At 31.7% G+C, this 69913-nt stretch overlaps 9 protein-coding genes, 1 long non-coding RNA gene and 1 other non-coding gene across 24 annotated transcripts in view; 8 read left to right on the top strand and 3 right to left on the bottom strand.

The window, feature by feature from the left end:
* Positions 1-4900, top strand: part of LOC109362016 (protein BONZAI 1-like) — an 8412-nt gene extending 3512 nt beyond the window's left edge. Inside the window, exons 8-16 of the mRNA XM_019607593.1 lie at positions 1289-1350; positions 1449-1551; positions 1642-1756; positions 2697-2773; positions 2848-2985; positions 3057-3221; positions 3635-3748; positions 4139-4235; positions 4327-4900. Coding sequence (XP_019463138.1) covers positions 1289-1350; positions 1449-1551; positions 1642-1756; positions 2697-2773; positions 2848-2985; positions 3057-3221; positions 3635-3748; positions 4139-4235; positions 4327-4421 — 966 coding nt within the window. The 3' untranslated portion in view covers positions 4422-4900. The remainder of the gene's footprint in view (positions 1-1288; positions 1351-1448; positions 1552-1641; positions 1757-2696; positions 2774-2847; positions 2986-3056; positions 3222-3634; positions 3749-4138; positions 4236-4326) is intronic.
* LOC109361990 (transaldolase-like) lies at positions 6484-9671 on the top strand. The gene is made up of 7 exons (XM_019607555.1): positions 6484-6632; positions 6739-6928; positions 7131-7180; positions 8037-8337; positions 8438-8626; positions 8875-9057; positions 9327-9671. The coding sequence occupies exons 1-7, from the start codon at positions 6559-6561 to the stop codon at positions 9555-9557; spliced, it is 1218 nt and encodes a 405-aa protein (XP_019463100.1). The 5' UTR covers positions 6484-6558; the 3' UTR covers positions 9558-9671.
* Positions 9729-12355, bottom strand: LOC109361997 ((+)-neomenthol dehydrogenase-like). Of its 3 annotated transcripts, none has more exons than XM_019607576.1 (5): positions 12174-12355; positions 11396-11654; positions 11126-11320; positions 9963-10382; positions 9750-9922 (listed from the first exon to the last, which is right to left on the bottom strand). In XM_019607576.1, the coding sequence occupies exons 1-4, from the start codon at positions 12296-12298 to the stop codon at positions 9987-9989; spliced, it is 975 nt and encodes a 324-aa protein (XP_019463121.1). In that variant the 5' UTR covers positions 12299-12355; the 3' UTR covers positions 9750-9922; positions 9963-9986. The 3 variants fall into 3 exon arrangements, with proteins under 3 accessions (XP_019463113.1, XP_019463121.1, XP_019463130.1); XM_019607585.1 differs by having other exon boundaries at positions 9750-9929; positions 9970-10382; XM_019607568.1 differs by having other exon boundaries at positions 9729-10382.
* LOC109361950 (calcium-binding mitochondrial carrier protein SCaMC-2-B-like) lies at positions 15840-18856 on the top strand. Of its 6 annotated transcripts, none has more exons than XM_019607487.1 (5): positions 15840-16076; positions 16186-16721; positions 17220-18002; positions 18144-18234; positions 18351-18856. In XM_019607487.1, exons 2-5 carry the CDS (start codon positions 16289-16291, stop codon positions 18541-18543), a joined length of 1500 nt encoding a protein of 499 aa, XP_019463032.1. In that variant the 5' UTR covers positions 15840-16076; positions 16186-16288; the 3' UTR covers positions 18544-18856. The 6 variants fall into 6 exon arrangements, with proteins under 6 accessions (XP_019463032.1, XP_019463067.1, XP_019463059.1 ...); XM_019607497.1 differs by lacking the exon at positions 15840-16076 and having other exon boundaries at positions 16085-16721; positions 18351-18559; positions 18598-18856; XM_019607522.1 differs by lacking the exon at positions 15840-16076 and having other exon boundaries at positions 16084-16721; positions 17220-17921; positions 18159-18234.
* Positions 20745-32440, bottom strand: LOC109361985. The gene is made up of 2 exons (XR_002109335.1): positions 32411-32440; positions 20745-21354 (listed from the first exon to the last, which is right to left on the bottom strand). It is a non-coding gene; the product is annotated as an uncharacterized LOC109361985 (long non-coding RNA).
* Positions 26021-29338, top strand: LOC109361939 (calnexin homolog). Its single transcript, XM_019607467.1, has 6 exons — positions 26021-26233; positions 26356-26425; positions 27312-28435; positions 28544-28615; positions 28712-28825; positions 28938-29338. Exons 1-6 carry the CDS (start codon positions 26135-26137, stop codon positions 29067-29069), a joined length of 1611 nt encoding a protein of 536 aa, XP_019463012.1. The 5' UTR covers positions 26021-26134; the 3' UTR covers positions 29070-29338.
* On the top strand, positions 33178-35188 carry LOC109361979 (VQ motif-containing protein 31-like). The gene is made up of 2 exons (XM_019607534.1): positions 33178-33931; positions 34518-35188. The coding sequence occupies exon 2, from the start codon at positions 34563-34565 to the stop codon at positions 35124-35126; it is 564 nt and encodes a 187-aa protein (XP_019463079.1). The 5' UTR covers positions 33178-33931; positions 34518-34562; the 3' UTR covers positions 35127-35188.
* Positions 37168-44866, bottom strand: LOC109361917 (DDT domain-containing protein DDB_G0282237-like). 4 transcript variants are annotated; one of them, XM_019607451.1, is made up of 11 exons: positions 44739-44866; positions 43375-43528; positions 42997-43169; positions 41302-41720; positions 40136-40211; positions 39444-39790; positions 38852-39276; positions 38578-38740; positions 38341-38502; positions 38172-38260; positions 37168-37595 (listed from the first exon to the last, which is right to left on the bottom strand). In XM_019607451.1, the coding sequence occupies exons 2-11, from the start codon at positions 43485-43487 to the stop codon at positions 37445-37447; spliced, it is 2118 nt and encodes a 705-aa protein (XP_019462996.1). In that variant the 5' UTR covers positions 43488-43528; positions 44739-44866; the 3' UTR covers positions 37168-37444. The 4 variants fall into 4 exon arrangements, with proteins under 4 accessions (XP_019462996.1, XP_019462989.1, XP_019463001.1 ...); XM_019607444.1 differs by having other exon boundaries at positions 43375-43506; positions 44739-44865; XM_019607456.1 differs by lacking the exon at positions 44739-44866 and adding an exon at positions 44478-44651.
* On the top strand, positions 48035-52459 carry LOC109361912 (phosphatidylinositol 4-phosphate 5-kinase 1-like). The gene is made up of 8 exons (XM_019607440.1): positions 48035-49233; positions 49340-49504; positions 49652-49817; positions 49949-50059; positions 50162-50355; positions 50446-50576; positions 50672-50711; positions 51494-52459. Exons 1-8 carry the CDS (start codon positions 48254-48256, stop codon positions 51813-51815), a joined length of 2109 nt encoding a protein of 702 aa, XP_019462985.1. The 5' UTR covers positions 48035-48253; the 3' UTR covers positions 51816-52459.
* On the top strand, positions 54461-54532 carry TRNAH-GUG. The gene has a single exon. It is a non-coding gene; the product is annotated as a tRNA-His (tRNA).
* Positions 58629-63913, top strand: LOC109361895 (probable LRR receptor-like serine/threonine-protein kinase At5g63710). 4 transcript variants are annotated; one of them, XM_019607430.1, is made up of 11 exons: positions 58629-58755; positions 59029-59219; positions 59975-60107; positions 60243-60314; positions 60762-60905; positions 61276-61341; positions 61444-61514; positions 61649-61792; positions 61977-62318; positions 62718-63112; positions 63394-63913. In XM_019607430.1, exons 2-11 carry the CDS (start codon positions 59111-59113, stop codon positions 63703-63705), a joined length of 1788 nt encoding a protein of 595 aa, XP_019462975.1. In that variant the 5' UTR covers positions 58629-58755; positions 59029-59110; the 3' UTR covers positions 63706-63913. The 4 variants fall into 4 exon arrangements, with proteins under 4 accessions (XP_019462975.1, XP_019462978.1, XP_019462972.1 ...); XM_019607433.1 differs by having other exon boundaries at positions 58642-58780; positions 59102-59219; XM_019607427.1 differs by having other exon boundaries at positions 58643-58780.

Below are 69913 nucleotides of genomic sequence, written 5' to 3'. Positions count from 1 at the left end.
GCAGACGATGTGAGACTTACTTCCCAACACTTAGAAAATTATTAATTCTAGTATTCTTACACTCAACTGAAGATCATTAAGCTCTTAGTTTGTTACAAATAAATATACCAAACTCCCCCAATTCATCAAAAGCCACCGTTTGGAAGCTTCAAACTGAAAAACCCAAGGTAAAGTGCCTGAAGCTACGGAGAAGCAGTCGTGATGTTGTACAAGAAGGCAAACCTGGACAAGAAGACCTGAAAAAAATCTTAAAATAGTCTGATTCTGGGGAAAAAACATAAACCAGCAAATACAAATGCAATAACACCTGATCCCAGAAAGAAAGGGTTTGAGCAGGTGTTGAATGGTGGAGTTAGCATGGTCTTCGCAGGCTGCAGAGATTGGCCAGAGAAGGAATTGCATCAGATGGTTGTGGTGGCGCTTTTCGGCCCTAGTGCACATGTCTTTTAGGGTTTGGTCGATTGGAGGGTTGTGAACCTCCTGGTAGGGGACACATGCTTGGTGGCATCTGCGGAAGTCCAGTACCAGGAGGTCCACAACCCATGAGAAAAATATAAGGAGTTAGAACACGTTACTAACATTTCTGAACTTTATCGATGTTATGATGTAAAAACAGGTCTAGTACCCCTATTTATACATATACTTTAGGTCAAGTACAAGTGTAATATAACTAGTACAAGTGCACAACCCTTTAACACTACTAACACAATAATAATCCTAATCTTTAACAATGTCGTTTGGCATGGCCATAACTTGGTATAGCGATCATATTTTTATATGGACATTTGTACTTTTGACTGTCTATAAAGACCCATGTCTTTTTAATCTAAATATTCCTTCAAATGGAAGGTCAGTAGTTCAAGTTGCACTGTTTTCAAACAAGGCATTCTTTTCATTATGCAAGATTATATTTTAAATCTTGTCATAATTTTTTCCTTGCATAGTTGCATCTCAATGCATGTTATGACTAATATAGGTTTTGGTTAGTGTAGACGTACTTGAGATATTGTACTGACAAGTGACAACAGTAAGTTAAAGCATGCTTATATTGATATCATAACAGTGACCCAATGCATGAGGCTCCAACCCCCATGGGATCTGGGAAGGTTGATGTACAATGCCTTGAAAACCAACAAGTCAAATGCTGCAACCTTTCTGTCACATCAAGGATTGCCCTCTTCATTTTTTGTTATTACTATAAATATAAAAAATTACCCATACTTCATTGCACCACTTTATCTTATGGACATGGTGGAAACTATCTCATTTTCATTTATATTACATACAGGAAAGTCCCTTGGTAATAGAGTGCTATAACTTCAATAGCAATGGGAAACATGATTTGATGGGGTAATTAGCTGTTACTTTTGCATCTGTCTTTCAATTTGTCTCAAATCTATTTCTGGGCCTAAATTCATATTTGGGTTGTTTATTCTTTGTGTTATCAGAAAAGTGCAGAAATCTTTGGTGGACTTGGAGAGGGTTCATTCTGGTGGCCAAGGAGAAAATTTATTTTTGTCCACTGCTGTGGGTCATAATTCTCAAAACAAGGTTTTTCTTTTTTGTTGGTGAACAAAGTTTTATTATATTAAGGTGGAATTATTGAATCATCAATTCTTGACATATTTAACTGTAATACAGGTGTTAAAGAGCCGGTTATTTGTGGACAAATTTTCTGAAAGTGTCCAATATACTTTCCTGGATTATTTGGCTGGGGGATTCGAATTGAACTTCATGGTGGCCATTGATTTTACAGGTATCCTACACATCCTCAAACTTATTTTACCTATTTGTTTTCTGGATTGCAATGAATATTATATAGTGTTATGTAGATATACAACAACCAAGTTTTAGTCCAGTAAGTGGGGTCGGCTACATAAATCAAATGCACCATAACTTTCTATCATAAATCTTGTTCATTAAAAAAACATTGATCTCTAAAAACTTGCCTATGTATGTTTGATGCTATACATAGCCGGTCCTAAGCCCGGATAAAAGGTTTAGATTTTGTTAAGCAGTCGACAATCAACGTAAAACTTTTTCGAAACTCTATGATGTGATATAATGTTCTGTAGATATATGTATAAAAAATAACTACTGATGGAGGATGTGATAATTTATGATTACTGTATTATAGTCTGGGAATCTAGTTTTACTTTCATAGTTTTTCCAATGGTTTCAGTCCTTCACAGGATTGGCCTTGCAAAGTCATTCTTTTGACAGTATTAAGCTTATAATTGTTGTTTATTATGGAAGAGATAAAGAGGTTTACAATAATGTTATATGTCTGAAGTGCAACATAAATTCACTATTATTTAGCTAATATGCTCTTTGGTCTCATTATCCAATTTTTCAAGAAGTTTGTCGCTTAGGTTTCCAATTTCAACTGGTGTGCTAGGTAGTGTGGAAAAGTCGGTATGTGTCCAGTCTTCCGTAAGGGAAATTTGTTGATTGCCCAAAAAGTTGACCCTGAGACCCTGTTGGCATGTCTACAGCTAATGAGATCGATATTCCCCCTCTTTATCTTCTCCATTTCCCTTCCCCAAACCCCTCAGCACCTTTTCGTTCGGATTATAAAAGAAGATAAACTTAATAATACTTGTTTTGCACTTCCATCCAACATGCTAGTTATGTAGGGTTAAGTGATGACAAAGATGCAATGTGTTCTTATGGATTAACCTCCTATTGTTTACCAGCTTCAAATGGAAATCCGCGCCTTCCAGATTCTTTGCATTATATTGATCATTCAGGACGGCCAAATGCATACCAGAGGGTGAGAAATGATTCTCGGTTTGAGTTTCACAACTTCATTTGTTACTGACCTAGTTCTATGAATTGCTTTTGTAGGCGATTGTTGAGGTTGGGGAGGTGATACAGTTTTATGATTCAGACAAACGATTTCCTACATGGGGATTTGGAGCACGACCAATTGATGGTCCTGTATCCCATTGTTTCAATTTGAATGGAAGCAGTCATTACTGTGAGGTAGGAATTTTATGTTTGATCTCACTTTATTGAAATAGTTCTTGAATAATGGTAAGATTTGTTATTTGTAGGTGGAAGGGATCCAAGGAATTATGATGGCATACGCAAGTGCCTTACTTAACGTTTCTCTTGCAGGACCAACTCTTTTTGGACCTGTCATAAGCAATGCTGCACTGATTGCCAGCCAATCTGTAGCAGCTGGTGGAAGAAAGTACTTTGTTTTGTTAATAATTACAGTAAGAATTAGAATATGCAGTTTTTGACATCATTACTAATTTATCTAGGAAAGTATGTTGGATATAACTTGGTGCTTCTTTAGTTGTTTGTCTTTATATTTTTCTCTGTAGCATGTCTCAATGCATTCACATTATGCAATGCAAAGCTCAGCACTCTATTTGTCTTTCATATGAAAAAATTTCATCTATCCCAAACCCGGAGAACATTTTAAGATTTTCACATACAACAACCAAACCTTAATCACACCAGCTAGGGTTGGCTACATGGATCGTACGACGTCATAATGTTCTATCATAAATCATGTTCACTGACAAATCATTGATATCTAAATCTTTGTTAATCATTTAACCTATGGTTTTCTCAAGACCTTGTTTTTTCCATTGCTGCTGAAATTTAATATAAATTGTCCTAGGATGGAGTAGTGACAGATCTGCAAGAAACAAGAGATGCTATCGTTAAAGCATCTGACCTACCATTGTCGATCCTTATTGTTGGTGTAGGAGGAGCTGATTTCAAAGAAATGGAGGTATTAAGTCCAACTTGTGTACTCTTTGCAAAGTTATACTCTGCCTCATAATATCTATGAGTTTAGACATAAGAATTTGTTTTATTGTATTTGTCACTTTTAAAAAACCAAGAAAGCAGTACTAGTATTTTTTTCAACAGTGGGAGCCCCATCTATTGATATCTCTACTAAATGAAATGAAACCACATTACTGGAGTGAAAGGGTTAGTTTAATCAAATGTGATTATGAACTAAATTGTGGGTGTTTAATACATTTTTAATTCTTGTGCAAAAAATCTTATAAAATGGAAGGAGTGATTGCTTGGCATATGAGGCACTGAACTGAGTGTGTGTGACTGGGTATACCACCAGAGGGCTTTATGTAGTGTTTTTTGTTGTTCAATTTTGCAGATTTTGGATGGAGACAGGGGAGAGAAGCTAGAAAGTTTAACAGGGCGCGTTGCTTCACGTGATATAGTCCAGTTTGTTCCATTCCGGGACGTTCAAAGTGGGTATCAGTCTGCAAATTATGAATGAAATATCCAACTTATCATTCTAGTCTAACTTATCCAGCATTTATAAATTTGTTCCTATTGCAGGTGGAGAAGTTTCAGTAGTTCAAGCACTTCTAGCAGAATTACCTACTCAATTTTTAACTTACATGCGGAGCAGAAATATCCAACCAAGCCTCTAGTCATGTGAAGAATGTACATATAAAAATGTTCAATTCATTGATCATCGTGTTATTTCCTTGCCCTTTTTCATTCTCAGTATCCTGATACGTTAAATTTGGCTGAAGGGTTGAGAATTCATGGCTTTGCTAAATGCTAATGCCAATAAGGGAACACCAGCCAGCTTTTGGGATCTGTTCCATCAAATTTTATGAGTGGAATTTTCTACTCTTGCTCATTTTTTGTTTTTCTGAGTGGTTGGGTCGTCCTGAAGAACACTATTTTACAATGTGAAATTTTTGTTTTCTCCTAAGCTGAGAAGGCAAAAATTTAGTCTACGGGTATAAATGAACGTTGTGGGATAAAAGTTTGGTTGTTGTTCTATACACGAGTGCTGTAAATCCTATATAATTATTGCAAATTTTTTATGTAACTTATAATGCAAGTTGGTAATTTGTGAATGTTTCTATATTGAAATTTCATGTCATAGCTATATTTACCATTTCAGTACTGTTACAAGGATAGTATTTGGTTAGTTTATTTCCTTGAAAGAACTACCTTTGAGTTTGATGTGTTGCACGTTCTTGTGTAACAGCACATTAAATAGTATAGTACATAGACACTGAATTGAACTAATTAATCCTTTATTATTGGGAAATGGTGATGGATTTCCTTATACTTAGTTTGAAGATAATGGTGATATGTATAAACTAAATGCTTTGGAACTTCCATCATTCATGCAAGCTTTCCCAAGAGCAAAATAATCTGTTATTACTTTGCCTCAGACTTTAATGCATTACTTTGCCTCAGACTTCCATCATTCATGCAAGTTGAGAATGTTTTTTTTCTTCTCTTTTTCATAAAGGGCAAAGGGAGTGAGCCAGTGAAGGAGTGTAGTCAAAGATACTCTAAGCAATGTATGTACAAATACCAACGATGATGCATTCAGTTAAACCGTTAGAAAGAAAAAACAACCCTTGTGGGTCAAATTAGTGGTGACATTACATTTAGCTTGAGATAAATAGATGAATAAAAGTTGTAACTACATTTGAGGTGGTGTAATCCATTAGATCCAAAAAGACCAAAAGATCAATGATTCGATTCATGGGAGCAACATTTGTTATGAAAGTAGCTATGCACCCTAAAAGGACTAGTTCTTTGCCCATAGGTGATGAGATATATTTGGTAGCCCAAAAAAAAAACAGTAATTAATCCAGGAATTTCTACAGTCTAAAGCTTAGGCTTATCTCAACTTGTTGATAAGCTAGCACCATCAGTACAATTTTGCAGGGAAGTGTGTTATGTCATGTTGGCAAGTAAGAACATGTTTTGGAACTTGTAATAAGTGAGTGCGAAAGAGGAAGTAAGAATAGGTACTCACACTTTTGTTAGTTAGATCCCCACATTGTGAAGTGTATAACAATGTTATACTTAACTTTTCAATTATCTCTTGTCTAGTATATCAATTCTGCACTTGAAACTTGCAAGACAAAAGTAAGTTATAGGATATATATACAAAACTAGTTAGTTAGATATTATGTCTTGTGCTAAATTTATGCACAAGTACAAAGTATGATGCCATTGTGCTAAACTGTCAAAAAAAGAAAAGAAAAACTCCAATGGGATAAAATTAGTGGTGGAAGTAAAAGAAGCATCATATAACTCAATTTACTTAAATTACTTGCATAGGCATTGGTCTAGTGCGGTAAGCGGTAAGACTCTGCTAGATCCTTGACCAAAAGGTCAAGTGTTCAATTCCCGGGAACAATACTTCTTAGGAAGGGTAGCCGCAAACCCAAAAGAGATTAATTCCTCAGGGAATATCTTTGGCAGTACAAAAAAATTACATACACACTTTGTCCTGGAGTAGATGATAGTTACATAATTGTTTCGTTTACCTGGCATACCACGTACTGAATTCTCCAGATATAAGAAAGTGAACCATATATACACTCGCACTAGTTAACTACGTGAGAGATAATCTAGCTACTTGATCTAGAAATAACACATGCAGATAGTAGGGACCACATTTTTTATATTAAAAAAGACAAGTTATTAGTTTTATCCTTGGATACACACATTATATCTCTCCTCTATGTTGTTACTATAAGTTGCAGTATCTCACTTGCTTCTCTATCCTTGGATACACACATCATTGCCATGGCTTCACCAAATTTCATCACTTTTTTCCATACCAATACTGCTTTTTTCCATAACATTACTGCACCCGTAAGGTTAGCACTTAATACTTAAAGTTAGTGCACTTAAAGATATATATATATATATGTTTAATTTGGTTACAAAAACATAACATTTGCTCTCTCTTTTTACAATCTGCAGCAAATTAAGGTGCTGTGGTATAAGAATGGATAGTAATAGTAGTAATGAGAAAGGGATGAATAGAACAATTCTTCATGATCTATATGAAAACCACAGACAGAGTCCTTACTATGATAATCTTTGTCGTCCTGTTTCTCATTTGGTTCCATTCATTGCCAAAGGAATCAGAGGTGTAACTAGCAACCCCTCGGTAAAAAATTTCTTCACTCAATATATAATGTTATACTTTTTTTGTACTTATCCCATCACTTTTTGCGCTAATCTCTTTCGAGGTTCGTGACTGCCCTCCTAATCAATGTCGTTCCCGGGAATAGAATATTTAACCTTATGGGTCAAACAGATATTTTTATTGGATTTAATTAACTATAGTACAAAATGCTCTTATATTTCAGATTTTTGAAATAGCTATATCATCATCAAATGCTTACAATGAACAATTGAGGTAATTTCTCATTTGTTTGCAGTAGATTGTTTTTATTCACTTTGTTGCAACAATAGAAAAATGATTCCTCAGCCTTGTACTGTTTTTTGAGCATTAGTTTGTGTGCTGCTGCCCAGTATTTTAAATTACGGTCATAATTATATTCTTGTTAATTATCAATTGTGGTTATGTAGTGCAATTTAAAACACCGAAAATACGGTATGACACGTGGGTTACATTTTGTAACATGTGGAATAGAGTATTGGCATGCCTGATCTTTGTGGCAGTTGTGATGAAATCATTACTCAATTCTTCACTTTCAAGTGTCAGCACCATCTAAACAAATATACATACACAGCCAAAAAAATTGAATGTCAAACATCTCCATTGCTTCCTCTTCATTTTTTATTTATTTCCTCATTTGATGATGGTGAATTTTTTAAACAAAAATTGATTCAATATTTCAACTTATAGCTAAATTATTGAAGGATGACATTTATTTCCTTAAAAAAATGCAGGATCTAGACTAAAACCAAACACCCTTACTTTTCTTACATTACATGTTCCCTGCCTTACCAAACAAGTTACCAATTAGTCAATGAAATTTAAGAACTCTTTTATTCTTGAATATGTGGTATTGGGCATTAACACGAAACTATAATCTCGATGCAATGTTAATGTAAAGATTTATACATAGTTCAGTACATTTATAACAAAAGCGTATAGTTATTTTAAACAAACAACTTCAGGATCTCAATTTGCAGAAATAACAAGTGCAGTTTACTTTGATATTCCTGAACATGCAACTGATGATAACATTACTTTCAAGGTGCAATATATTTATTACTAATTTGGTTTTTTTTATATGATGAATGAGGGAGTTGATAGAGGCTGGGAAAGACATAGAAAATGCTTACTGGGAATTAGTTGTGAAGGATATTAAGGATACATGCAAACTCTTGGAGCCAATTTACAATGAAAAAGATGGAGTAGATGGGTATGTATCTGTTCCAATTTCCCCTAAGCTTGCAAATGATACACAAGGAACAATTCATGCAGCAAAATGGCTTCATAAAAAAGTTGGATTTCCAAATGCTTATATTAAAATTCCTGCAACTCAAGAATCCATTCCTTCTATAAAGGAAGTTATTTCTCAGGGGATAAGTGTAAATGTCACTGTAAGTTATGTGCATAAGTGCATTATCATTTCATGAAATTTGATCCTTGAAATGGCAATATGTAAATGCAATATGCTTATTTTTGTGTGTATTTGAACAGCTTATATTCTGCCTCTCTAGATATGAAGCAGTAATTGATGCTTACTTAGATGGCCTTGAAGCTTCTAGGATCATTGATCTCTCTAAAGTTGCAAGTGCTGCAGCTTTCTACATCAGTAGAGTAGATGTTACAGTTGACAAAAAACTTGACCAAATTGGTACTGCTGAGGCTCTTGATCTCAGAGGAAAGGTTTGAAACATCAACTTTTTTTTACTTCAGGGAATCTATAAGGTCACGGGTTCGAATCCTGAAAACAGTCTCTCCGCTTGCGGGGGTAAGACTGACCCCAATAAGTGGGAGTCTCGTGCACTGGGCCGTCATTTTTTAGTTATAGAAGGGAATCTGACCTGCAACTTGGTTTCCCTTATTCTTTTACTTTTTCCTTGTGAAACTGTTTCCTTATACCATTGCCTGAAAATATTTTGACTTTTATTTAGGCAGCCATTGCTCAAGCAGTCTTAGCTTATCAGCTTTACCAGAAAAAGTTTTGTGGTCCAAGATGGGAGAGTTTGGAGAAGAGAGGTGCCAAGAAGCAAAGGCTAATGTGGGCTTCAACAAATGTGAAAAATCCAGCTAACCCTGACACCTTATATGTTGGTTCACTTATTGGACCTGATACAGTAAGCCATATAAGTTACCTTTATATTACTTTGATTGGCATGCGTATTTGTATATGTTGAGAAGTAACTCTCACATTGCCTACCTCCATGTCTTGGTAATGGTTTAAATACTTGTTAGGCTACTCCTCTTATAACCAATTGGTTTTGATATGAAACCTTAACAAAGCCCATGACTATATAATATAAGATTAATGTTGGTGAGTAAATGCTAAAATGTGATCATTCATTAATTATGTTACTGAAATTGTATTTCTTTGGTGGCTTTAAAGATTTCAACCATACCACACCAAGCTCTTGAAGCATTCTTGGATCATGGTACCCTTTCAAGAACCATTGATGCAAATATATCAGAGGCAGAAGGGATATACAATGCAATTGAGAAGTTGGGAGTTGATTGGAATTCTGTTGGATCACAACTGGAACATGAGGTGTTGGGTTCTTTCACAAAAAGCTTTGATAGTGTGCTTGAATGCATGAAAAATAAGGCTAAGCTCAGTTAAACCATCAACCTATAGACCATTCTAGCTTTACAACTATCCATGTATGCCAGTTTCCAAAATCATGCTTTAACAATGGTAACTAATATTGTTCAATAAAGCTATATGGATTTGTTATCTCATGTTGTTATAAATGGAAGAGATTAAGCAAAATCATCAAATATCTGAACCAATGAACTTGCCAGTAAAAAAGCTGTTTTAAAACATGATACATAATAATAACATTGGACATGTGAAGACAAAGGAATGAAAATAAAAATGCCTCAAATAATCTAATGTATGTCACATTGACAACTTGTTTAAAGAATCTATCATCTAACATTTCACCACAATCTCCAAAAGATGAAAGTAATCTTCACACAACTGAACTGAATCATATTTCTTATTTTCTTTGTAAAATGGTCTCAATTGCATGCTTATAATCTCAACTATTCAAAAGTGAATTTCCCTTCTCTCAGCAAAAAACTTCCCTGTAATTGCTTGATCAGGAAGAAGGGAAAGCCACACTCCAGTATCAGCACCTTCCTCAACTGTCACACTTCCTGCATAACCTGTTAGTGCAGTTTTTACCCATCCAGGACAATAGCAGTTAATATAAATCTTTTGACCCTCTGGTCTTTCACAAAGCTTTTTTGACAGAAACCTTGTATAAGCATTAACTGCAAGTTTTGACACTGAATAATCTGTAAACTTTGGAGGCCACCCTCCAGAGACCCAAGTTCCATTTTCTACTTGTTGCACAAAAGTGTTTACAGTCTCATCAATTACCTCTTCTGAAAGGGATTCTATATCACTAAGTTTCTCCCTCAAAGCATCATTATCCAATCTCTGTTACAACAATAAGAACTTTTAATCAGATTTTGCTTATCTAGCAGATGTTGTATATAAGAAACCATTAGAAAAAGCTGTTCACACAAATACTAGATAACCTTAGAACATAGAAGGTATGCTAGGAATTCAATGGATTTTTATGTTTATCTATATATATCTATATAAGAATAAAGGAAATTTACTCAAATATTTTAAACGACTACTAGTGCTTCTTTTACCAACTCTTTCATCATATCAAGCAAGATAGGATCAGAATCCATATCCTCTCCGGTACTTGAGGGTCCGGACAGGTGACACATGTGCTTCAAAAAAATCTACCAATATAGATTTTAAATATAAAAAAATTAAAAATCATCAAACCTATTATAACCTCACATTCCAGTATTAGACTCTCCGGTAGTGGAGAGGATAACGGATCAATAAGAAGTCTCTTTCATTTGTTCATTTTTAAACAATGCATGGCTTCATTGACACAAATATACACTTGAATCTCACTTTAATTGTGAACTTGACAAAAGCTTCCTTAGTTTGTCCCCAATAAGAGAAAGATGATAGCTTCTAAGAGGGAGAGAAAGAAAAAAAGTTATGCTGTATATAAGAAATGAAGACAAAACTTATAATCAAACATGAACACAAATGAAGACAAAACTTATAAAGACATAAATGAAGACAAAACTTAATTATTTAATCAAACATGAACACAAAAATTGTTTTAGAAAAGCAAAATATTTTTTACTTACATTTCTTCTGCCATTTAATCGACCTAGACGAGAGGTGACATTCACAATACGAGCACCAACACTGGATGGTTTCATCAATGGAATCATAGCTTGGATCATCTTCTTGGTGCCATGATAATTTGTGTCAATAACTTTATGAGCATTTTCAACAGAATTATCAGACCCAAAATTGAAGTTAACACCTGCGTTGTTTACCTGCAGATACATCATATTATTGCTTAGAAAACATTAGAACTGTATCATACTGCAATCGGGGAGTTCCATTGTTACCAGAATATCCAAGCCGCCATAATTATCCTTCAACCATTCAGCAAATTGATTGATGGATGAAGAATCTAATACATCAAGTTTATGACAAGCCACATCAAGACCACCTTCTTGGAAGACCTTAATTGATTCAATAGCAACACCATCATCTCTTGATGTTAGTATTACGGTGATTCCATGATAAGCAAGTTGTTTACAAATCTCAAACCCAATTCCTCTGTTTGCACCAGTCACCACAGCAATTGTTTCCTTAGACCACCATCTATGCATAATCAATATATGCTATGGTTACTATACATCAGTAAATACTAATTCCATCAATTACGAATCATAGCTTCATATAGTAGTGTAAAAATTCCATGAATTATTCATTAAAGTTTGATACAATTATGTTAATACACAATTTGATTGATTGTGGTCGTTGTGGTGTGAATTATCTTGTGAGTAAAAAAAAAAATTTCAAATTGATATGGTTGTGTACTTGTGTTGTGGCTTATATGGCCCAAATGCGGCTTGATGCGGTTATGTTGCAACCTAATGCAGCCCAAATATGGTCTGATGCAGTTGCAATGCAACTCGATAAAGCCATATCATGTAATTTGGTATAATACTACAATTACAGTGTGATGCGGCTGCAGCTATCACCACAAGCGCAATATTCTGGCCACATCACTTCATGTGGCTTGCAATCTGTATGACTGAAATAGGTTAATTTATGAATTACATTTAATTAAAAGAATATTATAAACATATAAGAGAGTGAATAGGTAGAACATGCAACCTCTGGTGATCAGAGTAAGGAATGGTCCTCAAAAGTGATATTTGTTGCAATCTCTTGTCTTTTTTGTCTTTAGATTTATCTTTGTGACCCATCTCTCTCTTTCTATCACTATGTGAATTTGGCATCAATAAAGCTAAATTGATATTTGATAATAAGATTGATGAGTTTGGGGTGTTGCAATGATGAGGATTGAAAAGGGGAATGTTGTATCACATATACAAGCCCTCGAAATGGGTGGCTATGCATGCCACGTTGTTGGTGTGAGCACCTATTTTGGCATTTTGGTCAAACTTGTAGAACTAAACTTAAGGCAATACAACATTCAGATCAAAATTTTGTTGAAACTCTAACTCCACCATTGTCTCAAATTGATAAAAGAATGAACGACCATAAATCATTTCGTAAAGACAACTTAGTGAGAATATAACATATCTAAAATGTTAGAAATTACATGTTATCGTGTTGAACATCCAACAACAATGTAAGTAGGGGAAATTTGACATCGTCATCTCGAATGAATAAAATGAGCCACATGTCACATCTAACACGCAATATGTTAACCATGTCATAACTTAATAGAAACTACTAACATAATAGAGCAAAACCAAACTTTTTTAAAAGAATCAAGCAGTCAAATTGCTCAAATAAAATTTAGGGATCAAAACCAAAATATATTTAAAGAATTAGGCATGTATATTTAAAAGGGAAAAATATATTACACTTCAAGGTTTTTTATACTGTCACTACATCATCCACCATTGATTTTTAGTCATCATTGACTTTTAAATAAAAGTATTGCAAATGAATGGTAGATGATGCACTAACTGTATATAAATCTTTACACTGTCAGAGTACACATTTTATACTATTTAAAATAGGCGGGTCAAGCTTAAAAAAGTTCATTTGGCCTGCTAATTTAAGATAATAAATAAATAAGTATTAGATGAGAGATTCACTTACTCCGAGAGTATGATATGGAGTAAGTGGATCCCCATTCTAAGTATTATATATAATAAGTTTTCTACATAATTGAGTCATGTGTTATTTAACTTTTCTTTGGTTTTCTACATGTATCTTTATACTTGAGGCAATCATATCTGAGCTGGAACATTCACAGGTATGTGGGACTAACTCTCTTAGCAGATATTTTTTTCATTCACAAGACTCGAACTTGAAACTTTACTTAAGAGAAATCAAACATGTACTACTTCAACCAATTCGTTATTCCCTCAACCTTTGAGTATGGTTCTCTTATATTTTTTGGTTTAAATGAAAAGCATTAAGTATTGAACATTTATGAATGTTTCTATTTGTCTAACCTAAGGTCACTTTCATTTGTGTTTGGTTCTATTTCTTTATTAGATAATTTGAGGATTTGGAGTCGTTTATATTTGTATTTACATGCTGGGTTTATTGGCTTATTTAGATATAATTCTATTAAATCTATTTAAAAACTTATAATAAGCTTTAAATAGGTTTGTAGGTCAAATTGAAACTTCAAATAGGTTATAGGAGCCTTAAAATTGGCTTATATTAGGTTTATAAGCCAAGGTTTTGCCATAAGTTTGGAATGACAACTTGTGCGGGTGGGTGTGAGTAATCTTTTGTGAAATATTTGTGTGTACCGGTTTGGGAAGTGGATAACAATTTTTTTAATTTTAATTATATATTTATATACTTTGTAATAATTAATATGTAAAAATAATTATTACATGAATAATATGATATTTATATCAAATTTTTATTATAGTCAAATAGGTGTAATTTATTATGAAATAATAATAAAATATTTAATATATAATATTAAAATAATAATAATAAATACACATAAAAATTTATTGCAAGTACTCTTCCAGGTATTTCCATAAGTACTAATGGGTCGAAGTTTTTTGACATCCCTAATTTCAACACTAAGCTAAGCCTCATCATGCCTTTGTCTACTTGGTCCAGACCAATCTCACCCTACTTTTATGAAGAAGAAACAATGACAAATTGGTGACATTATGTTACATAAAAAATAGTCCCATATTTTTGTTGTTGTTTCAAATTGATATTTTATGTTTTTTGTTTGTTTTAAGTAGTCTGTTAATTTATATATTTATGTTTTCAACTGAATTCTATAAATTGTTTTATCATTATTTTATAAGCAAAATGCTATTCATTTGTAGCACAATCTCATAATAGGAATAGAGAATTTATATATATTTTCAGTGTAAATTCAATAATATTAGAATTATAAACTTTAGTCAAATATTAGGAGAGTTGTGAAAAAATATTATTAAAATCAAAATGGAAAATTACATAAACTAATTGGAACAAATCTAGAGAACACCAATTTATTAGTTTTGCAGGGAAAATCAAGCAGGACTACCATCAACAGTAAACAATTACGTTTTTATTTTTGAGCGAGAAGAGAGAACTTTAAAAGAAAAACTTACGAGTAAAATAGGGGATAAAATATTCACAATGTAAAAAAGATTCATATATATGTATTTCACATATATAATTTATTTTTGAATTATTTTTTTAAAAAATCGACAATAATTAAATATTAATGATGAATGATGCAATGATAATGTATAAACTCATACATTGTGTATATATATTTTTCTCATCTCCTTAATAAAAAGTGTGTCATTTATGTTACACCACTTATAATTCATCAAAAAATACTTAATTATTAAATTTTTAACTTAAATATATTTTTTTAATCAATTACTATAAAATTATACATGAAATAATACATTTTATGGAACAAAAATTGTACCAGTAAAAGATGATAGAGCATTTTAGGTTGGGTGGAAAAAGTGAGGCCACATATGATAGACTTATTATTATCTATACTAATAGATAAAATGAAAACATAAAATAACTATCTATAGAGTATTTTATATTTCTCTATTTTATTTTTTGTAACTTTTAATTTCATGTTTATCTATATTACTTGATCTATATTATATATATGTTATACTATATATAAAGCCAAAACTATAAATAACAACCAAGATATAATTTTTCACATTCCAAAATTACTTTTTTGTAACTCCTCCAATAATAATCATTGTAAACTTTCAATTTTTTTTTTGTTTTTTACGATCCATAATTATTCTTCCACACATTTTCTTATTTTTATATTTTCTTCTTCAATTCTATATTTGATTAATCTTCTTACTTCTTTGGTTTCTATTGAATTTCTATGTAACATTTCTTATACTAATTTTAAAGAATATAACAAAAAAATGATACATATAAAAAGATAAGAATATGGGTCGATAGACACGCTAGTATTATAAAAGTCATACCATACTTTTTTTTAGTAAACATATTAAATTTAAGCTTTTTAAAATGTCTATTTAGTTTAACAAAATAAACTTAACTATATAAAAGATGGTGAGCACATTTAATTATATTATATAATAATATTTATATTATACTATCTTAATTTATTTAAATATTATTAAATATGGATTAGTAATTTAAAAATATATAAAGATATAATTTAATTATTATCCTTAGAATGATTATAAAAGATATCTTTATTAGTCTATTTTAATCCTTATAAGAAGATCTTGCTTTTAAACACATGATAAATATAGACTCTTACTTATAGGCAAGTGAAGATAGCTAAATAGGAATATTCATTAATATCCCCTTCTTCTCTAGATCTCAACCCTTTTACCACTATCAAAAGATTGAGACATAGCATAAATACTCATCAATTTAATTTTCCTTAATTTATTTAATTTTATCCTTATCACTGAATTACCTACCCAACCTTCAATCACAATCTCAGATTTTTTTGAGTATATCTTACCTCCTAATTACTACAATTCTGTTTCATTCTCTCTATTATATTTTATTATTATTCATATTTTCAACACCAATTGCGTGACTCAATTTCGGGTACCTTCTTCTCCTTCTTATTATTATTATTCATGTTCCTTTTTCACACAGTACTCTTTTCAATTCAATTGCTATTTATTATCTTTCACTTGGTTTTTATGATTTCCAGATCTGAACCCAAAGTTAGAAACTTTCATTCAAATGATTCATTGGGTCAAAATCAAAATCAAATTTTGTTGTGATTTAAAAAATCAAGCTTCAAAAAAACCAACATGTCTGGTGCTATAGACATGGACCACGTGGGGTTTTCTAAATCCACGGCGGCTCCGGCCGCCAGCCACGGCAAGAAAACGGGTCCGGTTTCAATGGATCATGTGTTACTTGCGTTGCGCGAGACGAAAGAAGAGAGGGATATTCGAATTCGGAGTTTGTTCAATTTCTTTGATGCTGTCAACAATGGATACTTGGATTATGCTCAAATTGAAGCAGGGTTGTCTGCACTGCAGATACCCCCTGAGTATAAGTATGCTAAAGAGTTGTTCAAGGTGTGTGATGCTGACAGGGATGGGAGGATTGATTATGGCGATTTTCGGCGATATATGGATGATAAGGAGTTGGAACTTTACCGAATTTTTCAAGCTATTGATGTGGAACACAATGGCTGCATTCTACCAGAAGAGCTTTGGGATGCACTTGTTAAGGCTGGTTGGTATTCTTTTATCACCTTAATCAATAAGGTGTTTATTTTTATGTTTAATAATGGTTTATGTTATGCCTTGTAATTATTGCCTATATTTATGCATATGCCCTCCCCATAGCTAGCTACTAAGTCGGTTCCTCCTGCATTGGGTCGCACTTTCATGTATTTTTAAAATATCTTACAACTTAACAGCTTATCAATATCTGTGTGCCCAAGTGGAACACTTTTAGGTCCCTGAGAGATTAGTTTCACTTGTGGATATGTGTCTCATTTGAGGATGTGCTGCTGTATTGGTTGTAGAATTCTTTGTAAAATAAATTTGGGAACAATTCTATGGAATCTGCATGTTTCAACTTAATTCTTTGACAGTGGATTCTGTTGTGGTATGGTCAGTCATTTTATATAGATACTCTGGATGTTATTCCTTTATGCCATTTGGGAACCTTTTTTCCATTTTTTCCTCATAGTATCTATCTTAAGCTGATGCAGCTTCTATGCTGCAGGGATTGAAATGGATGAGGAGGAGCTTGCTCGCTTTGTAGAGCATGTTGATAAGGATAATAACGGGATCATCACTTTTGAAGAATGGAGAGATTTTCTGCTACTTTATCCTCATGAAGCAACTATAGAGAATATATATCATCATTGGGAGAGGGTGTGCCTCGTAGACATTGGAGAACAAGCCGTCATTCCCGAAGGTATCAGCAAGCATGTGCACAGGAGCAGATATTTTATTGCAGGGGGGATTGCTGGAGCTGCTTCTCGCACAGCAACTGCTCCTCTTGATCGTCTCAAGGTGGTGTTACAAGTTCAATCTGAGCGTGCTTTTATTATGCCAGCCGTAATGAAGATATGGAAACAAGATGGTTTATTAGGGTTTTTCCGTGGTAATGGATTAAATGTTGTGAAGGTAGCACCAGAAAGTGCTATCAAGTTTTATGCTTATGAAATGCTGAAAAATGTAATTGGAGAGGCTCAAGGGAACAAGTCCGCAGATATTGGTACTGCTGGAAGACTAGTTGCAGGTGGTATGGCTGGTGCGGTTGCACAGATGGCTATATATCCGATGGATCTTATTAAAACTAGGTTACAGACTTCTGCTTGTGATGGTGGAAGGGTTCCGAAGCTGGGAAGACTTACAAAGGATATATGGGTTCAAGAGGGACCACGGGCTTTCTACAGAGGGCTTGTTCCGTCTCTTCTCGGTATGATTCCTTATGCAGGCATTGATCTCACTGCTTATGACACCTTGAAAGATATGTCGAAGAGATATATTCTTGACAGAGGTATAATATTACTGCAACCACACCACCTCTTGAACCCACTGATTTTATTTTGTTCTAACAGTTTTAGTTTTTAATGATAAATTGCCAATTCAAAATGTTCAACCTTTATGGCCTAAACCTTTTCTGTTTTACCCTTCGTAGAACCCGGTCCTCTAGTACAACTGGGATGTGGGACTATCTCAGGAGCTGTTGGAGCTACCTGTGTCTATCCGCTGCAGGTTATCCGTACAAGGTATAGTGTTGTGTCCGTAGGGATGGTATCGGTTTTCTTCTTCTAAGCTACTTTTCTTGTTATTTCTTTTTACGCATTTCCCTAACAGCCTGACACTACCATATTGTGCTTCTCAGATTGCAGGCACAACCCCGCAACTCTTCAAATGCTTACAAGGGAATGTCTGATGTATTTTGGAAAACTCTTAAAGATGAAGGCTTCAGAGGTTTCTACAAAGGACTCATTCCAAATCTCCTCAAAGTTGTGCCGGCTGCAAGCATTACTTATATGGTCTACGAAAATATGAAGAAGAATCTCGATCTAGATTAGAGTTGTTATAGTTTTTGCTTAGACAACTGAATTAATCTCAACTATTATAGGAAGTCTTGAATTGTTGATGATGGCGAAAAAGTAAAGAGATAACTAGTCCTGTAGGCATTATTGCAAATAGTCATTCTTCTGAGGATATCATAGAACATGATTTTGTAGTCAGATAGTTTTTCCCCATGCTTATCTGAACTAAATATTGAGGAAGCAGGGTTGTATTATGCCTATATATGTACCAACACAATAGAGTCAAAAGTGAAGATACTTAATTCTCTATCTTCTAGTTTCATGCTATAAGAAATACCACTTACACTTACAGATATGCATGTGAATTTTGTTGAATTAATAAAAGTGATGGATGACATCTTCTGAGGTTGAGGAAACAATGACAAAAATGAATTATTGCAAGTTGACTCCAATTGCTTAGAACTTGGAGTGATACTCGTTAGAAATGACGGTCACACACCCCACAAGAAATTAATTACTTATCCATAAGGAATGAGATATTCTTGGTTATACCAACAAAATGCTTGGACATTTAACTTTGATGATGTAGAAATAATGTTTGGTGAATAATATTTTAAATCATGTCTTGCATTAATGAAAATATGTATGTTAATTAAAAAATTTAAACATTCATTTTTTTTGTTTTTGTTTTATTATCATGGGTGCAGAAGAAGATATCAGATCTTTATTCAATAATGCAATATCTGTCACTCTAAAATTATGGTTTTTGTCTGACCCATAATTGTACAGGTCAAAAGAAAAAAATTTCTCTTGCTTGTTTAGCCTTGTGGATTTCAAGAGTTGCACGATTTTCATGTGCCCAAACTTGTCAGTGTCTTGTGTTTAGGCAGAAAATTCCATAATGAAATATCTATCTTTATTGACATAAAGAGTGGGAGTATCTTTCTAGAAATGAATAAGCACCATTAAAAATGCTATATCGATATGCTTTTTGAACTTTCCAAGGTCATTATCTAACATCTACACTCTTTTTTGGCTTTTAGTTCTGAGAAGCATTCTTGACGTATTGCATAATGGATTCATTACTGTTTTTGCCATCACATCATGTTTGTTAGGACCCACATGACTTGCTCTCATTACATAAAGCTTGTCATGTGCACCATGCAAATAACGCTTGGTGTATATCACTTTGCTCCACCTTACATTGAAGCCATGTAAAATTAAAATATGGATGCGTAAATATATATATAATATATTATATTTGTAATGTGTGTAACCCTATATATGCATCATATTCTTTCATGACTTCATGTCAAACTTGGCACAGTGGACATGTACCCGGATTTACTTGAATAGAAATCTTATGTCAGATATCGAAAGACTTCTATTATATATTATGTCAATTAAAAAATTAAAATATTCATTTTTTTTTGTTTTTATTTCATTGTCATTGCTTTGATTCACTTAGTACATGTATTCAACAATCAAACCCTTATCCCATTAGGTGAAATTTGCCACATGAATCAGACAACTTTATAATGTTTTATTATAAATTATATTCATTGTTAAATCATTGAAGTATTTCTTTACTACTCTTATAGTTTTTATTGGTCTCCCTTTTCTTCTAGGAATTAGACTAGTTTCATTTGATCCACTCTTTATGAGGGCTTCTATTGATCTCGTTTACACATACCTAAACCATCTGGGATACAATTCTACTATCTTTTATATGATAGAAGTTACTCTAACTTTTTCCATAATGTATTTATTTCTAATCATATACTCATCCAACATAACATTCTTATTCATGCTATATAAAATTTATTCTCTTATTAAAATTATATTGCTCAATATTTAGTCTTCACATTGCACATGTTATAATCTCATAATACATAATAGTATGCGTTTGATTGCATATTTGTATTTTGCATGCAACAGCACCTTAATGTATTAACAACTAAGCAACACTTCACTTATGCTATATTTATTGTCTTTATTACATACAAAATGACAGACAATGCATGAAACTCTGATATGGTAGGGTTTGGATGAATTTGTATACACACCCTTATCACATAAACACATAGGTTCTCTCTAGAATTTGAGCAATAACCTTCATGCCATAAGGTTGTGGTTGCTTACTTTTACATCTTACACAAATACACAGACTAGGAATGTTGTACTGTACCTAAATTTTACAACTCAAAGTAAATCTTGACAATATTAACTCTTTTTTCTACCCAACAAACATTTGATTACTTTATTCAATACTTCCAAAAAGTTATGGCAAACATTACAATCTGTATTTCTCAAATCACTCACTAGTCACTACCTCAGTTTCTGCACCCTGCCTTCTTATGCATGATGCATCTATTGGAGTGGTTTCTAAGTCAAGCATTGAAAGTGATTAGTCTAAAGAATATGTGAAATGAGAAACAAAAGAAACACCGAATTAGCCCTAAACATAGCAATCAACACAACATTGAACTAAGATGAAACTTCAAACTATACTAGCACACAAGCTGAATCACCAGCACAGTATGCAGCTTCATGGAATGAGCAAAGGAGAAAGGCTTTGACTTCCCTAAGCCCCTATGAACTCTTTCATACTTCTATTTTTAAAAGGAGAGTAGCATAATTTTCAAAAACTGAACTTTGTTATCATCATCCTCTTCATGAATCACTAGCACAGATGCATGCAGCTTCATGAATTGAATCTGGAAGAAAGGCTTTGCCTTCCCTATGCCACTTAGACTTGCCTTTTTCATACTTCTCTCTTCAAAAAGAGAGTAGCATAATATTCATAAACTGAACTTTGTTATCATCATCTTCTTCATCTTCATCTTTCTCCATATCCATGTTGATAATTGGCTTTGTTTGTAGATAAGATTGCACTAGGAATGAAAGGACTGTTATGGAGGGGTTTCTTACTTGCCTTACATTATTCAAACACTAATATATATATCCTATCCAAAAGCAAAGACACTTGGAGGAGAAAAGCCTTCATTACCCAACATATTTGGGATTGAATAAGTAGACAAAAAAGAACAGATAAATAAGCAAAGCAAGGACAGAAGAAAATATTCACATTTCAACTTTAAAAAGGTCCCTATACTTATTCCTTTATCGTCAAATGCTTATCTACAATCTTTATGAAAAATATAAAGAATATTATTATTCATCTGCTTTAGACAAATGCTATCAATATTTTATATATGAGGGAGAAAGAGAGAGGAGTAGAGCCTCACACTAACGTGAAAAAAGATGACAAGTAACATGGTGACATAGTAAAAAAGGTGGTTAAAGTAGTTATAATAATAAAGGGTCAAAACAGACAAGTGTAAAGATAGTAAAGGAAGAAGATAAAGATAAGCACTTACATTTTTATATATAGGGCACAATGGGTTAGCACCGTCCAATTAGTACCTATATTGGAATGGTGAGGGGACCAATGTTTTCTAAGAGTATATGTGTCCTAACCCCAAAGGCATTAATTCTTAGTAGGACTACTATATCCAGAAAGCAAATGCAGGATAAGATAATTAAAGGATAGCCAAACCTAACTTTTTTAGGATAGCTACATAGTAGAATAACATAAAGATTAACAGATGTAGCTTAACTTGACAAGTTACCAAAAATGTTATGGATGAGGATGAGATAGTACTTTTACAGTTACATGATTCATTGCTTTGTGTAATTATCTCCTGAGACTTTTTTATGAGGAATTTGTATGTTGGTAAAGTCAATCTTGTAACTATGTCCGGGAATATCATTTTCTTTCCTTACTAAGAGGAATAGCATTTTGTTGCCTTATTAGGTGCCCTCATGATAAAGTAATTCACCTTATAGGTGGTCTTCACCTCCTTCTACTTGGCAGGTGCTTTATAACCTTTGGTTGGTCCCATGCCAAAGAAGGAAGGAGTTTTCAAAGGTTTTGGGAGGTACAAATAAGTGCTCATAGTACTAAAGATATGTGGGATGAGATGTTCAATTGATAGTGTAAATCGCAAGTGTAATATTATGTTGTCAAATAATAAAATATTGATCCTAAGAAGATTGGAAAATTCCTTTAATTATAACAATTAGTTTATACTTAACTCAAAGATGAATTAAAAGTGAATTTAGAACAATTGATAAAAATAATTATGAAAATAATAAAAAAAGATTGAAATCTAATTTATGAAGAGTTCACAGGATAAGGGTTACCGCTTTTACACTCGCAAATCCTTGTTTTGCTCATTTTCATGAACTTTAAGTTGTGAGAATGAATTGCTAGCTCTTTGATATGTCTCATCCTCTCTCGAGTTCCGATACATGTACTCAATTGAAGTTGCACATACTCTCGTGATATGATTATCAATTGAATCATTTACTTGGATCTTTCTATCCAATTGCTTTGTAGAAACTCAATGTGAATTCCAGAATCCCGAGAATCCTAAGACTACTCTCGTGAATTAAGATTATAGTTTGAATAATTGAATGGTCGGATCGGATAGTTGGGTTCACCTCTCGGTCCTTCGCCAATGTATCTCAGAGGTGTAATTTGTTGGTTAGACAACTCACGAATAAAACTCAATTTAACGATTCGAATAACAACACTCGATGAAATAGAAGTAAGAACAAGTGTTTATTGAATGTAAAAGGGCGTAGCCTCAATCCTAAAAACAAATGGAATTATTCACTCATAATGAAGAAGAAAATACCAAATTCTAAATTAGAGAATTATAATGTAAAGTGTGTTCAATACCCTCATTTATCCTAATTATTACAAAATATTTGTCTAAGCCAAACAAAACAAATCTAAAAAATAAGAATAAAATATAACATCCACGACTTCTTTTGGGCCTTCAATTAGTCTTCGCATAGTCTCAACACCAAATTTCATCTTCTTACACTCAATCTCTTCTCTTTTGGCTTCAATTCATTCAAACTGCACAACATAGCCTAAAACATCCACTAAACCCGAACAAAGATAAATAAAAACTAAAAATAATCTCAAAGTCTTAATTATGTCCTAAAATGCAAGTTAAATGTAATAAAAATATAGCATAATTTCACACTCATCAAATCCTCTTAAGCTTATCTCTTGTTTGTCCTTAAGCAAATATTATGTCTAAATTTCATAATCATGTAGGGATGATGTTATAGAACCCATGACCCAAAATAATAAGCAATTTTATGATAGTTTTGAAACAATCCAGACATCAAGACAAGACAATGATAAACAAATTCATTTCAAGCTAAGTCTTTGAATCATAACAATTGTGTGAATTAGAATTACTTTTTCTCTCATAACTCTCATTTATTTAAAAGTCATAGTGTTTTGCTCACAAAATTTCATGAAAGTAAATTACCATAAACTTGATTATTGACCAAATCACCACTCATTATATTTGAATGCATGCAAAAATTAAAAGGTCTTTAAATGGTTGTAATGTGGCAAATGCGAATAATTTAAGGTGAGATAGACAAAGAAAATGTAATTCAAAAAGTTTACAATTGCTTTCCAAAATACTTAAAAATTTAGACATCTGATTGAAGTGTTGAAGTTATCGTAATAACCTTTACTTTATTATATGATCCTTTTTCAATCAACCTTTCTCTTTACAAAATACTTTTTCAATCCTTTCACTTTTAGTCTACTTTATATTATTTTTTCATTTTTGTATTCATTCTTATTATTTTTATAAAAGAGAAAGGATAAAAAAAATTATTTTTCACCTTTTTATAGTTTCTTTCACTACACATTACTTTTTTACATTTCTCATTGCTTCAACCAAACATCATAAATTACTCCGAACCCTCATTTGAGTAGCTATGAAAAATATTAAAGTACAGACTCAAAAGCGAGTAACTAATGAGTTTTCAATGTTTATAGCAAACGATTGTAGGTCAAAAGAAAAAATCATAATTGCCTCTATTATTTTAATGCATATAAACAAACTTAAATCTTGACACGACCAAGTATCAAGTTCTAGAATGTACAATCATATAAACTTATGCACTCATGAAAGAAAAATGGTTTTATGCAATTGTCAATTCAAAACAAATCTACAATGATGAAAATTGAGAAATGGGATAGATAAGCCATCATATTAGGTTAATGAATAAAAAAATTAATAAAAATACACTTTAAACAACATATCTATAAAATAAAAACAAATCTATAATGATGAAGTTAATGAATGAAAAAATAAATACACTTTAAACAACATATTTATAAAATAAGAACAAATCTACAATGATGAAGATTTAGTATCGAGATACATAAGCCATCATATTAAGTTTAACGAAATGAAAATTGACGAATGAAACATTTGATTATAGACATGTGAGAGAAGAAGAGAGAAATATGAAATTAAAGGGGAAAAGAATATGGACATATGAAATGATAATGGTGGAGAAGTAATTCACATGTGAAAAGAGATTCAATCCCCTTTATTGTGAGATGTAATTTCTTCATATAATAAAAAACAAATGGACTCATTAATCATTAGAATTAAATTGTACAATGAACAAAAAGGGAAGATTGACATGGTTTGGAGGGAAAATTTTGATTGAGAGATTGACACATATCATGGGGGATTTTTAGTTTTGATGAGAGGTTGACACATATCACTTGAGAGATTGACACATATCACTTGAGAGATTGACACATGCCATGATGAAGTTTTTTTTTGTTATACAATTAGCAGATAGATTTGCAAGAGTCTCTATTTCATAAGATTTCAGATTTTTTTTTTCTATATTAAACATGGCCAATTTTGTGTCTTTTGGCTTTTGGCTTTTGTTCAGTGGTAGAAATCAGTTTTGAATGTTAACCTATGGTGATTAGTATAAGTAGACTCCTTTGTATGCATGTGCAAACGGAGATTCAGGAAATTTGTAAATGAGGTAGTAGTGCATTGGCGAAAGTTCATTGGTGAGAGAATTGATACATCCTAGATGTTTGGTGATGAAGTCTCCAGCATAGCTATTCAAGATCCATGTTTTTAAGAGGCTCAAATAGTATATAGGACCCTCTTCAGTTTTGGGCTCCTTTCCTATATACCCAATTATTATAAGCCTACTTTTAGAGATAATAGAAAAGTGAGAAAAGAGAAATCAAAACTGCTGAAACTCAGAAAAGTTATAATAGATTCGAATTGAGAGAAATTTGGTACCCTTAGTTATCAAAAAAATAATATTAAGTATTCACATTTTTGTAAAAACAAATAATTAATATACAAATTTGTTTGAAAATGATTAAAATATAGAGCAAAACCAAATTATAAAAAAAATCTTATGAAAAGAATACGAAAATAAAAACAAAATTAGATTTATATAAATTTGGTATGTCTTTATTTTTTATGGTTTATTTAACAGTAGAGTGATGCAAAAAGGAGAACGTGGCAAGATATAATTGGATAGTTTAACGTGGCGCATAAAATCATTGGTTGAAACAAGTCGCAGCGAAAATGTCACACAGATCTATCTATAAAGTAGAAAGACAAACCACGATTCCTGTAAAATTAAAGAAGAAGAGTTATATTCATTTACATTTTCAGATCTTATAATTTCAAATTTCTTCACATTTCTAACATTCGAATTTAGGGTTTCACTATAACAGTGAAATATAGAGAGAGTTATGGGAGAGAGAAAGCGAATCCCTATGAGGATCTTAGCAGTGTTCCTTTTGATTTGCATTTCATCGTTCCAGCTTCTCCACGCTTCCGATGATGATGCGGTAATTCAATTAAATGGAATTTATTATTTCTTAATTTCTATTTTATTATTATATTTCACTGTTTTTGTGTTGGATCTGTGTTTTTGTGAGCTCTGTTTGATTGTTGAGGAATTGTTTTATAGATCTTCTACGAGTCATTTGATGAGACTTTTGAAGACCGTTGGATCGTATCACAGAAGGAAGAGTACAATGGTAACTACTTTCTTTCTTTTCAAATGTGTTTCTTATTCTTTCTTTCTAATTTTAAATGCTGTTTGTTAAGATGTGTATGATGAATATGCTTTATTTTTTTCCTTGTGAGGTTTTTTTTATATTATTGCTTACTGTTATGCTTTTTTAAATGAATTTCATACATGGTTGTAAGAAATGGAATAATGAACTTTCTAAATTTGTAATTTTAGATGATCAAAACCTATCCCGAAAAGTACAATGGAAATGGATATAATATAATAAAGAATAATTGCTCTCCAAAGATGATACACTTGTATTTATGGGTGACCATAATGGATGTTAGTTAACTCTAATTAAAATAGAGATTGTGTAGGGAATGGTGTTGAGTCTATTACTCTATTCTTAAGCTGTAGATGTAATAATCAGATCTGTTATGCAAATGGCTGAATGAGTTTTTTCTTACTTATGGAAATAAGAGTTGAGTTAAATGCACACAGCGTAATGTGGCAGTCCGAGTACAGTGGAAGGGATAATGATAAATAAGGAAAATTGACTGATGTCTGGTACTTCTAGAAGATAATATGTTAGCATTTGTTTTTACTTATTATCCTTATATTTGCAGATATGATTAGTTGATTAGATTGTACTCAAAATCTCTGTTTTGATTCTGTTATGCTTTAGTTCCTTTGTTCCCTGGTAGGATGCATATCTGAAGCGATTGGGTGAAGTAGATGTGTATGTGTGTGTATATATGGTTTTTTTTGCTGGTGCAATGAAAACATAAAGTTTTGTATCTTTTACCTTTTGCAATATTATCTAAATCCCACCCCATTCATAGTAGTGGCTTGATAGATAGTCTATTCTTCCAAAAATATTTATGGTATTTGATTTGTCGATTGAATTCTAGGTGTCTGGAAGCATTCTAAGAGTGAGGGGCATGATGATTATGGACTTCTTGTCAGCGAGAAGGCAAGGAAATATGCTATTGTGAAAGAACTTGATGAGCCTGTGATTCTTAAGGATAAATCAGTTGTTCTTCAGTTTGAGACACGCCTTCAGGACGGCCTTGAGTGTGGTGGTGCATATCTAAAATATCTTCGACCACAAGAGGCTGGATGGAAATCTAAGGAGTTTGACAACGAATCTCCTTATTCTATCATGTTTGGGCCTGACAAATGTGGGGCCACAAACAAGGTGCACTTTATTTTCAAGCACAAGAATCCAAAGAGTGGGGAGTATGTTGAACACCATCTCAAGTTTCCCCCATCTGTCCCATCTGACAAGCTATCTCATGTGTACACTGCTATTTTGAAGCCTAACAATGATTTGCAAATTTTGATTGATGGGGAAGAGAAGAAAAAGGCAAATTTCTTATCTTCTGAGGATTTTGAGCCTGCTCTTATCCCTACCAAGACAATCCCAGATCCCGAGGATAAGAAACCTGAGGACTGGGATGAAAGAGCAAAAATTCCAGACCCAGATGCAACAAAACCAGAAGACTGGGATGAGGATGCACCCTTGGAAATTGTTGATGAAGAAGCTGAGAAACCTAAAGGATGGTTAGATGATGAACCCGAGGAGATAGATGACCCAGATGCAACAAAGCCAGAAGATTGGGATGACGAGGAGGATGGTGAATGGGAAGCCCCTAAGATTGATAACCCAAAGTGTGAAGCAGCCCCTGGTTGTGGTGAGTGGAAGAGGCCATTGAAGAAGAATCCAGCTTATAAGGGAAAATGGCATGCCCCTCTAATTGATAACCCTGATTATAAGGGTATATGGAAGCCTCAGGAAATCCCAAACCCTGCCTACTTTGAACTTGAAAAACCTAATTTTGAGCCTATTGCTGCTATTGGAATTGAAATTTGGACAATGCAAGATGGCATATTGTTTGACAACATTTTGATAGCTAAAGACGACAAGATCGCATCATCTTACCGGGAGACTACATGGAAGCCCAAGTTTACCATTGAGAAAGAGAAACAGAAAGAAGAACTGGAAACTGATTCAGCTGGTCTTGCAGGCTTCCAGGTAATCTCCTTTTCAGTTCCTTCCTTTCTCTTATTTCCCTTTTCTATGGGCTTTTAACACCCACTTTCTCCTTTTTCTTATGCATGATTTTGCTTCTTGACTTTGCAGAAGAAGGTATTCGATATCTTATACCAGATTGCAGACATTCCCTTCCTGAGTGCGTACAAGCTAAAAATACATGTAAGTAACCAAACTTATGTCTTCTATAGTCGTAACCTTAGTACCTGTTGTGTTTCACTTATTTTTGCCTGAACTGAACTCTATGCTTCTCTACAGGATGTCATTGAAAAGGGTGAGAAACAACCAAATCTGACTATTGGAATTCTTGTAGCCATTGTGGTTGTCTTCTTGTCAATTTTCTTCAGGATCATCTTCGGTGGCAAGAAGCCGGTGAGTACTGAAACACTTATTCCCCCCAATAAACTTCAGTGCACTCTTTTTTTCCTGGAGTTTTTGTTTTAGAATGCATGTTCATCTGTGGGCCATGTATCTTGTTTTACAGGCAAGAGTGGAGAAGACAAAGACGGAACCTGCAAAAACTTCCACTAGCCAAGAGGGAGAGAAGAATGAAGAAAACAAAGAGAAGGAGGAAACATCTGGTGCTCCTCGCCGGAGGACAAGGCGAGAGACTTGAAATGATTGAAAGAGGTAGCCGAACAAGAACATCATAATCAGAGATAAATTTTGAGCTTTAGTTGGATATTAGATCAGATAGCCCTTTGTTTCATTTTTCTCCTTCACCTCCTTTTGGAATACGGTGTGTAAACCAGATATTCTGTTGTGCCAGTGCTTGACATTTCAGAGACTTACTATTCCAAGCTAAATTGAGTTTGTACAATTATTTTTCTTTCTTTTAGTAATGGATTTTGCTTGCAATGCATATATTGTGCCCAGTTGATCAAACCATGAAACAAATTGTCCCTAATCTATATTCCCCAACATTAATCTATCTTATTGCCAATCAATTTTCAATAATGTTGATCAATCTTCCTTAATATTGTCCCTAATCACTATATTCACAAACATTAATCAATCTTGTTGTCAATAAATCGATTTTCAACATTTTCAACAATGTTTACCAATCTAGCTTAATATTGTTCAATTTTGCACTTACAGTTGATCTTAATGTGAATTGACCAACCAACCTTGTCACATGTGAATTTAATGAAAAAGTACTACTGAGAAAATGTGTTGCTACTAACAGTTGTAGAGAATATTCTGTAGACAATCTAGATGTGCAAAGAATTACATATTGGCCTAGTAATCCCTTCCTAATTTGAAACATGATGCTGAAAATTGCCGGAATCTGGATTTTGAGTGCCTCATCTTCCTCTTTAAATTCATCTCTTGTATATGAATAATCTATTTAAAAGGACACTCTTTAGGTATATAATCTATTTATTGAGTAATTTGCACAAACCCTCCTTAGGTATATTAAAATGATACTCCATCACATTCTCACTTCAGTATTACAGTCCACCCCTCCCCAACTAAACCTCCTTTAAAGAATAATGGGATGATATATTCTTTTTATTCCTTTTAACCAATGTTTCTAAGCATTGTAACAAACATTGATTATGACCATCAAAGTGAGCCAAATGTGAGATATTGTGACGACTTCATAATCGCAATTGTGCCCATATTTTTCCACAATTAGACGTCTGCAATTTACAACTGCATTGCAGCCACCCAATTCTGACATGATTCATCGTGATCTTATTCACACACTACAACAATTAAATTTAATATAATTAAGTGGGATTAGTTATATACGTTATAAATACTTCACCATAAATCGTATTCATTTATCCTTGTAATTTTGTTGTTGTTGAAACCCAAAACCATAAAAAAAAGTAACATCAACAGTACTAACACTCTAACAATAACAAAAGTTAGTGACTTCGCTCCTGGCTAGGTCCTGAAGTTTTGGAATCATTCTTTGGTGGAAGATAAAGCTTGTTCTTGTTCCTGAAGTTGTGACAGTTTTTACAGTTACATAAAGCATAGAGCAAAATGCAACCAAGGTTCTTCAAAGGTGCACCTTATATTGATGATCTATTTATTAGAGTCATTATTCAACCAGCTAGTGTTTAAACAAATACTATGACTGTCCATCTTCTTAAGCAATGACAAGGGTCTTAGTATTATGTTAGACACGGTACTAAGCTTATAAATACAGTATCAAATGTTTGTATTAGAAAAAAATCCTCATTTTTGTTATAACTTAGTTGGTGTTTTAGAGTTCAAAAGCTCCAATAACGGAAAATAAGATATTCTTTCTCTTGCAGAAAGAACACCCGAGACAAGTGTTTTTGAGTAACGGTGTAAACCAAAAACCAACAAATTACAAAATAGGCACACAAATATAAGCAACAAACATTCCCCCAAATTATGTGATTTTTTATTCATCAAAACTGATTAAGCCATGAATTAAACAACAATGCAAATATTAATTGGTAAGGTTTTCCTATCAAACCATACATGTGATTGAAGTCTTCAATGTGTAAAAGTTGTACAGAGAACAAAACACATAGAGCATTATTACTACTAGTACATTTCCCGAATTCTGCACTAGAATGATATCATTGTGCTGATATGAACATTAACTGAACCATCTCCATGAGTTCAGTTTGATGGTTTTCTCACTGTTATGTGCTTTCAATGAAGGGTGCAAAATCAAAGACTTAGAAATACATTAGAATAGTGGTGATGAAATATTTTATTAAGAGGTGATAGACATGATATATAAGTAGTATATTGGGTTGCTGAAATGAACTGAAAATCATCAATGAAGATTTTAATTTGGAGTCCTTCATTAACCAAGCATGTCACAATGTAACTAGAAGTGTTTTACTACTAACTAGATATTTTAGATTATAAAATTTATTTTAAGTTTAATATATATATATATATATATAATATAAAATATTAAAACTTGTTTATTGTAATGCAATTATCACAACATTTTTTTCATTAAATCAATTAATTTATTGGTAGTAGTTTGGGTAAGAAAACAAAATAAGTGAGGGACATTTTTGCCATTGCAAAATATTTTCTTCTCCCTTCTACTTTCTTTGCATTTAAGGAGAGAAAATTTTGGGGCATGAGTCCCACATCATTTTATTCTCTCTTCCTTATTTCACATGTCAACCAAAGGGAGGAAAGACATTAACTCTCTTTTTTTCTCTCTTTCTTCTCTAATTCTTGCATACCAAAGGAAGTCCATGCGGCAACTTCCAACACAATATAAAAAAGAAGTCCAGCACTTGAAGAACTCATACCTTTCTCGGCCTTTTGGCTAAGATCAAGTGTAGTATCTGTTCTTATCAGTTTAATATCTGATATGTGGGTCAATGGCCCACACAATATTAAATTACTTTTTTAAAAGGGGAGAGACCATAACAGTAGCTTGCTATTGGGTTTCTTATGTGTTGCCTCAGCGTTGCACTAAAGCTTGGGCCTGGCACACCCTCCGACTGTAGTTTTATGATTTTTGTTAGTTAGTAAATATGTAAAAGTATTTAGTTCATTTCACAAGTCTGTTGTGATATGCATTATATTGGATTATTGGGTAGTATTATACTCAAATCCCCTTTGTAAAAGTCTTTGTTGAAGTTATTTTCGTTAATTTGTTGGCATTAATTTGACCCTTATCAAACCAAATTTATGTTACTTAGAGCCTTTCAGGTAGGATGAGAATTATGGAAACAACAAACTGCATTTTGAATTTGACATTTTCGACCCCTAGCTTTTTGTGATAAGGTTGAAGATTGCTTTTCGCACTGTAAAAATATAATTATATGAACTAGCCATTAATCCTAAGGAATTAGTTGTACTACACACTGCAAGTCTATACTATTGATTCAAACTAAATCATGGATCCGATTTTTTTTTTGTAACTCTACCTTCTTTGACATTTATAAACTGATATATTGACACAATGTACTGTATTAAATTAGCTTGTAAAAAGATCACTTCTTGATCTTCTATATATTGGACGGGCACCTCATGTACTCTGTTTTAATACAATTTTCTTATCACTAGTGATCTTATGTTTTAAGGAAATGAAGGATTATGATCTAATTAACTATCAATAGTTATAATTATGTCACACAAAGCAGATGGTTTAGGAAAACTTCCCTGAAACTCGTGAATGAAAAAGTTATAACCTACACCAAACCATCATAGGCAATAACAATAATCTGAGTATAGTGAATCAATTATGGAATGTCATTCCCTTCTATTAAAGAGAAAAACTTGTATGGAGATAAATGTAATATATTATATTTGAAGACAAGTACGTTTTATGTTTTTTGATATTATCATTTAAGTTTAAATTTAATTAGAATTAAAATATTAATTTGTTGTTAAAATCTTATTAATTATTGACATATATTTTGTCTCTTCACAAGTTTGTCTTTATGCTACATTCAGTTGCACTAGTCCCAACTAATAAATTTAGGTGATTCTGAAATGGATGTCCCTAGGCAAATTTCAAAGAAAACTTTTTCTCTTTTTGTACATGATGATTGCATGACATATTGCTTCCTTGTGATTTTATGGAAGGTAGACTATTATTTTCATACATGAAAAATAGAGTCTACATTGGTTTAAATTCCTAACAAACCATGAGTTAAGAGATTATATTATTGATGTTGTTTTCTAGTATTGAGCTATTAAAAATGTCCACTTTCTATAGTTGAAAGTCTAAATTGATATTTCTCTCTCTCTCTCTCTCTCTATTTAGAGATTAAGTTAATTTTAATTATTTTTCAAGACCAGACTAATGCAAGCAAGGTTAATGTTAATTTTTGCTCTTGTATATTTGTTATATATCATGTTTCCCAGTCACAGATAATTAAGGCAATCCAGCAAATTTTGATGAAATTAAGTAAAATATTTCTTTTTGTAATGAATTACTTCATTCTTAGATTGGTAGTACCTTATAAGTTACAACCTTTTCAAGGTAAATATTAGAATATTGAAGATCCCTAATGAATATTTCAAAGAGATAGTGGTTATTTTTATGCCTTGAAAATCTCAAACAGACATAATTTATAGTTACTTATACATCATGGTGGTTCATTTCATGAATGGTCTTTGGTCATCTAGAAAAACATTACCTTAAAAAAGGTAATAATCCTCAACTTGTCTCTCTCTTTAGAATAGCTTATTTCCTTAGAATTTGAGTTAAGCCAATCCTTTGTTTGGCAATAACCAGAAGGAAAGTGGTTTGGTCCATTTGCCCTTTACAACAGATAGTTGATGTGTCAAAGCTAAATGGTAGGTTACCTTTTTGAGGTCACAGATTCTTTGTCCTAACTGGTTCTCAACCTTGTACCAGAAAATCATTGACCTTAACTACACTTACTTCTCATTCACACTTTTTATTCTTCCATTTTCTTTTCTTTCTCAACTCATTTTCTTCCTTTCCCTTTGGATATTGAGGTACAAGAAAGTAGCAGCTTTTGCTTGAGTTCCATTAAACCACCTTAGGTATGCAAATAACTTCATTGTTATATGAAATGATTTCAAAATTCATGTCATGTTGAATTGCAATATAATGCATCTTTATATTTCCCTTTAATGATTCATAAAAAGAAGGAATAAGTGAATATTGGTTTCCATTGCATATTTGTTTTAGTTTTTTATTCATTCATCTATGCAATTTAATGGTTCAAATTTACATCAAGTATGCTATCAAAAGAGAAATGGAGGACCAGATTTTTCAGGTCAAATTATGTATATTAGAATTTGTTCAAACTGTAATAGGACTTCATAGAGTTTTTTGCAATTTAAGGAATGCATTGTTTGAGGTTTGAGATGCATAGAATGTCATTTTTTTCTTTGGCTGGTATGCCATATTTATTACACTATTCCTTATGCTCTAGAGTGATGATTAGGTAAACTTTTTACAGAATAATGACTCTAAAATTTTAAACCCTAATTACAAATATGTTACTTTTTTCTCAAGGGACCACTTTGGGTTGTATGCATGCATAAAATATGGTTGTATAAGTACATTTTCTTCAAACTGAAAAATAACATTTTTTGAGGTAAAATCATGACATGAATATTGCAGGTGAGGTGCTCTAAGTTGCTATTATTGTAAAATTTGATTAAATTGATGAGAATGGAGAAGCCACCAATTCATGGTGCAACATCTGATGCTAAACCTACAACAACATTTGTTCACGCAAATTCAAGTGCATTCAGGGAAGTAGTTCAAAGATTAACAGGTCCATCAGAAACCACTTTTTCAGCACCAAAAGAAGGAGATGCAACAAAGGTTGTTCCTAATGTGAAAAGGACAACCTCAAAGCTTCATGAGAGAAGAAAATATATGAAGCCAAAACTTGAGATAATGAAGCCAACTTTTCAATATAAATCAGCATCAAGCCCAGGATCAAAAAATTCTAGCTTTCCACCAAGCCCAGGATCAGGTAGTTCAAGTGTTCTTCCAAGTCCTACAACCCCTTCAACTATTTTCTCTAAGTTAACTCTTCTGGTGGAAGATGAAAAGAAAGAAGATTCAGTAGTACCTGAACTAAACACTGAAGAAGAAGAGAAAGCTATTAGAGAGAGGAGATTTTATTTGCATCCATCACCAAGGTCTAAACAAGGATTCTCAGAACCTGAATTGCTAACTTTGTTTCCACTAGCATCTCCAAATGCAAGTAACAATGTATAATTCATTTTGAAGATCATAAGCTGCTACTACATTATCTTTAGCATGCTTCAAAATAAATATAATACACACAATCAACAGGATGTGCTGTCACAAATTTTATTCTGAACTATGTCTCGGACTAATGATATTGAAGCAAAAACATAAAAATAATAAATATTTTTTTAATTAACATAACATATTTTCATTGGTATGAGATATAGTTTGAGACATAGTTTAAGACATCAAATCTTTATCATAATACCCATGTACTTTGAAAATGGAATGCATTTGTAATGTATCCCTTCTCCTAATTGTTTACTTATTTTTATACTAATTTCATATTCCTGTGGTGAAATAGATATATCAATATGTTTTGAATGGAAAGTCTAGATGAAAAATGTAAGCTGGAGCGTAATTTTTTATATAGATGAACATAACTCAAAGAAAAACTCATTAAATTAAATAATCATCATATATATATATATATATATATGTGGGTTTCACGTGAGGAAAATCTTGTTTTAATTGGATCTAAGCAAGTAACCATTGTCTATTAAGTGGAAGTGGAAAATTTATGTAGATTTCAACCCAATCTAAATATAAGAAATGATTCACTTACTCTAAGAGAAAAATTAAAAAACTTATTTCTCATCTTAGCTATCAATTTTAGAAAAATCTAATGGTTTAGATCTACTTACCAATTCAAACTATTAGATTTTCCTAAAATTGATAGGTAAGACATAGAGTTTTTTAAACTTACTCCAAGTGGATCCACTCCCTCTAAATATTGCCACAATAAATATTGCCACAATACTCTTAAATGAGAGCATATTATTTGTTCCAAAAAATGTATGATGTCACTTTGTCAAAATATCACTTAATTATTACACTTTTACCTTAAATATATATTTTTTAACTAATCACACAAAAAATAACCAACTATGCACACATTTGGCAAATAGATACAAATAAAAACATTTAAGTAGGACTTATAGACTAATAGCACTTGGAGGCATACATGTTAGCAATGTTGTTGGTGTTAGGCTGTTAGTAGAAACAAAATGTAAGCAACTATGGCTAGCTCTGGAAGACTTAATTTGTAACATTATCTACTATTAGTAAATAGATACATATCAAATATTGTCATATTCAAAAGAAAAAATTCAACTAAAACTCATCATGTTTCAAAGAAGCTACTAGGTTTGAAAATTGGTTGTAGGAGGATCCAGCAGAAGACCAACCAAGTTTAAACTTAGCTTTTATTTCCAAACTCTGCTATCTCAGAACTTTCCCTTCCTCCTTTCAACCATGATATATAGTGCTCTTATCATGATTTTCTCTTCTTTTCCATGCTTTATCCTTTTATCTGTCAATCATATTTCCTTTAACAAATTATAATTGCATTATTTATTTAACAAGATAAAAAAAATTCTGACTTGGATACTTGTTAGTATTCTTTATTATTTAAAACAAAAAAATGATTAGAATTAAATCAAATATATTAATGACAAACAATTCGTTTAGGTGTTGCATATTAGTTTCCTAATAAAGAGGCACTCAATTTTGAGTTTTATGCATGAGAAAAAATCTTTGAGAGCTCGCTTTAGTGTGCTAAATCTTTCTGCTCAGATTAATTGTCCATTGTGAAAATTACTTATGGTTAGGAAAAGGAAAATAAACCTATTATATATCTAATGATGAATGAGTTGGGCAAGATGAACTTAATCTATTATCCTTTAACTATAATTTTCAAGTTAAAATGACAAGCCTAAAATTAAAGATTTATCATTGCATAAGACTAGAAGCTTAAAATGAACTTTGAATATTGAGCAAGTGCACCAAATTTATAAGCTATTTTGTTTAAGAATGTTTGTGAACTTTAGCTGTGTCTCCTGCCAAAGTTCGGAGATGGGTTCATGGCAATGGCGGCAGTGGTGGCGGTCGGAAGAAGTGAGGTTTAAGTTTCAAAATTTTGCAAATAGGGACCTAAAATCTGCAAATAAACACATTAAGTGACTAGGTAGTCCAAACCAGGCATCATAAACACATTAATATTAATGTATGATGACAGCAAAACTATCTTCACTCCCGTCTTTGTCATTCATAAAAATGAGAAAAATGACAATTTTTACCAGTTTCTGCCTGCTATTATTAATGAATGGTATCTGTCAATTGTCATACAAAATTTCAGAAACAAACAACATACATGCTTGTCTGTTATAATCCAAAAATGGATAGAAAAACTACTTGATCCCTATTTCTACTGTCAAAGGCTATGAACCCAACTAGCTCCCTCAAAATTCCAAGGTTCATCTGTTTGAAGGTGGATTTGTGACCAGCTACTCTTCCTTCCACTTGTTAACATATCTGAGGAAAGCATTGGCAGGGTTTTGCTGAGGTGGAGCTCGAACACGAGTAGACCTTCGAACCACAGACTCATCTGCTTCAACCTTGTGCATCAAATCCTTCGATTTTTTCTGGAGTTCCGAGCTGTAAACATACAATGAAAAAAAAAAGAAATAGCGAATTACTAAAGTGAACCTTGGAGCAGCTTTCATATTTCACTTTGTTCCAAAAGCTATTAAAAAATAATGTCTGTTAAATAAACTACTACCAACTATTGCTACTAGAAGTAAAAGTAATTCAAACAATAACAAAATCTAAATAATATTTTCTTCTGTCCCTCTCTGCATTTACCTTAGCTTTGTTAATTCTCCTCTCCACCGTTTTTCTCTCAATTGCACATATGTACATGTTTAACAGACTAGTACTTATTTAAGGATAGTAAGTTTGTGTCACTCTATAAGAAAAGAAACAACAATGACTGCAAGCAAGTTATTTATAGCATCATGGTAACTTCATATTTATAGTACATCATATTTCACTTCAGCCATAGCTAACAACTCCAGAACACTGATTAACCCAACTTACCTCCTTTTACACAAGGAGACTGCTAAAACCAACTTCATATTTAACTTCCTTTAATTTCACAGGGCATGTAAGAAAGGAAAAAGGCTATGAAGGTATTCCACGCATGTCATACATTGAAAAGCAATTCTAACTCACCATAAACTATTATAACATATTCCCAATTGTTTTTGTAGTGCCCTTTCCCGCTCACCCTTGCAATTCAGTGAACCCATCAATGCGTCAACCTATTGAAGCACGCCAAACAGAAAATTAGAGAAGTTTATGCAGAAAATGTAAATATAGCAGCGGATCTTCATACTAGTACCTCTTCCTTGCTGCTGTAGTATCCCCACTCCTTGGAATCAGAACTTTCAACAAATATCCTCCAATCACGGGGGAACCACCAATACCTATTATAATCTCTGTCCTTGCCTAATGGGCTTCTACTAATTAATCGTTTCTCCATCTCCCGTTCATAATATGCTCTCTGTTATAAGAAACAATGTCAATAACAAATAATGAAAAAAACAGGCAACAATTTAAGCAGGGAGATAGGCATCACCCTCTGTTCTACACTATTCTTCTCTGATGGATCCTTGTCATCCTTCAATTGTTGCTGTAATTTCTTACTGGATACTTCTTTACCATTTTCGGCTGGTTCTTCCAGCTCTGAAGTCAGCTTCTTCTGTATCTTTTTTGAAGCTGGATTTGAATGTTTGATCCCACTGCATATTAATTTTTAAAAGAAAAAAAAGTGAAATGCAATAACCAACAAACAGAAAACTTATTTGCAGATATACATACAGTTAAGGCAGAAACAGCACCCGAGATCTAACCTTCTACCCGGTGTATCATTCCTAGATGGTTTGATCTCTCCCATGTCTCCATTCTGCATAATGTGATTATTATTTGTTGAGACACTTGCACTGTTTAGATGATGCCCATCCACAACTCCATTGCTTTCTGGCTCAGCTTTCAACTGTTCCTTTTCTTTTCTTCTTTTCCTACCATCTTCCAGTGCTTCTTCCCTTCTAGAGGCTCCAAGTGCCTGTCGCTGTTCAATAAGCTCATCCATTCTTTTCCTGAAAATTCCTGTTTCAAGGACTCGATCAACCAATACTGATAGGATTTCTAATTTAGCATTGACATCTAAAAAGCCATATCGTCCCCGTTTAATGGTTGCTTCAAATTGGCGTAGTCCAGGAATATTGATCATTTCCATAAAATCGGATAAATACTCTGACCAATTAATCATTGTAATCTGAAAATAAAAATGAACTAGATATTAACATATCAAAAACAATAATGGGATAATAAGTTAGGAAAGATTACTAAATAGGAAGGAGAAAGATCTAATTGGATTATCTCACAAAATATGGACAATAATCCATAATCGCATTAACAAAAATAATATATTGACATGGTAACCTTATGCTTCGGTCGTCGTTTCCTTAAGAATGTAGAGTATTCTCCGTCATCATTGATGAGAACCCGAAAGAGTGCTGCATGAGATTCCACAAGGAGAACCACATTGCTTTCCCTGTGGCGTATTGCATTTTCAAAATCCTCTAGAGAGTACGGGCACAAATTCAACAGTTTAGCAAAAGAAGTACAAAAATCCCAAATCTTTAAGAGATCTCCTACACAATCCATTGAAACATTAAAGTCTCTCAAAGGAGAAGGACGGGCAGTGAAAACAGGATCATCTGGGCCAGGCTTCACCAATAGATCATCAATTGGATATTTGACTGGCTCGTCTATGTGTTGGCAATTTTCTGCAAAAATTGAGATAGCAACAATAATTTAGATAAAGTAAAATCATAAGGGTTTTAATCTATGCGGAAGTTGTGTGATGCAATACAAATTTATTAAACAGTATTAATTTCTAAATCAAGAGAGAAAATGTTTTCTAGTTAGAGACGCAACGAGATGCATCTCCAATCCTCTGCACAACAGACCACCCCATTCCAACAAAAAAGAGAATGAGAGAAAGATAAGAGAAAAATGAATTTTAGAACTCAAGGGAAATCAAAATATATTCTACCAAGAAACAAAATTATCCAAACAACTGCATAACAAACAAACATGCAGCCACAAATCATTTCAATCTTGAACTCTACCTTCCTCTTGGGTAGAACCATCCAAGTGATCTAACTTCTTCCTTTTGTTGCTGGTTTCAGTTTCCTCCATTGATTCCTAAACATGATAAAATTGAGACAGAAAAATAACATCATAAAATTAATTAATTAATTAATTAAAGTAGTACATAATACCATATGTGCTGTGTTCATGTCTTGTTACCAGTTATCGACAGCCGACCACAGTGTGTAGCGGCCGACCTCAAAACCTTAACTCTATAGCACGGTAGCTGCCACACTGAGGGCCCGGTCGCTGGTTTTATAGGGAGGAGGGAGCACAAACCCTAGAATTTGGGATTTCTGAAAAAGTGGTTGTCACGTCATTTTAGCCTATGTCACCGTTATGCAGCCAACGTTTGCTTGCCAACTAAGTGACATGAATGATGTGGTACTCCATTTGCCACATCATCCTTAACAATGACAGTGTGACAGTAAGGGCTAAGAACGTTTTTTGTAACTTTTTCCGATGCAAACCAAACAAAAAAACTTGGTTGGGACTATAAAACCAAAAGTAGCCATATATGTAGGGACTAAAAACTTATTATATATAATTGTTTAAGAATATATAAATATACAATATTTTAAAATAATGGGTTTATATACCAAAAATCTTTGGCCTTTTTAAATATTAATTATGAATGAATGATAAATTGGTATTAGTGAAGAAGTATTTCAAACACTAATGATGCATTATGTTTTTTCAGGTATTCAATTTATTATGTTTTCTATGATCTTAACTACAGTGTCACATCTTAGTCCTTTTACAAAATAGTTTTTTTTTCTGTGGGCACTGGCTTAGGGTTAGGCCCCTATGTTTAAAAGTCATAAGTGGAAGAGCTCCACATCATAAAGTCAAACAGCTTTGGAGGAGTTGAACAGTCAGTGACAACTGGGTGTTGTTGCCTTGCCTCTGGGCTCTGTGAAGGGAACAGCGGGGAAAAGGAAGAGAAACCACACAAAACAACAGCCACAACACACAGTGGCTGTGATTGGATGTGATAGAGGTCACGCTGAACCACTCCACAAAACAGCAGCATGAGAGCGCATAATTGATAACTATCACTATTACCACCTAATTTACCAACAATAATAATTTTGTTTTATAGCAAAGTAAGGAAACTGAAACTATCATATCTCCCTGTATGTACCTCATTTTTTCTTTTCTTGGAGCAGGTTAAAATTCCATTTTTTATGAAAATTCTTCCTTGTAACTCCTTAGGAATGTCGGTTGAGATTCCATGTTTTTGTGCCAATTCTTCGTGTAAAACCCAAGGGGCGTTCCGATATGTGGATTCCCGGATAAAAGACTTCAAAATATTTCTACTAAAAAGAGGCTTCTTTTGCACCAAGTCTTCCGCATTGACATCCGCTTTTTCAGTTATATTCTTGTCCTTGTTGAGCCACGCTACCTCATAACAGCATTTGTCAACTCCCTCCTGGATGACTTTCAATATTTTGCATGGATACGGTCCATCATCCTTTTTCACAAACAGTTCAGCACCCACAAATAAATGTCCCAGCAATTTTTCATTAATAGAATCAGCGAGAACCTTCAAAGGGAGCATACCTACAAAAATAAAGAGATCACTTAGCAGTGCTAGACAAAATGAAATATAATGCAGGCGTGTTGATGAAAAGCAAAGTAATACTATAACCCAACTCTAAATATGTATGAGTACTGTTAAACAGGCATATCTTTCATAGCTTCAAGTTTCTCATAAACATTCCCAGGTTCTTTAATTAATCTCCCGGTCAACTATTTACAAAACACGTTTAAGAAGTCTAACTCCATAAAAGTTGTGTCCATTACTTAACGGCTTCAATTTGATATCTGAAACAGCAAGTGCTGCCAGCATTATTACTCTATCACAACATAATGAATGAGCATATATGATATAATATACTACTAAATGAAAACAGAAAACTTAATTTGAATCCTTTTGTAAACACGACAATCACAAACCCAGACAACAAAGGAACCCTGAATACCAGTGCAGCATAGAAGTCCAAAGCTACCTTTATTTTCTTTCAAATGCCATTACTAGATCAAAACAGAATCACATTTTGGCTCAATCATTCAAGTAAGTGTCATACATGATGCACTTCTCAAGCTCCTTCATATCACTAGTCCAGTAGTGGCATTAAAACTAAACATCATTATCCATCCATATAAAGATGCACTTTTAAGCTCCTTACTTTGTAAAACACACATTTATATATATATATAGGGTGTGACTCAAGTGAGAACAATTTTTATATAAAAACTGTGAGAACAATAAATTTGAGTCTTACAACTAATCATGAATGATTAGGATTAAAAGTTAGTTATTGATCACATGATAGTCACATGCATGTATCTTTTAATCTTGACTGCTCAAATAAGATCCAATTGTTCATATTAACTTTTCTCATTTCTCACAATAGTGCATTGTTCTCATTTGAATCGCTCCCTATATATATAGGGTGTAACTCAAGTGAGATCAGTTCTCATATAAAAATTGTGAGAACAATAAATCTAGGCATTACAGTCATGCATGGATGATTAGGATTAAAAGTTAGTTATTTGTCACATGATCACTTCTTTGAATCTTAATTGTTCAAATAAGATTTAATTTTTCTCATTTCTCACAATAACAAGTGTTCTCACCCAAATGTTCTTATATGAATATAAAATAATAAAATTCAACAAATTTATACTATCATACAACATTGGAATTATCCATTACTCATTCATAACAAAAGGAAATCTATCTATAGAAATCCCTAAAGAAAAAGAAAGAAAAAAACAGATGCATAATTGATTTAACAAATATTTCTTCATCTCGGAATAAAGTAGATCTTACTGTACTGAATAATCTTTAGAGCAAATGTCATTAATTCTTTAGGAAACTGTTTAACTTTCTCAGTGGCATTTTGTTCTGACACCAAAGCCTCTTCATAAGTCAAGCTAGTTTTTCCAGAGACTTTACACGTCCAAATCCTCTGGCGATATAGATTTAAATGGTTCAAGTATTCACTACTTCATGTTAAGGCCAACCAAACATTATCCTCTCCTTGCTAGGATCAAGTAATGAATGCCAAAGACATACATTGTCAATGAACTTTCCAACAGCTATTCCAAAATGCTAAATAAGACAAACTAATATAACTTTTTAGCCACTCGAAGTTAAAAATAATTAAAATTAAATAAAACAACAAAAGTAGATTACTACAAAGGATACTGATAATCTCGAAATATTTCCTTTGTAAATCGAATTTGGTAAACCAGCTCATCTGGCTTCAAATCCTTTGGTGGATCAACCAAAGTAAAAGGCTTTCTCCTTAAAAGAGGCATTGAGAAAGAACCTCAGTTCCTGTCAAACAGAGACAAGCACCCTGCATTGATAATATAACAGAACAGAAACCTCTCAGCAGTGTGACCATATAGTTCCTGAACATGCCAATTGCTATAAGCAACCACAACACATAAGAAACTAAAATTAGAATTCACGTATCCTATAGTTAATTTAGCTGGGTGAATTTTATCATATCGAAAAACATAAAATCTATTTATTTTTTGACATTAAAAACGGAAAATGTCATCACTGTATTCTATTTGCTCAACTTCATCAATCACCGGAAGCACGGATATGACAGCCCACGGAACAAAGAAGATATGACAACTCGTAACGGGGATATGACAAATTTAAAAACTATAGGGCACAATGCAGCTATAATAAGGTCAACATAAAAGCACAAGTCTTGGAGAGATGATGTTTTAAATTTAGCATAAGACATTGTAAATATAGTCAAATGCTAACATTTATCTAACTATTGGGGCATTTCCATCTAAAATAGTATAGAAAATATATAAAGTTATAGGATACAATTTAGAAGATGTCCGAAAATACCCCTGACTATTTTGAAGTGTATATGCTTTCATAATCCAATTTAACCCAATATAAGTAGACACAGCTTTCATAAGCTCATGCCATTCAAATTCATTAATCAAAAGCAACGTGTGTGTGATGTAGAGAAACCCTAACTCATTCTCATGAACAAAATATGAAAAGTCACTGACAAACCAACCCATGCAGATTTTTAGTGCAGAATTGAAAAACACCATCAATCTAAAATCAAAACACAACTAAAAATGCATACAAAGGTTTATACGAAAACCCCAAAACATTCATTCCCAACACCCAATAAGCAAAAACAAAGAAAGACGTTTTTTTTATCAAATGCACATGCAATACCCTACATTGAATATCAAAACACCCAACAATGAAAATGAAACCCTAGAATTCGTCATTTTCGAGATCTCAGAACAAAAACAGTTGCATACCGATTCACGCAAACGCCAAAGCATTAAACGCGGCACCAATTGTCGTAAAATCGAAACACAACGAAAGGAACAACGTAGAAACACAACATTAACGCTAAAAAACAAAAGGGGGAACGAGAAAATGAGAAATCGGTGGAGACGGCGTAAAAAACATGGGTTCCCGCCAGAACAGAATTAGAAAAAGTTAAATAAAAATATAATATAATATAATATAAATTAAAGAAAAGGAAGTTAAAAATTGCAGTGAGAAAGAGTAGTTACAGTGAAGAAGGTTAGTAAATGTTGGAAGCAGAGAATGTGAGAGAGAAGAGAATAGAGAACAGGTGTGTGTGGTGAGTCTTCGTTTTTTTGTATTCTGAGGTTTACAAGCCTAACAAGTTTCTCTCCTTTTTTATTTTTCTCCCTTCTTCTAGGAAAAAACGCACGCATTTTTTTAATGTTGTTTAAGAACTATAATGATTTTTTTCATACTACCAATTATATACTCTCATATCTTTTGGAAACATAATTAATCTTTGTCAGGGTTTAATTTTTCCTAATAAATATCAATTTCAAAAATTAAATCATTAATTTTAGAGGATGTAGTGGACCTTACATTACTAAATGTATTGGTGGTTAAGAATGAGAATATGTGAATATGTTTACATATTCTTTTAGGTGAATAGTGTATAATTGGTATATAGTTGCATTTTCATTTACTTTAAACATATTGTCCTACTAGACTTTAATATGATAGGCAATGTTGTTAAATTAAGGTAGGTATTTGCTTGGTCAAAGTTTTGAGTCATTGGTTAAATTAGTTGGTTATTTATTTGACCAATTGACTTGGTTTATATTACAAAATCTACTAAATTGATATATAACATTATTTAATAATATTTTATAGCAAATATATAAATTTATTACTACACAATTATTTGATTAAATCATTAAATAATCAACAATAAAGATTTTACTATAAAAAATGTCATAAATAAATTAAATACATATATTAGACTTTAATCTCAACAAAGACACAACTAAGTTTTATCCAATATAAGTTGATAAATAATAACTACAATTATAATAATGATAATAAGTATACTTACAAATGAGTTAAAACCAAATTATTTTATTCTCAAAATTATGTTTTTTTTATGTTTTTTAAAAACTAATTGAACTAATTCATACAGATTTTAGTATATAATCAATCGAAAGAATGATTCGAATCGGTCAAATACCTCATTCATAGTCGGACCAGGAACCTAAATCGAGTTTAATATTTCTTATATTAAAATAATACATTGTAAAAAAAAATTTATTATCAATATATACATATTAAACCTTTTTTTTATAACCCACCGCACATAACTTGTGTGCTGTTTGCTAGATATATGATAATGAGAACCAAAGGAGTTATTTAGCTTTTGATAAATTATATTGTTAAGTAATTTACTAAATGTAGGTACTTTTATTTTCTCACTTTATAGATAATCTTACCTAATAGTAAATATTTTCTTTAAACTTTATGTGAAAAATATTGACTTTGTGATATAAAAATCTTATTCTCATTTTTTATCTTGTTATTTGAGTTTGCAACACATATTGATTAATGAAATCCAATCTAGTGGATCCACTTTTTGGTATTAGAAGTGTCGTGTCTTCATTAGCATTTTGATCTTATGGCCTCTACCCTTATTATAAAGACTAGCTATAGAATATTATTGGGTGAGATGAATATAAGTTAGGACTTATGAGTATTGATTACTTGTTATTTGTATCCTTTTTTTATGGTGTAACAAATATGGATTATTTTTTACTATTGATTGTATTTGTTGAGTCTGTATTTTTTATGCACAGGTTTGGAAAAAGGAGTAAAACTTTAAATCCATAAATTGGTTTTGTTTATAAATCACAAGTCTTCAGATTTTTTATGTCTGATATTGCAGGCTACATACTAGTGCGATCATGTATTTCTCATTATTATGCATTTTTGAATTTTGAGTTATTATTTTGGGCTTGCTTTTTCTAGCTACATGATAGTAGTCTTACAATTATATTGGGTTATATTAAATAGGACAATACCTGAAGACCTTTTTTTAATTATTTTCTCATAGGAAAACATGGATTTCAATTTGAAAGATAATATATCATTTTTACTAAATCGTCTTACAAATATTGCTATCTATTATAAAGTGACATATATCATAAAATGATATTTTGTTTATTAACGATTGATATACAAATGAAATATAATACTTTCTTATGAATATGAGAATTTAATAGGAAAATATATTGTTAGTCTTTGAATTTTCAAATTCTCCCTTCATATCCTTAAAGAATTTGTGAATAATTAAATATCATTAATACTAGGTACATTTGAAGTGATAATTGTATCATTACAAGAATCACTTGTTATAATTTAATTTTGTTAGAGAAACTCATTACAATGTAATAATAAAATAAGTGCAAATTATAAACATGATTTATTACTTAGCATGTTCAACTAAAAATACAGGCAAATAATATGTAATTAAATTAGTCAAAATAGTCAAACTATATTATATATATCAAAACTAGTTTGTGTATAAAAAAAATTCATAATTTTTAAAACAACACTAAAATATTTTAAATCTTGAATGTCATAGTTGTTTGTATTTCAATATAATAATTTAATTATATGTTTAAATAATAATAGTTATAATTTATTTGGAAAGTTCGATTCACGGTTTTGGAAAGTTTGGAATTGTTCAAATCGAACTGCACATTAAATTTATTTTTTATTTATATTTTGATGGTTAAGATTTAAAGTTAAGAGATAAAATATGATAATAATTTAACACTATTAATACATATATGCTATAAATAAGAGGCAAATAGAAAAAATAAATTAATAAACAAACCTAAATATCTATTATCTCTACTATTCATTGAGAACATAGAAAGAAAACTAAAAAACTAGTGTACATTGTCTCACTATCTAGGTGATGATATAGACTAGTAGGTGCCACTATTGGACTAAAGAATTGATACTAATTTTGTCATTCTTAAATTTTATTAGACATTGCCGAAGATTTTGTGAACTAAAATTTCAAGTTTGTAGTATGTTGAGTTGTTGAATTATTATTGTTTTACTAAAAAGAGTATTGAATTAATATTAAATAATATGTTTAGTATTCACTTAGTTGACTCTATAGTTTATAAATTTTGTTCAATTATTTCTTAAAGGTTTTTTTTAATTAAGTTGAAAAACCGTGGGACCAAACCATTAACGAATAGTTTGATTTGTTCCAAAATAAAATTTGTGGTTAATCGAGTAGAACCGAACCATATCTTTGTATTCGGTTTAATTATTAAATTGTGTCAAAAACTGAACTAAACTTTTATACCCCTACTATAAATTTGAAGAAAAAATATCAATTATAATACTAAATGAAAGAGAATCCATCGAAGACAATAATGAGATTTTAGTAGTGTTTTTGGGTAAGGATATAGTAAAATGGTTGTAGGCATATACGCGGGAAAAGAACTATAGCCTCCTAAAATTGACGTGGAATGAGAACATGCTGCAAAAAACAAACAAACAAAACATACCATAAAGCCAAAGGTAACAAAGCAATGTTGGTCCTTAAACTAAAGTGAAGCTACCACCAACTTCCACAAATAATAATAAATAAAAATATTAATAAAATTTAAATACTCTCTCTACAAATGCCGCCACCGTCTCTTCATTCTCCGGCAACCATCCTCCGCCACTAAACTAAACACTTCACAGTAGTGATATTAACGGAAAAGAAATGCAAGAAACGTTCATCACTCTCTCCCACCAACACCTTCATAACACAGCACCCAAGAAGAAAAAATCTCAACAACACCTTAAACCTCCTTCCCGGCGCGTCACTCCCACCGTCTCACCTTCATCGTCCTCCAACGCCGTCAACGGCGACATTTACACCGGAGCCCTCTCCGGCAACACTCCGCACGGCACCGGAAAATACGTGTGGTGTGACGGGTGCATGTACGAAGGGGAATGGAAGAAAGGAAAACCCTGCGGCAAAGGGAAATTCTCATGGCCCACCGGAGCTACTTATGAGGGTGAATTTAAGTCGGGTCGGGTTGACGGGTACGGAGTTTTCACCGGAGTCGACGGTGACACTTACCGTGGCTCCTTTGTCGCGGACCGGAAGCACGGGTTCGGGGAGAAGAGGTATGCGAATGGTGATGTTTATGAAGGGTGGTGGAGGTGGAATTTTCAAGAAGGTGAGGGAAAGTATGTGTGGAAGAATGGGAATGTGTATGTTGGGGAATGGAGGAAAGGTGGGATTTTTGGAAATGGGGTTTTGGTTTGGGGTAATGGGAATAGGTATGAAGGGTTTTGGGAAAATGGGGTGCCTAAAGGGAAAGGTGTTTTTACTTGGTGTGATGGAAATTGGGGTATGGAATTTATGAGTGAAGATGAGAATAATGATGATGAGATTGTAATAGCTTTGACTAGGAAGAGATCTTCTGTGGATTGTGGGTGTAAAGGTGTGAACTTTCCGAAGATTTGTATCTGGGAACTTGATGGTGAGGCTGGGGATATTACTTGTGACATTGTGGATAATGTGGAGGCTTCTATGTTTTATAAGGATAGTAGTGAGTTTGAGTCAGAAAATGTTGGACTAGGTTGTAGTCCATCTTGGTTTGTTGATGATGCTGAGGTTAAGAAGCCTGGTCAAATTGTGTATAAGGGTCACAAGAACTATGGTTTGATGCTTAGTTTTCAATTGGGTATCAGGTATTTCTGTTTGCTACCTTCTTCACTTTCAGTTATATCACATGAGGCATATATGTTATGGTTTTTGATTTTGAGGAATTGTTTGTTGGAGTGTTTCTCTTTTCAGATACACTGTTTGGAAGCATGCTTTGATGATGCGAGAGCTTAGGCCGGGGGATTTTGATCCTAAGGAGAAGTTCTGGACAAGATTCCCACCGGAAGGGTCCAAGTTTACACCTCTACATCACTCAGTGGACTTCAGGTGGAAGGACTACTGTCCCATGGTGTTCAGGTGTTTATCATTTTATATCATTTTTCTTTTTTGCATCAGTAGATGTTTTTCATTTCATTATTTCTATCCGAGTGCAGAAGGATTGGTTGTGTATGCTATACTAATATGTCTATATTTACTTGTTTGCTGGCTGGGTTGGGTGTTTAGACATCTAAGAGAGTTATTTGCCATAGATCCTTCCAATTACATACTTGCTATTTCTGCAAGTGGCTCACTTAGAGAGATGTCTTCTCCGGGCAAAAGCGGAAGCTTGTTTTACCTCACTCAAGATGATCGCTTTATTATCAAGACTGTGAAGAAGTCTGAAGTCAAGGTTAGTTGTTAGAATGAATTCATTTGGAAGAAAAACTGTATACATTATATTGAGTAAGGTAAATTTTCACTTTCAGCTTTGGTATCTCACTATCAGGGTATTCATTAATAACTAATTGGTGGCCATGTCAGGTTCTCATCAGGATGCTTCCGAGTTACTACCGACATGTTTGTCAGTACAAGAACTCCTTAGTAACAGCATTCCTTGGTGTTCATTGTGTCAAACCCATTGGAGGTCAAAAGGTATGATTTCAAACTTGATTTAGCTCTGGTATATTGATTTTGCCATGGTCAAATGACTTGTCACAATGTAATTTAATTTGTGGTGATTCTTTTAATGAACAGACCCGGTTTATTGTAATGGGCAATGTATTCTGTTCGGAGTATCGGATCCATAAGAGGTTTGATCTCAAAGGTTCTTCTCATGGGCGTACAACAGATAAACCTGAGAAGAAAATTGACGAGACTACTACTCTCAAAGACCTTGATCTTAATTTTGTCTTTCGCCTGGAACAGTCTTGGTTCCAAGAACTTAAATGGTACAGAATTTAAGAAGTTTCATATTTCTTTTACTTTCAACATTTTTAGTGCTGTTCTTGGAGTTGACGTTTGTAATGGTTCATGCTCAGGCAACTTGATAGAGACTGTGAGTTCCTTGAAGCAGAGGGAATAATGGATTACAGTCTTCTAATTGGCCTTCATTTTCCTGATGGCGCTTCAGTTGATGACATTAAAAGTTCGACATATGATTTGTATCCAGGTACATGTCTTTTACTTCCTAGTTCTGTGTTCCTTTTCACGATTTGACTCAATCCTCGAAGGGGTATATAATCTGCTTGGTTATGGATTTAACAGGCAAGAGAAACATGCATAACAATGAGATGCACATAGGCTGGTATGCTTTTTTCTATTTTCACATTTGATTGTCATTGTTGTTTCAAGTGAGAATAATCTGCTATGAAGTTACTAAAATCACCTGTTTTAAGAATTTTGTCGATATTGTTGGATTTTTCCTACATTATTATCCAATATAAGACAGTGTTGGAGGTTTAGAATCTAGTTTCTGGCTTAAACTCTCAATTATGGACTGGTTTTCAGGTACTAAGATGATTGTAGAGGGGGATAGCAATAGCAATTGTGTCTATAACATCAAACTCTTGTTTGCACCCCATTAGTGCCAATTGCTTTCACTTCTATGCTTGTGCAGTGTCCTTAAGGTTTAGTTTAGTGTGTATGGACCGCGGATATACTAAAACAAAGAAAGAGGTTAAATGGTTCCATCTTAAAATGCTGGTGGGGTCATTTTGATCTTTTAGATAAGGGCAGAGCTTTATTTTGTAAGGGTGTGATATTTTCACAAGCTCCTCCAGTAAGTTTATTGAAATAAGTTAAAAAGTGCTTATTAGAAAAAGTCATAAACTATTCTAATAAACCAAGCAAGCTCTATTTGTGTGCCAGTAATGTATGATAAATATTTCATGGCATGTTACTATATACATGATTTTTCCCTTTTGCACTTGGAAAATCTAGTCACTGGAGGGAGTTAATCATTACTTCTAACAGTAGAGTTAATCTACAAACTTCATTAGTCTTGTTTCTTTTTGGACTTCTTCATGATAGGTGTTTTGCATCCTGATTATGCAAACACTTGATACATAATGATTCTTGATATTCCAGGAAACCTCTAATCAGACTTGGAACTAACATGCCAGCTAGAGCTGAGAGAGTGTATAAGGGTTTGGATCAACGGATCGGTAGTGGAAGTAGCAATTCTACTCCTTCGGTTTCAGATAGTAGTAGTAATGGTAGTGAGATCTCTGATGTAATCCTCTACTTTGGTATCATTGACATTCTCCAAGACTATGATATTAGCAAAAAGCTGGAACATGCGTACAAGTCACTACAGGTGGACTCTACCTCTATCTCAGCCGTTGATCCCAAGCTATACTCTAGAAGGTTTAGGGATTTCATACATCGAATCTTTGTAGAGGACAAATGATATGGTTGGTCAGAGGGGCAACCCAATGTACGAGGCTTTCACTTAGTAGAGTCTAGAGATGGTAGATATATGCAATCTTACCCTAGCAAGTGAAGAGACTGTTTCCAGGATTTGAACCCGTGATCTCATGGTCACTAAGCAACAACCTTATCGTTATGCCAGCTCACTCTGGAATGCTCAAATGACACCCCATGCAGCAAGATATATCAGTAAATACTGCAAAACATGTGTGGGTTGAACAGACTTATTGTGATTAAAATTTAATCCACAAGATTGGAAAGGAAACCTTGCTTGTTGATGGCTAAAATCTGCTTATTAGCCATTGTAAAGGAAGATGATCATCTCAAGCCCCTTCTTCTGACCCCAATTTTTAACACATGCATTATAATCATTGATCATATATGCATTGTTATGCTCAAAGCAAAAATTCTTTGACCAATGATTATAAGTTGTGTTGAATAGGATGTGGAAAAAAGTGAAGTGAGAATATCATTGTTGCATTCCAAATGAATGAGCTGAAATGGGTAGTGGAGAAATTTGGGGACAAGGTTCCACTTTTTTTGTTATTTTGTTGAGGGGGTGGGATTGTAACATTAGCTTGTAAATCTAAGACATCACAAGGCATGTGATGAGGTACTTTTTCTGATTGCTTTTGTTGTGGTTGTGGACCATTGTGGAGGTTGTGGAAAAGGGGTATATAGGGAATAGAAAAATGCATATATATGCATAAGAAGGGATTCAAATTGAACTGAGAAGGGTAATATTGTAATAACTGTACAGACAGTCAAAAGATTGATGATAGAATTATTGAACATTAGTCTTTTGTTGGAGAACTCAAAAAACAAAAAAGAGATGGCTTACTTGAGCAACAAGAAAGAAAAGTGCCCATAGGGCCCCCACATGTTCCTCAGTCTCTATATGTGATGTGTATTCAAACTAGTGTGTTTTTCTTGTTCACTTTTTCAGTGAGTAAGCCATGAAAAGAAGAGAAAGGCAGCTAGAAAGAAAGAGGTAGGTATGTGTTTCATTGCCTTATTATATGTTTTCTTATTATTATTATTATTATTATTATTATTATTATTATTATTCTATAAACTAAGTTTGAAAAGCAGAATAACAATAATAATGCAATGTGTTGTGTCCCTTTTTGCTTCTTTTGAACTATACTTACCAAGACCAAGAGGCAAACAATGAGACAAATAAAATTAGGCATGTCAATGTGGACCCTTTTGGCATATAGTATCTATGTATGTTGTGTCTAGGCATTTTAACGGTGGAACTTGATAGTGAGAAAAGACTATGAGGTGAGAAATGAAGGTCACTATAAAGACCAAAATAGTAATAGTAATACTGATATCTCATTCTAGTGTAGTCAAATCAGAATGAGAAAAAGAGTCAGGGGTGTTGACCATGTTGGCAAAGTGAGCCTATGTGCAGTGTTCTATCTGCTTAGATTTTGCAGTTTTTTTAGTGTGGTTAGGTACCCTACAATAGGTCACTGCTTGCTTAGTTGGCATGTATTGGTTTTATATTTATTCTGGAAGGAAAAAAAACATTGGATTAAACTTTGTAACATTCACATTGATTGTTTAGTTAATGATTTTTTTTTCATTTTTCTTTTATCATTTTAGTTTTATTTTGTTTGGTGTAGCCAGCCATACACAGTTATTATTCAATACAGATAACTTGCCATGAGAATACCCATAGGTTAGTATCCAGAGGCAGATCAAGAAACCATCCAAAACAGAATAACAAACAAAATAGAATATGACTTAAGCATATCAAACCTAGTTTTTATATCCATTTCAGATTCCATAGTGAATCAATTGTGTTTACTGTGGTAACAACCATAGTAGTTAAATATTGCTGTACATGACCATAACTAATATGATAATTTTCACTACAAGTCTGAACAATAGAACTAGCAAAGCCAGTATAAATTACCCTGATCTTAAACCATAAAATTGATTAAACCTTTTGGGTATAAACACAACGAAATAGTAGTTAGTGATACTATACACCTTTCAGAAACAATTCTGTACATAATGAGTCTTGTCCAAATTTCATACAGATTGTCCACCCTCTAAATGATCATTCTATCAAAATTTTACATTACCAAATCAATCTTTAAAAGTTCTTCTTTTATTTAAAATTTTCCATACATCTTTCCATCTTCAAAAGCAAATATCAGTTAGAAGAAGTCTTAAATATTTCTTTAGTAAGGCACTCACAGATGTTAACTGAACCAAAGACATCAATTGTTGCATCATTGACTCAGCCTCATCCTTTGACTGTTGTCTTTGAGAATTAAGTTCTATGCTAATTCTAAAATTTACAATAAAAAGACTGTTCAGAATGAAAATAGGAAATGCTAAAAGTATGCTTTCTGAGAGTACAATTGTATTACTTCTCAAAGTAACGGTCCAAGTTGTGCCATTGAGGATCCTTCAAAAGATTTCCAAAACGAACCACCTCATCAGAAAAAACTTTCAACTCCTCCCTGAAAACATGAAATGAAAACATTTAGAGTCAGCAAGTTTCAGTTTCACGAAGTGAACTTGAAAAACGAGGAATTTTGTAGAAAGTGATATTAGTGTTAGGTATGAGATTATAATTAATAATAGTAATGGGTTGTGAACAATGAAGTGGCTGTAGTTTAGTGGTAAGAATTCCACGTTGTGGCCGTGGAGACCTGGGCTCGAATCCCAGCAGCCACACTTTTTCACTGCCATGATTAAAAGTTTATTATTATGCTGAATTCTGAAATTCTTTCCATGCAGTAGTTGTTTTGTTTTGAAATAATTCAATGAAGTCATGATTAAATTTAATAATGTAATATTATGGTGTTTTACAAACAAAGGATTAAAAACTGCTTCACAGATATTTACATTTGATAATTATATGGGAATGGTTATTTTTAAATCAAATATTCTGTAGCCAATATGGAATAAATTATAGATCAATTATTAGATTTATTTTGGTCCCTTCATTTTTGTGTGTATTAATTTAGTCCCTAATAAATTAAAAAAATTAAAATAAACCCAGAAAATATCAAACAGGGGTAAAATTAATACTTTTTAACATTTTTTATAACTAAATATTATTTTAACTCCCATTTACTATCTTTAAATATTATTCAAATATCTTGATGCACACTACTAAGTTTTTACAACAACCTTATATGTGTGTGAAATTTTAGTGGATATTAGAAAGTCAGAGAATATACTTTTTAGTTTATTTTTCAGAAAACAAAATATGCATGTTGAAAAATAGAGGTATCAAAACGAGCTACTTAGACGGATTCGAGCTAGCCCGTATTGGGTTCATGCTAAATCAAAGTAGACTAAAAGGTTCGGATATAATTTATGCATATCAAATTGTAGCTGAAACCCTCCCTAAACAGGTTGCGGGTTGTGACAGATCGACCATCATAATATTAAAAATTATTTATTTAAAATTTAACATATTTAATATATATATATATATATATATATATAATTTAATATTAATGTATAAGCACACTTGTTATGCTAAATACAACCAAACATATAGATATAATATTTTGTGTTTGAGTTAAGACATAATGTCAAATCCACATATATGATTTTTAACCTCACTCATTTATTAAATCGCTTATTTCTATTATACTTTCACCCTTAACACATTATAAATGGTATAAGTTTCACTTTAATTTATAAACTTTTGCATACTATAAAAAATAATATGACTTTGGTTTATAGTAATGATAGTAAAAACTCAAGTTTAATGAATTCTATATGTCAAAATATAACCACTATCATAATATATGATTATTATTCTTTACTTTTTGTATGAAGATCCTTTAATTTGTATGCTCTTTATCAACATTTTCATTGTGAACTATTATGTTAAATTTGATTGTATAGAATTCTCTATCGTAAACAATTATGTTGTCTTTTAGTTTTAATGCAAAAATTATTTTCTTCATGATGTTTTTGTTACAGAAGTTAAATTTAATTAAATATACAATTAAGAAAGGAAAAATGGAATATATATAATTTAATGTTTTCTCATTACATTATTTTGTTATTGTGCTTAAAATCATATTCTACAAAATAGGAAAATAATATAATGTAAACTTTATAATATTATCGTAATTTATAAATATTTATGTTATAGACTCTATTTTTTATTCAAAGTTCATAACATAATATTTATTATCTATTTTTATGATAAGTTATTTTGTAAATGATTTTTTACTAAGGCTTATTACTTTTTTGGTTGGGAATTATTATCACATATAGTTTTCTTTATTAGGTATCGAGAAGAAATCCGACACAAAATTTAATATGGTGCAAACATTACGTTAATTTTTTTTGTCACATGCAAGATAGATTAATGATTGCATTATAGCTCATGCGTGAAAGTTTTGTAATATGATTGACCAAAATAGAGTAAACTGATTATCATATGGAATGACACATGCATGTACAATGATCTACTATTTTTAAGACTATCTCAAACCAATTATAATATGTCATATCAATTAATATTATGAGACTCACAATTTAATGATTTGTCAAATTATAATTAAATATTTTCAAATATGAAGTGTTCAGATTGTCTACAACCAAGTTTTTCTCATTATTATTACCGTACATGAATAAGCCTACATATAACACCGACAGGCTTGAAAGGTAAACAATTTAAATTTAATAAGGGATTATCTTATCAAATAAAACTATTTTGGGTACATCTTATCAACTAAAACTAATAAGTTATATCTTATTTGGGTACATTATCTTAGTCCTATATAACTAATATTGGGCAAATAATTTTCTTTAACATCTTGGTAGCGTGTGGTACTTTTTTATTTGGTTGGTATAATTTTAAGAGGAAAGAAAATAAGACGAGAAATGAGAGAATTATTTTTCCCCCTCTTATTTGATTGAGGGTAAAGAATGGGAAGATGAAAAAAATCTGGTGAGTCCCACCACTTTTTTGTTTCTCTCCTCGTTAAAATGAATAAGGAAAATATTGTATTTGTAAAATGTAATTTTACCCTTCAAAACTACTTCCAAAAGTTAATTTAACAATGATATTTTGTCCATTTATACAAAAACTCATCTCTTTCTCTTTTCTTTCCTCCTTTCTCTCCTTTTTTTTCTCTCTTACCAAACAACCTTTAAAATGCATTATCTTTCTCACTTTATTATCTCTACTCAAACTTTATCTACATATCTTCTCTCTTTTTCTTCCATAAACTAAAGAAAGCCTTAATTTTTTTATGGGGTCAATAGGGCCTCTTAATAATGAAAAAAATACCACCTATTATTTTAAAAAAAAACTAAGATGTTATCTTTTAGTTATTTAGGATTTTATAATCCAAACTAAGTACAACAATAAATTATGTATCCCTATCCTTTTCTCCTTCCTTCTATGTTCTATATGCTGTTTGTTACCTAAATATCCAACAAACCTATCACATTACATAACACTCCCTCAAACTTGGTTCATTTCTGGCACTGTCAACAGTAACACTAGGCCCTGTGCCTAACCAAACAATGGGTGCCACATAAATCAAATCATGTTATAGGAATCAGATTCCATGAAGGTGTAAATTATTTGTTTTGTAGTTGATTTTAGAAATAAAAGTGTTATATAATTATATTTAAGAGGTAAAAATATTATATAACATTATTTTTTTTCTTTTGATTTTGAGATACTTCCCTCTTTGATAATGGAGAGGATGTGATAGAGGCATTAATTCTTACATTACAAGTGTCATAATAGTCTTAGTTCACCATAATAGTTGTTTGTGTACCTTAGATGTGATGCCATAATTTAAAATAAGGATAGGAGAGTTCTTATTTTTGTTTTTCATTTCAATAACAAAAATATATTTGATTGTGACTAAAAAATTTAAAGTATCATAATATGATATTATTTTCCCTTTATCTTTATAGTATTTGCCTATGGGAGATGATAATTTCTAATCAGCCATCACAATTACTTATCCTTTAATGACACTTTAATTGAGTCTTCCCTTTCCTCCACATGGTCCAACAATTATAGTGTTGCATTATTTGTTAATGGTGCCTCTTTTAATATCTAAAGTGGTTCTTCATCTTTCTTTTTTGGCCTTTAGAAAAAATTGAAGAGGCATTGTCATGGTACACGAGAATATATAATCAAATCATTTTTAGTGGTAGTTTTATTTGTGCCACACTCAGCACAAAGATAAGAATAAGATATATGCTTAAATTATAGTTCTTTAACATCAAAATAAGAATATCACATGTTTATTAAGAAAAAATATCACCAAAAAGTGGCTGACCAGTCTTAAGTAAAATTTATCTGCCATGTTTGGATTTAAATATTAGAGGTATTACTTTATCCTAGTCCCCATTGTAACTCGAGGATCAAATATAACATTAGGTTAAAAAATATATTGATGCCTTTCATAGTTGGAGGAGCATTTTCTTATGAAATAATTATTTAAAGAAGAGGGACAAAATAAATAAAAAAAAGGGATGAACATGACTATTAAAATGAACAAAGTGAAATGCGAGTTTAGTGGGATTCTCATTCTCTACCCACCACTGACACAACAACACACATAATACCAACTAGCTCTCATATTCTTTCCCATTGGCCTCTTGGTATATTCTTTTTATATCTTACCACACATCTAAAGTTTGTATCACTTTATGTACCTCTTGTTTATCATTAGTCAGAAAAATAAAATATAAACTAAATATATATTAACTTTATATTTTATGACTGATAAAGATAAAATGATACCTGATACAATATTGTTGTTTCCCATTTAGGCCCTTATGCTCATTGCCATGTGGGTCCCTTGCACTAATACACATAACTCAATTTTATTTGATCATGACACTTATCATTATGACAACATTAAAGTTCTCCTCCTTCAACTGCTTCTATGTTCATGATGGTATGCAGCAAGCTAAACTAGCTTAGTATGTTTTTTTGTCCCTTCCCTCCTTAATTTGCTTGTCTCTTATAATTATAACAGACTCACTAATATATTAGTTAGCTTCTTCTTATGTATATAAAATAAGATATAAACATACACATCTTTATCAAGATCAAAATATATAATCACAGCCATCTTTAACATCTGTGTATACTTGTATTATTATTATTATTATTATCATTATTATTATTATTATTTATGTTATAATGGTATTGAATGTTTTTTCTCTAGGTGAATTTTTCTTCCTCTTGAAAATTCTGAAAAGGGACTCAAAAAACCAGGTGAACTTTACTTGGAGATCAAGAAGGCTTATATGACTAGCAGAAATTTTTGCTGTGATCCTCTGAAAATATTGATGAGGTGGCTGATATTCTTCAGTGTCTTGAAACTCAGTTATGCAATCAAAGATCCTGATGTAGAAGGTATGGTAAAATTAGCTGATTTTCTTTTAATTTAATTTTTGGTTCTCTGTGTTATTGTGTAATGAATTTTATGCTATGAATGATATGATCATAATGTTAGAACTGAAGACTCATATAAAGAATATAATAGAGAAAATGACATCGATAATTTAATGTGGTTCAATAATTTGCCTACGTCCACAACTGAAGAGTAACAATGATTATTCTACTATGATAAAAGAGAACTACAAGTGTTTCACTCACTTCCCAAAACACAAGTACACCCAATTTCACTTTCACTCAAGTATTTCTCACACAATTAGAATAAGAGAACAAGAAGAGAGAATAAGCACTAAGCTAAGTATTTGGTGTGTCTACAATGGCTTGGAGCACTCCTATTTATAGTCAAAGCTCTTGAAGATTATGTGATCAAAGGAAAAGAACATTCATAATGATTTCACCATAGCCACTTCTTTTTACTTGCTAGAAATTCTCCATTTCTTCGAGATGATCTTTAACCACTTTCTTTTTGCTTAGCTCAAGAAAATCTTTTCATCATCTTTTTCTTTTAGCCAATATTCAACACATACATATTTGAAAGAATTGTTTAAAGTTAAAGACTTCACCACAAATGAAAAACTTTAGTTATAATGATGATGTAACACTGGTCTTGTTTATTGATAGATAGTGTAAACAATTATGAAATTTAGAATATTGTTTTACACTTTAGTGTTAACACAATTGAATCATGCTGAACTATTTTGGCTACCCTTTAGGTGAAGCTCTACTTGATTTTTTGAAGAACCTCAATGATTCCAATAATCAAATAACAGATTGGGATAGTCATTTTGTGAGCCCATGCTTTAGTTGGTCTCATGTTACTTGTAGAAATGGACATGTCATAGCTCTGTAAGTTCATATACACATAAAAAGTACAACAATGCTTTTTTACTTTTATTTTCTTAATCTATATTTTTTCATCATTTTCTCTATTAATTTTGTTACTTTGCAGTGGAACTTTTTAATGTTTATAGTAATTTACAGGACCCTGGCTTCCCATGGATTTTCTGGAACACTGTCTCCCTCAATTGCAAAATTGAAATACTTGGTTAGCTTGTAAGTTGTCATCTTGAAAAGTTACTATTTGCAGGAGTTGCAACTTCCTCCACTACTGTTTTTATTACTAAGGGTATCCTTCACTCTAGGAGTAAAGAACTAATCTCTTCCAGGATGCGTGATTGTTGCTTCCAACAAGTGTCGCTCCTAGGAATCCGATCCTTGACCTTTTTGGTCTTTATGGAGATCTAACAAAGTCTTATACCACTAGACTAACGTCTTATTGGTTTGCTACTAGACTAATCAGTTAATCAGATTATCATCATTTGTATTCTTCCTAGAATAGCAGTATGATACCATAAAGTTAATCTTTGAGTCTTTGTAGTGAGGGTTCTTATATATCATATTAGCCATCAAAGGAAAAAAGTTCTATCTGACAGGGCTTCTTCCTACAGCTATGAAAAAAGTTCTATCTGCTAGTTTGTCTTAACTATACTCTTCATGCAGGGAATTACAGAACAACAATCTTTCAGGTTTATTACCTGATTACATTTCCAACTTGACAAACCTACAATATCTGAATCTTGCTGACAACAATTTTAAGGGTTCTATACCAGCTACATGGGGTCAACTTTCCAGTCTAAAGCATATGTAAGGCTACACTTTCTATTTCTCACTCAGTTTTCCCTCCTTGTATGTAGAAAAATGATAAGAACTTTAAGAGTTTCTTGGAGGATCAAACAGTATAAAATTGAAAGTGAAGACCTCATGTGTGATTCAGTTGATTGAGGCTGCACAATTTATCTGGCCATGTTCCAGTGCTGTTGCATCCTAGGTAGTGTTCGGTGCTCCGAAAAATAGGATGAAACAAGACAAACTAGGATGTTCATTTTACCTGTTTTGTCTTGTTTATTCCCTTTACAAAATACACTAAACATAAAACATAACTCATGTTATGATTCTACCCTGGTCTTGAATGACATTGGGTACTACCATATTTTGAAGTGTTTTCTTTTGGCAGGGATCTTTCATCAAATGATCTTACTGGAAGTATCCCAATGCAACTACTTTCAGTTCCAATGTTCAAGTAAATTTTACTACAACTTCATATTCTCTTGAGTATTTTCCTTTAGTAACAAATATTTCAAGCTCTAAACCTATGGATTACTTTTTGCATTATTACTTTCAGCTTTTCGGATACGGACCTTCACTGCGGAGAGGGCTTTGACCAGCCATGTGTTTCTAAATCTGAACATCCGGGTCTGTTTGTAACTTTGTAAAACCGAAAAAATTGACCTTTTTAAGGATAGAAGAAAATATAATTTGGCTTGAAGAATAAGAACCAAGAAAAAAATTTAAGCTAGTTGCTTCCTGAAGTTTACCTCTTTCTGCAGCTTCAACCCACAAATCAAAACTTAAAAAAGTTGTGCAATTTGCAAGTTGTGGTGCATTTGCAGTTCTGTGTCTTGGAGCTATCTTTACATATAGGTACTATCAAATGCACAGACACAAAAGTGATATCTTTGTTGATGTTTCAGGTAAGTTTTCCTTTCAATCAAAGATTCTCTTGTGTAAGCATTGAATTCTAAAATGCATTTCCCTATAGGTGTAATAAATATATAGCACTGAATTTGGTGAATGGTATTCATTTTATTCAGAGTGATATATATTTTATACTATCGTAAAACTCCTTTGGAAAGTAATACTTGGTACATTTCACAGGTGAAGATGAGTGCAAAATTTCATTTGGACAACTGAGAAGATTTTCTTGGCGTGAACTCCAAGTCGCTACTAAGAATTTCAGTGAAAGCAGTGTAATTGGCCAAGGAGGCTTTGGAAAAGTTTACAAAGGAATACTCTCAGATGATACAAAAGTTGCGGTGAAACGCCTCTCTGATTATAATAACCCGGGTGGAGAGGCGGCATTTGAAAGAGAAGTTCAACTTATAAGCGTGGCAGTTCATAGAAATCTCCTAAGACTCATAGGGTTCTGTACTACTGAAACTGAAAGAATCCTTGTATATCCTTTCATGGAAAATCTAAGCGTAGCATACCAATTGAGAGGTAAAAATGATAACTTCTTCAATCCTTTTCTCTCTATTTTATGTTTACACTATGTCGCAACCCGATCTTCCAGCCGAAAATGTTTTGTGTGCATCTATGCTCAACAACAGAGTTTTATCACGCAAGTAATAGTATTTCATAATATAAAACATTAACTTGTCTGTCAAGTTATCAACTTCCATTATAGTTATAATGTTGCTCTAATTCGGAATTAAACAAGTCAAAATCTTTGAGAACACAATATGTATATGCTATTTATTTCTTTAATACAAGTTGAAGGGAGATACATCAATAGTCCATAATTGAAACTAAGAGAAATAAAGGAATAGGTTATTTGATTCATTTCCCTTTCAAAGCTTTGTATTAATTGGTTAACATTATTTCTGAATGCTGCTTTAGATTTAAAATCCTATGAGAAAGGTTTGGATTGGCCAACAAGGAAAAAAGTGGCTTTTGGTACTGCACATGGTTTGGAGTATCTACATGAGCAATGTAATCCGAAGATAATACACCGTGATCTAAAGGCTGCAAACATCCTGCTAGATGATGAATTTGAAGCTGTTCTAGGCGATTTTGGGCTAGCCAAGTTAGTTGATACAAGGATGACTCATGTTACCACTCAAGTGCGGGGTACAATGGGCCACATTGCACCCGAATACTTGTCCACTGGAAAGTCATCAGAAAAGACAGATGTTTTTGGATATGGTATAACACTTCTTGAACTAGTCACAGGTCAGCGTGCAATTGACCTATCTCGCCTCGAAGAGGAGGAGGATGTTCTTCTGATTGATCATGTAACATTTTCTATCTTATTAACGTATTAGTTATATAACATAAATGTAGCTTGATGGGTTATTTATTCATGCATGTTCTTAGGTTCATGTGGATGCTCTTAGCTTGTTCTAAACATTTTGATTAAACCATCATGTTCTTTGCCTCAAATTATAAGTAGTTGTTTCCACATTAGTCTCTGAATTTAAGAACTAGCATTTACTCCTTGAAATTATAAACAATAGTTGTATTAGTCTCTAAAATTGTAAGCACCAGTCATATTAGTCACTGTATCTATAAACAGGTGAAAAAGCTACTAAGAGAAAACAGGCTAAGGGACATTGTGGACAACAATTTGGAGAGTTATGATCCAAAAGAAGTTGAGACAATTCTTCAGGTTGCATTGCTTTGCACGCAAGGCTTCCCCGAGGATCGGCCGACAATGTCAGAGGTAGTTAAAATGCTGCAAGGAGTTGGTTTGGCAGATAGATGGGTTGATTGGCAGAAACTTGAAGAGATTAGGAATCAAGAATTCTCACACATGACTCATCAATTTGTTTGGAGTGATGAATCTACTTTTGATCAAGAGGCTATACACCTTTCCAAAGCAAGATAGGCAGAGTTTGAGGCAATTTTGAAATACTCACATATATATGTAGTTGTTTGTTATCATAGATTATATACAATATATACATATGTATTTTACTGTTTCTAAAGAAAATACCCATAGGATAAGAGGGTCAGTTTCTGGTTGCAATATGTGTATTACAACTGCATGTGCCATTTGTAACCTTGTATAAGTATTGTGCTTATAATAGTTGCTATAGCTTTCTTTCATCAAATTGCAAAGGAGTCAAAGTTATATGAAATGTGATGAAAGGTTTTAAGTTTATGACTTATGTGATCCTTTGGCAAAAGAAAATCAAACTCACTCTAGAAATAATTTTATTCCATAGTATATAAATAATGTTTAAAATTTTAAATAGAATTAAATATGTTTTTAAATAGAATTAAATATGTTTTTAAGTAATATGTAGTTATGATATATTTTTTAACTAATATATAATTATGGTATATATTTTTAAGTAATATATAGATATATTACATATTTTTTTAAGTATTATGTAGTTATGATATCTATACATATATATTTTTAAGTAATATGGATATGCTATACATTTTTTTTAAGTAATATTTAGTCACGTTATATATTTTTTTGGGTACATTTATGTTATATATATTTTTAAGTGATATGTAATTGTGGTATATACTTTTTAAGTAATATATAGATATGCTATATATTTTTAATAGCTATATATGTTTAAAGTAATATTTAATGCTAAATATATTTTTAAGTAATATGTAGTTATGATATATATATATTTTTAAAGGGTTTTACTAATCTAGGGAAAAAAGTTTTTTAATTGGAGTATGTTAGTATTATACACTGAAATATTTGGACAAAATTAACCTTCATATTTTAATTGTAATAAGTTTAGTTATATGGGTATTTTTATACTTTCCATTTTATAAAAAATCCACCCTTATCCCTAATCTTCTTTCCCCTCTCCCATTAACCTATTTATCTCAAAGCAGCAAAACTCTTCCACGGTAAAAGAACTTGAAGGTTGATATGGCTGTATTATTGCTTTTCTATTTATTGTGTAACTTTTATGAGAAAAAGAAGGTGAATGATGAATGAGCTTGAGAAGAAAAATGAATGAGCTAGAAGAAGCTCTGTATCAAAAAAATATGAATGATGAGTTGAACGAATGAAACAATGAATAACCTTAGAAGTTTTATTGATTGGTGATGAAGAAAAAAGTTTCTATTTATAGAGGCAATCAACAACCTCTTCATAACTAACTTGCCGAAAACAGAAAGAGTGTAAAAACGTGCAAAATGTGTAGAAAAAGAAGAGGGAATTGGTTTAACGGATTATGTAGATAAGTGTGAAGCTGGTTTAATGGATTCATCTTGCTATTTTGATTGCATTGCTGCTGAATGGCTTATAATTTTCATTGCTGCTAAATGGCTTATAGTTAAGTGAGTGTTGATTGATTTGGCTAATAACTTTTGTATTTTACCTGTTGCCGTTGCTGTGTTTGCAATGAGAGTATTAATAATATATAAGCACATTGAATCTCTGTTCACTAACTAGTGATATATTGCAATTTCAAATAGCTCAAATGAAACATTAAAGGGCTTCCCAACAATACACATAATAGAGGATATGGAATGCATCACATTTTTATCAAGTGACCAAATTGGCTTTTTTAGTTGCTTTTGATAAGTTAAACAAATGAAATACTTTGAGGAGTGAAGACAAATTATAAGGAAGAAAAAGCGGGTGGAGTGAAGACAAATTATTTGGTGTTTTGGTGGAAGGGTTTTTGGGTGTTTTGGGAGTAGATTGATGGGGGAGATGATAGAAAGTTAGGGATGAGGGTGAATTTTTTTATAAAATGGAAAGTATAAAAATATTTCTATAACTAAATTTATTATAATTAAAATATGAGGGTTAATTTTGTCCAAAAGTTTTGGTGTACAATGATAACCTACTCCAACTAAAAAACTTATTTTCCTAGGTTAGTAAGACCCTTTTTAAATAATATGTAGTTATGGTATATATTTGTTTAAGTAATACGTAGTTATCGTATATATATTTTTAAGTAATATGTAGTTATGATATATATTTTTTTAAGTAATATGTAGTTATGATATATTTTTTTTTAAGTAATATGTAGTTATGCTATACATTTTTTAAGTAATATATAGATATGATATATATTTTTTAAGTGATATGTAGTTATGTTATATATTTTTTAAGTAATATATGGTTATGGTATATATTTTTTCAAGCGTAATATATAGATATGATATGCCTCAATCACACTAATTTTTATTCACTCAATCACACTAATTTTTATTCACTCAATCACACACCTATGCCTTATTTCACTCCATGCAACTATTCCTTATTTCACTCCATGCAACTATGCCTTATTACATAGCTGGTTCACCTGCCATATTTACTGCAAATTTAAATGGTTCACCTACCTTTTTTTCACTCTAAAAAGAAATTAAAACTCTCACCCGTTGTTGATTTAGGGATGAGAAATTAAAAAAAATAAAACTCTCACCCTAATACCGAGTTTTGTAAGGTCAAGAGAAAAAATTTAGAGACTCGATTATGGGATTATTGAATGTATAAAAATTACACCAATCATGTAAATGTTAAAAAATGAGCACTAAAGTCAATGTGCATTATGTAAGTAAATTTGTCAGCAATAATGTACAAAAATTTAGGAAGACAATGAAATGCAAAACAAGTATTATGTTGAAGGAAATTCAAAGTTGGTAATAATATTGCAATCAATTGAAAAGATAGTAACACTATTTTTTTTATTTCCTTTTTATTTTCGTGAATGGTAACGTTCCTCTATATACATTGATGCACAATGAGAATAAAATGTCATTAATCTCTATTGTGCCGCATTATCAACTGTAACTATCAAATCAAATGCAAATTGAACGGTACAAATTTCTTGCAATAATAAAAGATGCTACAACTTCCATAACTTTTATTAGCTAATTGAATGATTAAATAAAGTTAGCCACCTAATTTAAGTTAACTTGGGACAACCATCACTTTTATAAAACTACAAAAATTATTATTTTCTGTTTTAAATTGAATATTCACAAATATCAATGAGATATCACATGTAAGTAGCTATTAATTATAATAATGATTTCTTACTCCTTTGTAACATATCATCTACTATCTAATATTCTACTATTCTACATTTCTTCTATCTACATAAGAAAAGGAATGAGTATTGAAATTATTAAATTAACATTTGTGACAAGTTTACAAAGAAAATGTTGTTTTTGTCAATTTGAAGGGTTGTTAAAATTACTAAAATAGACAATCTTCATTTGTGATAGATATGCAAAAAGAAGTTATTATTGTCAAACAAAATAAGAATCCTCAAAATATCAGAAAGCTTGTTTTCTCTTGATTTACTATTCTTACTCAAATTTCTTTCATCTATGTCTTCTTTTCTACTTCTTGACATTCTCTCTACTCAAACTACATACTATTTTTCAATCTTTTTCCAAAATTTGTTAAATTTTTTTACAATCTTCAACTATCAAATCAACTCACAAGTACGATTTTATACTATTTTAATCTTTTCTTTGTTAATAGATATAATTTGTTTATGATATAAATTTTTGCATATATACTATTTTACTCTTCTTTACCCTGGAGGTAAAAAAAAGATTCACCTTCTTCAACATTTCCCTCACTTACCTCAACAAGGTATCATATGATTTATGCTAATATTTATCATTTACCTTCAATTTTAATCAAACCAAATATCAAGCTAGCCTATTAATATGTATGATTGTTGATCTTTATATGTTAACTAGAATCTATTTTCATTGCATTTGTCTACTAAATAATGTATTTAAAGACATTAAAATGTAATAAAAAAAAATCAAATATTTAAATATATTAATTTTCATTTGATTGGATTATTTATTTGACTTTAATTGATAAAATTAGAATCTTATGGTTGTTGACACCTAACACCTTGCATTATTAACAATTAGTTTTAATTTGATGATAAGAATCGAATTAAGATAATTGTGTTTCTAATATATTACATATTTAATGTTTGTTTATAGATTACATGGTTACATATATGTAATTATAAACATTAAATTTATATTGGAGAAATGTTACTAATATATTCTTATCATTAATAATATTCAAATTTCAAAATATTGATTTAAAACTCAAATGACTATTAAAACTTAAACATAATCACATCTAGTTCATAATTATGTAACATATATGAATTCAATATTAGAAAACTAATGTTATAAAATGAAGATACAAAATGTTAATTTATTCAAATAAAATTTAAAAATAGTAACTAACTAAAGAAAATAAAATGATTATAAAATAAAATATAAATATAGAAGCATGATGTTTTATTTTTATTATGTGTTTGTCGTTATTCATTTTCAATTTAAAATTATTCTAGATTTTTTGAGATTCACATATATCTTCAACTCTCAAATCAAATCACAGGTATGACTTTATATATATATCTTTGTTTTTATTTGAATTATATTTTGTTATTTATTAAACGTAAATGTAAACAATGAAGTTTTAAAGGATTTAAACTCTTCAATTTCAATCAAAACAAATATAAAGTTGCCCTATTAATATTTATTTTTGTTGTTCTTTATGTTTTAACAACAATCTATTTGCATTGCATCTGTCTACCTAAACAATGTATTTAAAGACATTAAAAGATAATAAATAAAGAAAAAAAATCTTTATATATATTGATTTTTATTTGATTGGATTATTTGTTTAATTTGAATTGATAAAATTTGGAATCTTATAATTGTTGACACCTAACACCTTCCATTAACAATTAATTTTAACATTAGGATAAGAATTGAATTGAGATAATTGTGTTTCCAATATATTATATATTTAATGTTTTATTATAGATTACACGGTTACATATATGCAATTATGAACATTAAATTTACATCGGAGAAATGTTACTTACATATTCTTAACATAGATGATATTTAAATTTCAAAACTTCGATCTAAAAATGAAATGACTATTAAAACTTAAACTTACTCATATCTATTATTTCATAATTATATAACATATAAAGACTCCAATGTTAGAAAACTAATAATATAAAATGAAGGTACAAAATGTTAATTTATTGAAATAAAACTTAATTAAAGTAGTAACTAACTATAAAATAAAAATAAAATGATTATAAAATAAATATAATACAATAAATAAAATTTAAATAGATCAGAGAATAGCTTAAGAGATTACTTCTCTTTTATACAGTTTAATTTATGAGTTTAGATTTTATGCATTATCAATATAAATTTTTTCCCTCTATTAACTAATTATATGTCATTCTATGTATGACTTATGTAGTAGTTATTTATATAAGATTTACATTATAAATATCATTTTATATTTATTCTATGTATGACATTAAAATTTTATTTACATTATAAATATCATTTTATATTTACATTACGCTAAGGTTACAAGAGAGAAACATATTAAAATGAGAATGTAGAATTATGTTTAAGGTTTTAAAGTTGCATAATAAAGTAATACATGAGTTTCTTAATTAATAATGAAATAAAATTTTAATAAATTAAATTTTAATAATGGTAAGACAATAATTTCTGATAAATTCAATTTGAGTAATACAAATATATCTTAATTTCTATTATAGTGGGATAATGCAATTTCAATAAATTCAATTTCATCATAATTATACATACCAAAATAATGTATATTAATTCAGATGTAAGGGTATATTGAACGAGTAATTAATAGATTTAAACACATATATCAACAATTCATAGTAATTCAATAATGTTGGATGAATTTGATGTTCGATTACAGATTACACAGTTATGACATCTGCAATTATGAAACTTAAATTTACATTGGTGAAACATTACTAATTTATTTTTTATGCTATTCAAATTTTAAATTGTTGAAATGATTATATTTGAATTTAAAAATTAATGACTATTAGAATTAAATCATAATAATATAAGGTAGAAGAGATTCAAAGTTAGAAAAACTATCAAACATTCCACGTTTTACACATAATTTTTAAATATAGATAAAAATAAAAAATATTTGTATAAATTTTTTAAAATAATGATCTAAAAATAAGATATAAAAGGTTAATTTATTCAAACAAAATTTAATTAAAAACAGTTACTAACTAGAAAATAAAATTACAAAA

The sequence above is a fragment of the Lupinus angustifolius genome, chromosome LG01, assembly GCF_001865875.1.
Source record: "Lupinus angustifolius cultivar Tanjil chromosome LG01, LupAngTanjil_v1.0, whole genome shotgun sequence".
Classification (NCBI taxonomy): Eukaryota; Viridiplantae; Streptophyta; class Magnoliopsida; order Fabales; family Fabaceae; genus Lupinus; species Lupinus angustifolius.
Note: the sequence above shows the minus strand (reverse complement) of the source record. Positions and strands in the feature narration are given on the sequence as shown.

Bases quoted from the DNA above. Each gene is read 5' to 3' on its own strand.
- LOC109361990 (XM_019607555.1), top strand. From the start codon at position 6,559: ATGGCTTCACCAAATTTCATCACTTTTTTCCATACCAATACTGCTTTT. The intron at 6,929-7,130 runs GTAAAAAATTTC...CTTATATTTCAG, and splicing joins GTGTAACTAGCAACCCCTCG to ATTTTTGAAATAGCTATATC. The intron at 8,338-8,437 runs GTAAGTTATGTG...GTATTTGAACAG, and splicing joins GGATAAGTGTAAATGTCACT to CTTATATTCTGCCTCTCTAG.
- LOC109361997 (XM_019607568.1), bottom strand. From the start codon at position 12,298: ATGCCAAATTCACATAGTGATAGAAAGAGAGAGATGGGTCACAAAGAT. The intron at 11,655-12,173 runs GTTGCATGTTCT...GATTATGCATAG, and splicing joins CCTTACTCTGATCACCAGAG to ATGGTGGTCTAAGGAAACAA. The intron at 10,383-11,125 runs GTAAGTAAAAAA...TTGTTGTAACAG, and splicing joins GATTAAATGGCAGAAGAAAT to AGATTGGATAATGATGCTTT.
- LOC109361950 (XM_019607487.1), top strand. From the start codon at position 16,289: ATGTCTGGTGCTATAGACATGGACCACGTGGGGTTTTCTAAATCCACG. The intron at 16,722-17,219 runs GTTGGTATTCTT...TCTATGCTGCAG, and splicing joins GGATGCACTTGTTAAGGCTG to GGATTGAAATGGATGAGGAG. The intron at 18,235-18,350 runs GTATAGTGTTGT...TGTGCTTCTCAG, and splicing joins CTGCAGGTTATCCGTACAAG to ATTGCAGGCACAACCCCGCA.
- LOC109361939 (XM_019607467.1), top strand. From the start codon at position 26,135: ATGGGAGAGAGAAAGCGAATCCCTATGAGGATCTTAGCAGTGTTCCTT. The intron at 26,234-26,355 runs GTAATTCAATTA...ATTGTTTTATAG, and splicing joins ACGCTTCCGATGATGATGCG to ATCTTCTACGAGTCATTTGA. The intron at 26,426-27,311 runs GTAACTACTTTC...ATTGAATTCTAG, and splicing joins ACAGAAGGAAGAGTACAATG to GTGTCTGGAAGCATTCTAAG.
- LOC109361979 (XM_019607534.1), top strand. From the start codon at position 34,563: ATGAGAATGGAGAAGCCACCAATTCATGGTGCAACATCTGATGCTAAA.
- LOC109361917 (XM_019607451.1), bottom strand. From the start codon at position 43,487: ATGCCTCTTTTAAGGAGAAAGCCTTTTACTTTGGTTGATCCACCAAAG. The intron at 43,170-43,374 runs GTATCCTTTGTA...AACATGAAGTAG, and splicing joins GAAATATTTCGAGATTATCA to TGAATACTTGAACCATTTAA. The intron at 39,791-40,135 runs GTAGAGTTCAAG...CAATTTTTGCAG, and splicing joins TGGTTCTACCCAAGAGGAAG to AAAATTGCCAACACATAGAC.
- LOC109361912 (XM_019607440.1), top strand. From the start codon at position 48,254: ATGCAAGAAACGTTCATCACTCTCTCCCACCAACACCTTCATAACACA. The intron at 50,060-50,161 runs GTATGATTTCAA...TTTAATGAACAG, and splicing joins AACCCATTGGAGGTCAAAAG to ACCCGGTTTATTGTAATGGG. The intron at 50,577-50,671 runs GTACATGTCTTT...TGGATTTAACAG, and splicing joins GACATATGATTTGTATCCAG to GCAAGAGAAACATGCATAAC.
- LOC109361895 (XM_019607424.1), top strand. The intron at 59,220-59,974 runs GTATGGTAAAAT...GCTACCCTTTAG, and splicing joins CAAAGATCCTGATGTAGAAG to GTGAAGCTCTACTTGATTTT. The intron at 61,342-61,443 runs GTAAATTTTACT...TATTACTTTCAG, and splicing joins CTTTCAGTTCCAATGTTCAA to CTTTTCGGATACGGACCTTC.